This window comes from Dendrobates tinctorius, unplaced genomic scaffold, assembly GCF_039654945.1.
Source record: "Dendrobates tinctorius isolate UK_male_01 unplaced genomic scaffold, ASM3965494v1 ptg000039l, whole genome shotgun sequence".
Taxonomy (NCBI): domain Eukaryota; kingdom Metazoa; phylum Chordata; class Amphibia; order Anura; family Dendrobatidae; genus Dendrobates; species Dendrobates tinctorius.
This window is the reverse complement of record NW_027361707.1, coordinates 34506961-34579049: the sequence shown is the minus strand read 5'-3', so window position 1 is coordinate 34579049 and position 72089 is coordinate 34506961.

The window sequence follows — 72089 nt, the reverse complement described above, 5'->3', positions numbered from 1 at the left end:
GGTAGCTTCCACTAATTTATCCCACATTTGCGTTATGAAGGGGTATATTAGCATACTACTGAATAATTTGTTATCCCCATTTCTATTAGATGCGGCCTACCATTTGGCTTATTGACTGCAGCCCTTCTATACGAGGTGTGAATTGGAACTGCTGCAGTGTCTATTTTACTATGAGGAACTATGAAAGTGGCTGGTGTCAGTTTAGCAAGAGTGCAGACCCCTCTTATGTCCGGGCTCACCCACCTGTAGGCACGATGTCCACAAACCAAGAGTATTCCGTCAGGGAGAATACAAACGTGACCAGGGGTCTGTATACATTGGTATAAACTCAAAAGTCCTGACTTACTGTAGGCTTATGGGCACACCAAGTATTATTCATTTGTTTTCCACTTACACCAGATGTACATTTACCCCTTTCTTTCCTTATTATTTTACCCGTACATGATTTACAGCCTTCAACAGCATCTTAGTACACGTATCATTAACCTGTGTTCGATCGCGAGTGTATATGCGGAAGCAATTATTTTCCTCACCACAGGTGTCTGCTCCAGTGTGTTGAACTCTGAACTACAGTCCATCATTGGGAATAGGGTCTGAGTGAGGGATTTCAGTCCTCCTCCTGGCGACCATATTTCCGACATCTGAGTCATATTCCCGCCACCACATTTGTACCTTTAGGCCGCGTTATATTAAACTGAAACCAGGGATTAGCGGCCCATTTGACTATAGCCAATGAGGCAGATATATCATGGGGCACACCTAGATTGAGTCCAAGTCTCATTGTGTATGCAGTGTGGGGTTAATACCTCCCATGGCTCCAGAGGTAAGGCTAAGTACGGCATAGTCCTCGCAGATACAGGGCTGTGTGTACAGATCCAACAGTCCTTCGGTTTCTGTCCTTCCATGTCCTTTATAAGAAGAGCATGATGCCGAATAAGTTTGTTGTCCCAATCATCATTTGAGAGTTTGTCCTGTGTCTCTGTAGAGTGCAGTAATCCTGTCACTGCCAGCAAGGTGATGAGGAGTACAGTCATTCTGCTGTTGACAGGACCTTCTTGCAGTGACTGGCGTGGATCCAGGTGGGCTTTCCCTCAAGTTTTACTGAAGTGGATGTGGTCAGCTGGACTGGGAAGGGGCCGTCAAATCGTGGGTCCAGGCTCCTTCTCACGTGTCTGCGTATAACCACCCAATCACCTGGAGTCAGCTGATGCACATCCGCACTGGCATTAGGATCTGGAATGTATGAGAACACATGTTTATGCACCACATTAAGTCTTTCCTGCAAGTCCTGGACGTAGACTGTCATAGCACCGTATTATATCTCAATTTCTGCCACAAATTTGTCATAGCACCGTGTTGCATTTGTAGCACCTGTGGGAAGTACAGACCAGTCTTTGGTGCACTACCAACAGGACTTCAGAAGGAGACAAGCCTGTGTTTCTATTTGGAGTGTGTCTGACTGAAAAGAGTGCAAGAGGCAAGCACTCTACCCAGCTCTTTCCTGTGTCTGCCATGGCCTTTTGAATTTTCAGTTTGTGTCCCATTTAGTCTTCCACTTTCCCACTACTTTGTGGCCTATATGGTGTATGAAATGTTTGCTGTACACCCGGGGCCTGCATGACTTCCCTCATTATTTCTCCCGTGAAGTGTGTACCCCTATCTGTTTCTGTGGCTTCTGGGACACCATACCTGCAGATCAGTTCTTTCATCAGTTTGTCTGTAGTCATTTTAGCATTTGCACATTTTACCGGATAGGCTTCCGGCCAACCAGAGAAGAGATCTACACATACTAGGATATTTGCATACACTCCTACCTTGGTAGCTGTATGTCGTCAATCTGCAGTCTCTGAAACGGGTAGAGAGGCCTAGATGTCGCTTTCTTAGGGACTTTTACTGTTTTACCTGAGTTGTGCTGTGCACAGATGAGGCATGATTGTACAAGTTTCGCGGCTGCGTAACTGAAACCAGGAGCGATCCAGAAGGCATCTACCATGGCACACATGTGACTTTTTGAGGTGTGAGTGGGGCCATGTGCTGCTTGCGCCATGATTGGGAACAGGGACTTTGGTGGGCACATTTTATCCTTATTCTCCCATACTCCATTTGAGTTCAACTCAGCTCCCAGTCTCCCCCGGTGTACCTTCTCTGTTTGGGCAGCCTTTTGCCGGAGGGATTTCAGGACATCTAGACCCAATGTGGCTGGAATATGCTGACTCCCCGCCACCGTCCACTGCTCTCTCAAGGCCGCCTTGTGCTATTTTAGCAGCCTCGTTCGCCCTTCTATTGCCCTCTACCTCCACGGAGTCACCTTTGTGTGTTCTTTTACCTTGACAATGCCAACCTGGACTGGTAACATCAATGCCTCCATCAATTGTTTCACCAGCTCTGCATTTTTAATGGGCTTCGAATCTGTGAAAATATTAGCGACTTTACCTGCAGCGGCTCTACACGCCTCAGTGAGTGCCTTCAACTCTGCCTCCGGCGCCGACATGTGAGGAGAGAGTGGTTCCACTCGGATTACCTCATGTGAGGATACTACTGCATATCCAGTGTAGAATCATCCATCCTGGTGGTATCTGGGGCCATCTACAAAAAAGAAACTCAAAGTCTGCATTAGGAACAGGTTTTTCATGAACGTGTGCAAACCCAACTGTCTCCTGACTCATCAGTTCTATGCAGACATGTTCATGTGTCATGTCAAAGTATCCTTCGTCAAAGTATCCTTCCTCACTCACTAATACGGTCACAAATTCCCCCTTTTCTGAATCCACAGGCAGGAGGGTGGCTGGATTCAGAACGTTACATCTTTTGAGGGTGACATACTCAGGAATTAGTAGAGCACACTCAAGTCGGAGCTGTCTGGCCATAGACAGATGTTTTGGTTGAACTTGTACGAGTATGGCATGGATGTCATGTGGGGAATAGATTGTCAAAAGAAACGTCAGTGTGATCTCACATGCCTTTCCTAGTAGTAGTGCAGCTGCTCCTACCGCACAGACACAATCAATTTTGTGTGAGGTCCCGGGTCTGATGACAAGCAGTCATAAAGTGGTTGGAATATTTGTGAAGCGGACCTTATCCAAGGCCTACTGTAGGTCACTAAACCTAGGAAAGTGCATAGATGCTGATGTGACCTGGGTAGAGGGAGATCTTGAATTGCCTGTTTCCTGTCAGGTGTCTGGTACCTTCGGCAATATAATGTCCCAACTAGAGTTGAGCGAAACGGGTCGAAAAAATTCAAAAGTCGCCGACTTGGCAAAGTCGGGTTTCATGAAACGAAACCCGACCCTAGGATGAGGTCGGCCACGAGGTCGGCGACTTACGCGACAAAGTCGCGTTTCAAAAGTTTGTTTTGCGCTCTTTTTCAGCCAATCAGGATCCACGGACACTGTGGGCAACGTGATGACATAGGCACGGGTCACCACCATCTTTCAGAAGGGCATGCAAGTGATTGGCTTGCTTTGGTGGGCGTCACAGGGGGTATAAAAGGGCGTGCACGCCGACCGCCATCTTACTTCTGCCGATCTTAGTATAGGGAGAGGTTGCTGCTGATTCTGTAGGGAGAGCGTTAGGCAGGGAAGAAGACAAAAAAACTGCTTCTGCTGCTAGCGATTTGGCCTGCACAACACACCAGTCACTGTGTGTGCAGTGCAAGGGGAGGCTATATAGTGGTGTATCAGTGGTGTTGGTTGTTGGGCTGCCTTCTAAGGCTTCCTGACATTCCTGCATTGCTGTTTACCCACTGCTCCGCAAACTGCTTTTTTAAAAGCAATCCCAATTTTTTTTTTTTGTCCTGCTGAGAAGAAAAAAAAAACGCTTCTGCTGCTAGCAATTTGGCCTGCACAACACACCAGTCTCTGTGTGTGCAGAGCAAGGGGAGGCTATATAGTGGTGTATCAGTGGTGTTGGTTGTTGGGCTGCCTTCTAAGGCTTCCTGACATTCCTGCATTGCTGTTTACCCACTGCTCCGCAAACTGCTTTTTTAAAAGCAATCCAATCTCCCTTATCCTCTAGTCACTTTTGTCACAGCTGTGCCATCGAGCCTGTCACATAGCGCTCAGATATTCATTGGGCCTCACACAATCCAAAAGTGTCCAGTGTTCAAAAGTGTGTGCAGAGATTCAAAATCTCCCTTATCCTCTAGTCACTTTGGTCACAGCTGTGCCATCGAGCCTGTCACATAGCGCTCAGATATCAGTGTGCCTCACACAATCCAAAAGTGTCCAGTGTCCAAAAGTGTGTGCAGAGATTCAAAATCTCCCTTATCCTCTAGACACTTTGGTCACAGCTGTGCCATCGAGCCTGCCACATAGCGCTCAGATATCAGTGGGCCTCACACAATCCAAAAGTGTCCATCCAGTGTCCAAAAGTGTGTGCAGAGATTCAAAATCTCCCTTATCCTCTAGTCACTTTGGTCACAGCTGTGCCATTGAACCTGTCACATAGCGCTCAGATATTCATTGGGCCTCACACAATCCAAAAGTGTCCAGTGTCCAAAAGTATGTGCAGAGATTCAAAATCTCCCTTATCCTCTAGTCACTTTGGTCACAGCTGTGCCATCGAGCCTGTCACATATCGCTCAGATATCAGTGGGCCTCACACAATCCAAAAGTGTCCAGTGTCCAAAAGTGTGTGCAGAGATTCAAAATCTCCCTTATCCTCTAGTCACTTTGGTCACAGCTGTGCCATCGAGCCTGTCACATAGCGCTCAGATATCAGTGGGCCTCACACAATCCAAAAGTGTCCATCCAGTGTCCAAAAGTGTGTGCAGAGATTCAAAATCTCCCTTATCCTCTAGTCACTTTGGTTACAGCTGTGCCATCGAGCCTGTTACATAGCGCTCAGATATTCATTGGGCCTGACACAATCCAAAAGTGTCCAGTGTCCAAAAGTGTGTGCAGAGATTCAAAATCTCCCTTATCCTCTAGTCACTTTGGTCACAGCTGTGCCATCGAGCCTGTCACATAGCGCTCAGATATCAGTGGGCCTCACACAATCCAAAAGTGTCCAGTGTCCAAAAGTGTGTGCAGAGATTCAAAATCTCCCTTATCCTCTAGTCACTTTGGTCACAGCTGTGCCATCGAGCCTGTCACATAGCGCTCAGATATCAGTGGGCCTCACACAATCCAAAAGTGTCCATCCAGTGTCCAAAAGTGTGTGCAGAGATTCAAAATCTCCCTTATCCTCTAGTCACTTTGGTCACAGCTGTGCCATCGAGCCTGTCACATAGCGCTCAGATATCAGTGGGCCTCACACAATCCAAAAGTGTCCATCCAGTGTCCAAAAGTGTGTGCAGAGATTCAAAATCTCCCTTATCCTCTAGTCACTTTGGTCACAGGTGTGCCATCGAGCCTGTCACATAGCGCTCAGATATTCATTGGGCCTCACACAATCCAAAAGTGTCCAGTGTCCAAAAGTGTGTGCAGAGATTCAAAATCTCCCTTATCCTCTAGTCACTTTGGTCACAGCTGTGCCATCGAGCCTGTCACATAGCGCTCAGATATCAGTGGGCCTCACACAATCCAAAAGTGTCCAGTGTCCAAAAGTGTGTGCAGAGATTCAAAATCTCCCTTATCCTCTAGTCACTTTTGTCACAGGTGTGCCATCGAGCCTGTCACATAGCGCTCAGATATTCATTGGGCCTCACACAATCCAAAAGTGTCCAGTGTCCAAAAGTGTGTGCAGAGATTCAAAATCTCCCTTATCCTCTAGTCACTTTGGTCACAGCTGTGCCATCGAGCCTGTCACATAGCGCTCAGATATCAGTGGGCCTCACACAATCCAAAAGTGTCCATCCAGTGTCCAAAAGTGTGTGCAGAGATTCAAAATCTCCCTTATCCTCTAGTCACTTTGGTCACAGCTGTGCCATCGAGCCTGTCACATAGCGCTCAGATATTCATTGGGCCTCACACAATCCAAAAGTGTCCAGTGTCCAAAAGTGTGTGCAGAGATTCAAAATCTCCCTTATCCTCTAGTCACTTTGGTCACAGCTGTGCCATTGAGCCTGTCACATAGCGCTCAGATATCAGTGGGCCTCACACAATCCAAAAGTGTCCATCCAGTGTCCAAAAGTGTGTGCAGAGATTCAAAATCTCCCTTATCCTCTAGTCACTTTGGTCACAGCTGTGCCATCGAGCCTGTCACATAGCGCTCAGATATCAGTGGGCCTCACACAATCCAAAAGTGTCCATCCAGTGTCCAAAAGTGTGTGCAGAGATTCAAAATCTCCCTTATCCTCTAGTCACTTTGGTCACAGCTGTGCCATCGAGCCTGTCACATAGCGCTCAGATATTCATTGGACCTCACACAATCCAAAAATGTCCAGTGTCCAAAAGTGTGTGCAGAGATTCAAAATCTCCCTTATCCTCTAGTCACTTTGGTCACAGCTGTGCCATCGAGCCTGTCACATAGCGCTCAGATATCAGTGGGCCTCACACAATCCAAAAGTGTCCAGTGTCCAAAAGTGTGTGCAGAGATTCAAAATCTCCCTTATCCTCTAGTCACTTTGGTCACAGCTGTGCCATCGAGCCTGTCACATAGCGCTCAGATATCAGTGGGCCTCACACAATCCAAAAGTGTCCATCCAGTGTCCAAAAGTGTGTGCAGAGATTCAAAATCTCCCTTATCCTCTAGTCACTTTGGTCACAGCTGTGCCATCGAGCCTGTCACATAGCGCTCAGATATTCATTGGGCCTCACACAATCCAAAAGTGTCCAGTGTCCAAAAGTGTGTGCAGAGATTCAAAATCTCCCTTATCCTCTAGTCACTTTGGTCACAGCTGTGCCATCGAGCCTGTCACATAGCGCTCAGATATCAGTGGGCCTCACACAATCCAAAAGTGTCCAGTGTCCAAAAGTGTGTGCAGAGATTCAAAATCTCCCTTATCCTCTAGTCACTTTTGTCACAGCTGTGCCATCGAGCCTGTCACATAGCGCTCAGATATTCATTGGGCCTCACACAATCCAAAAGTGTCCAGTGTCCAAAAGTGTGTGCAGAGTTTCAAAATCTCCCTTATCCTCTAGTCACTTTGGTCACAGCTGTGCCATCGAGCCTGTCACATAGCGCTCAGATATCAGTGGGCCTCACACAATCCAAAAGTGTCCATCCAGTGTACAAAAGTGTGTGCAGAGATTCAAAATCTCCCTTATCCTCTAGTCACTTTGGTCACAGCTGTGCCATCGAGCCTGTCACATAGCGCTCAGATATTCATTGGGCCTCACACAATCCAAAAGTGTCCATCCAGTGTCCAAAAGTGTGTGCAGAGATTCAAAATCTCCCTTATCCTCTAGTCACTTTGGTCACAGCTGTGCCATCGAGCCTGTCACATAGCGCTCAGATATCAGTGGGCCTCACACAATCCAAAAGTGTCCATCCAGTGTCCAAAAGTGTGTGCAGAGATTCAAAATCTCCCTTATCCTCTAGTCACTTTGGTCACAGCTGTGCCATCGAGCCTGTCACATAGCGCTCAGATATCAGTGGGCCTCACACAATCCAAAAGTGTCCAGTGTCCACAAGTGTCTGCAGAAATTCAAAATCTCCCCTGTCCTATAGACACCTTGTACCTTGTTTTACATTACTATATAGTTTGTTGGATTTTGTCTACATTTCTACCAAAAATGAGGAAGGCTGGTGGAAGAGGCCGTTGAATTGGGCGGGGGTTGGCAGCTGGTAATGATGGTGTTGGTGGTGGATCTGATGGTAGTGGCAAGAGCAAAATAGGACCGAATGCTGGAGGTGCTGACCCTGCGTCATCGTCTGGCTACATAAGGCCTCGAACGCTTAGTTTTCTAGGAGTTGGCAAACCGCTTTTAAAGCCAGAGCATCAGGAAAAAGTTTTGTCTTACATTGCTGACTCAGCCTCCAGCTTTATCGCCTCCTCTTCTTCAGTTGTAAAAAGTAAAAGCACTGAGTCGTCATTGGAGGCTCATGTTCATGAACCACACCTTTCCTTGTGTCCTTCACCCCAACCAAGATTGAAGGATGACGCAGGCCATACTACTGATTACTCCATGGAGCTGTTTTCACATACCATGCCTGGATTATCAAGTGAAATGGTGAATTACCCAGGCCAAGATGAATCTGACATGGAGTGCACTGATGCACAGCCGCTGATGGATGATTCTGCTGGTACATTCACTCAGAGCACTACATTGTCCTCGCAGTGTACAGAGCCAGATTCTGACCCTGATGAGACTCAGGTGCCCCTTCCCGCACACTATACCACCATACACGGTGACACAGAGGAAGGTGCACATGACATAGAAGAGGAGGTGATGGATGACCCAGTTGTTGACCCAGATTGGCATCCATTGGGGGAAGAGGGTGCTGCTTCCAATAGTTCAGATGAGGAGCATCCACAGCAGACATCGACATCGCAACAGCTGTTATCTGGCAGGCCCGGAGCACTCCAAAGACAGGTTCCAAACATCAAAAGAGTTGCTGGACAGCTTGTCCAGAGGGTCAAAAGATCACAGCGTGCTAGGCCGCAAAATGTCTGCCAAAGTAGGAAGAGTGCAGTGTGGCACTTTTTTGACCAAAATCCTCATGATCAGGCCAAGGTTATCTGTAAGAAGTGCGCAAAGACCTTTAGCCGAGGGAAAAATCTGAAAAATTTGAATACCAGTTGCATGCTTAGACATTTAACCAGCATGCACTTGCAAGCGTGGACACAACACCAAACCTCAAGTGCCACATGTGCAACTGATCACAACGAAGGTAGTCAGCAACGCTACATTGTTTCCCCCACTGTAAGCCCACCGGTTAGCACAGCAGCAAATGTTGAGGTGTCGTTGCAAGACCACAGCAGTCAGGGAATCCCACTGTTATATCAACGAAAGACTGATTCTAGGCCATCAGAAAGAACACCAACTCCATCACCATCATCAACCCTCTCTCAGTCCGCCCTGTCCACCGCTACTTCCACCATATGCAGCTCTCAAGTCCAGCTCACCCTCCCAGACACTATGAGTAGGTCAAGAAAGTACTCAGTCTCTCATCCGCGTACACTGGGTTTGAACGCCCACATTGCCAAACTAATCTCGTTTGAGATGATGCCCTTTCGGTTGGTGGAAAGCACAGCTTTCCGCGAACTCATGGCCTATGCAGTACCACGCTATGACCTACCCAGTCGCCACTTCTTCTCTCGCAAAGCCATCCCAGCCCTCCACCATCATGTGAAAGACCGCATTGTCCATGCACTCAAGCAGTCAGTGAGCGGAAAGGTGCACCTCACAACTGATGCATGGTCCAGTCGGCATGGCCAGGGCCGTTACGTGTCCATCACTGCGCACTGGGTTAATGTGGTGGATGCAGGGTCCACAGGGGACAGCGGTGGTGGGACAGTGCTGCCTAGCCCACGGTATAGGAAACAGTTGGCTGTAGGCGTTCGACCCTCCTCCTCCTCCTCCAGAAGCGAAAGCTCGTCCACAGAGCGCAGTCGTACGAGCACTCCATCTGCAGCTGCCACTGTTGCACACGATGTTTCCCCCTATCGAGCAGCTAGTGGAAAGCGACAGCAGGCTGTGTTGCAGATGATGTGTTTGGGCGACAGACACACCGCCGAGGTGCTGGCCGAGTACTTGAAGCGACAAACTGAGTCATGGCTGGGCAGTGTACATCTTGAGGCAGGCAAGGTAGTTAGTGATAACGGCCATAATTTTGTGGCAGCCATAGCCCTTTCAAAACTCAGCCTCATACCTTGCTTGGCTCACACCTTGAACCTGGTGGTGCAGTGCTTCCTCAAAAATTATCCGAAGATAACAGCCCTGCTCCAGAAGGTGCGAAGACTGTGCGCGCACATCCGCCGGTCGCCTGTACACTCCGTTCGTATGCAGAAGCTGCAGCGATTGCTCCACCTTCCCAACCACCGCCTCATTATCGACATTGCAACAAGGTGGAACTCCACCCTGCACATGGTGGAGCGGCTGTGCGAGCAGAGGCAGGCCATAATGCATTTGTGGGAGGATACACGGCCAGGCACTTTGAGAGCAGACATGGAGTTGACAGGTGTGCAGTGGTCGAAGCTGAAATACCTTTGTAAAGTCCTTCAGTGTTTTGAGGAATGCACACGGCTGGTAAGCGCAGACGACGCCATCCTAAGCATGAGCATCCCACTTATGCGTCTGCTCATGCAAACTTTGACGCACCTTAAGGAGCAGGCGTCTGCAGCCAATGTTGATGAGGAGGAAGAGGAGGAGGGAATCCTTGATGACATTCAGCCATTGTCTGCTCAGGGACCTCTCCTGGATGAGGTGGAGGAAGAAGAGGAGGAGGAGGATGATGATGGCGATGATTACTTAGGGGAGGAGGATGCATCTCGTGGGGCAAGTGAAAATGTTGGCGTGGCAAGGTCTGGTACAGGGTTTGTGCGTGACTGGAGGGATGTGGATTTGCCAGAAAGTGCTCCTCCACCCAGCACTCGCAGTGCATCATTGACACCGGGAAAATTGGCCCACATGTCAGATTATGCCTTGCGGATCCTAAAAAGGGACCCCCGCTTTGCCAAAATGATGAACGATGACGACTACTGGTTGGCCAGCATCCTGGATCCACGCTATAAAGGCAAATTACAAAACATCATGCCACAGGAGAACCTTGACCTAATATTGGCTAATAAACAAGCAACTCTGGTAAATCGGTTGCTTGAGGCATTCCCAGCACACAGCAGCGGTGATGGTTCTCACACGAGCCGTACGGGCCGGGGCAGCTTGGCAGAGGTGTTCGTGGTGCACACAGCAGAAGTGGCATTGGAGACAGGAGTTTCATGACAATGTTGTGGACTGATTTTTCAAATACCGCTCACACAACTGGTAATACTGCATCGATGGAAAGTGACAGGAGACAGCAGTTGTCAACTATGGTTACAAACTACTTTTCCTCCCATATCGATGTTCTCCCACACAGGTCATTCCCCTTTGACTATTGGGCCGCTAAACTGGACACCTGGCCTGAATTGGCCCAATATGCCTTACAGGAGCTCGCTTGCCCAGCTGCAAGTGTGCTATCGGAAAGAGTCTTCAGTGCAGCTGGATCAATCCTGACAGAAAAAAGGACCCGTCTGTCAACCCAAAATGTGGATGATCTAACCTTCATTAAAATGAACCACGCATGGGTTTCCAAGGATTTTGTCCCACCTTCCCCTGATGACACATAGGGTGACAGAAAAATGGCTTGCTTTGGTCCACCTCTTCCTGAGCCTGCCTCCTGAGACATATATTTTGAATGTGTACGCTATCCATACATGTTATCTGGGGATACGGTACCCTTTCTAACCTTTGTGCAATCACGTGTAATCCATACTGGGCGTGAGAACGGCTGGCGAGCTGTTAAGCAAGCTACAGCACCTGTGGTTTGCACACGTAAGTTTTTCATTTTTTCAGGAATGACGGTTAGGCCTAATTCCGGAACTGCGGTTGACCTGCACTTACTGGGAAATCATTGTTCGCGGGTAATAATTGTAATCAGTGATCCCCATCACTAACGTTGTTCAGCGGGTTATCTGCACCTGTAAGCGACAAACGCTGGCCTTTTCAGTGTAGCGCACATGCAGCCACGGACATGTAAGGGCATGACACACCAGTTATTGGCCAATCTCATGTGTCAGAGCCTCACGTGTCCCTCTAGTAAGCCGGACTCGGACCGTGGGGCATGACGGAGTCTCGTTCGTTAACGGAATTAAGCTTGCAATGTGTGCATCTGTTCTGTAGCTGGCATGGTTGAGGTTTCCCAGGTGGAGTCGAATTTAACCGTAGGCTCCACTCCTGGTGGTGCCCTTCTGGACATTCCTTTAAGGTTCAGCTTTGCAACCATACTGCCCACGTAAAACAAACACTTTGCCTTCATGAACGCTGTTTGGAGGGTCATGACTCGTGGGAATAAAGCCGCCCAATCAGTTAACCTGCTAGAGAGATCCTTCGTTGCTCCCAAGCATGACATCACACTCCCTAGGAAGAAGGTAATGCCACTGTGGCGACCGTACTCCTGGGGGCGACACAAGTGCACTGATGCCCAGCCACTGCTCGATGAATCTGCTGGTACATTGACCCAGACCACTACATTCCCCTCGCACGCTACACGACCTGAATCTGACCCTGATGAAACTCAGGTTACCCTTCCCATATACAGTTCCATCTTACACGGTGACAAAGAGGAAGCTGCAGATGAAAGTGCAGGTTCGGCCCACCCGCCATCAGACACACCACCGTACTATCAGGGGCCCTGTGCCAGTGCCGTTGCCAACAAGTGGGCCCCCCCTGCTTGCCCAGGATCACAGCACTTGCAAAGTTGAAATACTGTGCAGTGAGATGGAAGATGGGGACGACGAGGAGTCCAGACAAGTACAGGGATTCCCTAGCGAGGAGACTTATTTGATTGTTTTCAATGTTGGGACAGCAATTTTTGGGGAGCACTATACTATGGAGAATGATAGATGGGGCCCACCATACACTGGAACATTCCAAAGGTGGACATCAGACACTGGAGCAGCATTTACAGGGCCCATTATACACTAGAGCATTAGAAATGGGGCCCATTATGTTTGGAGCATTATTTGGGCCCATAAGACAGTGGAGCTTCATCCATGGGGACCAACATATACTGTAGCATTATGTGGAGCTCATCATATACTGTTTCAAACATTATATGGGACCAATGATTCTGTATGGGGAAATAGATGGGCCTCGTCATGAGATGTAAAAAGTGAGGTATTTTTCATTGTACTATACCGCTATTTCTCTGCCGTATCGGAGCATGATGAGTTGTGGTATGTGTTAAAGGGGTGCTCTTTCGCCCAGGGCACATGAAAACCTGGAGCCAGCCCTCCCCCCCCACAGTCTGTAGCCAAATAACCCCCATTTTTCAGTGCGTAACTTGTATTATGAAGTTAATTAAGGTTGACAAGCTTAAGTAAGAAGAATTGATGCTTTTGGCATTCAAATGGGCACTGTTGGTGTGTTTCCTGTCCTCCTCTCACTGCTGACTTTTATTCCCCATTGACTTACATTGGGTTTCGTGTTTCGGGACGACCCCGACTTTTCCCTATAATCGGACGATCTTGCTCGACCCGACTTTTGGAAAAGTCGGGTTTCACGAAACGAAACGCGACCCTAAAAAACCAAAAGTCGCTCAACTCTAGTCCCAACAAATGTCACCTTTTGTTTGTAATACTGTAATTTGTCACGTGAGACCTTGCAACCCTTAGGGTCATCCACGTACTGTAAAAGTACAATCAGCGGATGAGGTGATTGCCACTACTGAAGGATCCCTGCCATTGCTGCTGAATAGATGGCAGGGAATTTCTTTCCCCCTTTGTGGGAGGACTGTCCAACAATATTGTTCACCTTTATGAGTAAAGGAGAAAGATACTGACAGTCAGGGTGCAGGGGTACAGAGAAAAATGCACCTGCTAAATCAATGACTGTGAAACATTTTGACATTACTGGGATCTGTGACAGTATTGTGTGTGTATGTGTTAGGGACGATTGAGGTCACACTCACTGTATCATCATTAATAGCCCTTAAGTCATGAACCTTTCTGTAAGTGTCAGCAAACCCTTGAGTCCTCTTTTTTCCTAATGGGATACAAAGTGGTGTCGAAGGGGGAAGATCTTTGCAGTCCAGGGGGGGTTTCTTTGCACCAGAACCCCTGCCTTAGCATACTCTCTAATATCTCTGCTCGGAGCAAATGATTTGGCTAGGCTCAAGGGTTATTGCTTAAAACAAGGAGGAGTGGTTCCTTTTTTTTTTTTTTCAATTTAATCATGACAGGGGGAATGGGCAAACAACCCACATCATTTTTCCCCCCTTGCCCAAACAGTGTCTGGCACCTGTCCCATTTCTTCATCCTCAGGCATTTTGGTGTCAGGTGTTAGTTTCACCGCTTTTGTCATATACACCATTGCCGCAATCTTACACAAATGTTTATCTGAGAGGGGACTTGTGACTGTAATACCCTCAGGAGAGTACTGTATGATGGCCGGGATCGCACTCAGCACATCTGCTCCCAATAAATTCATAGGGGTATTGTCACTAACAATAAGTTTTGTAAGTACCACAATTCCAGCACCTCACTGTTTCTATGTCCTTAGGTCCCTTATTACGTCTCCACTTTTTTCCTTGTGCTCCAGCATACATGACAGGTCGTCTTATTGTCCTTGTTTGCTCAACTTCTTTAGCTACCTTAAGGAAGTCTTTTCGGATCTACATATCTCCATTCAGATCTGGCGTCTCGTAAGTCTTTGTTCATACCGTCAATGAATGCATTCACCAGTATTCTAACATCAAGTGGGTTTATGCAAATGTACCCCATGTCTGCCCATTTCAGCTGTAACCATCCAAAGTACATCTCTACACTCTCTCCTTTTTGCTGTGTCACATTAGTCAGGAGTACGGACTGCTCTGATTGTTCCACTGTTGCCCATTGTCTTAGTGACTCACAGTATGTCTCCCCAGACCATGCAGATTTATCATCCATGCCCAGAGCTTGATCCTTTGTCACATCTGTGCGTGTCTTAATTATATGTCTTAGTGCGTCACCTGCCTTTAAACTCACCAACCTCTCTAGGTCTGCCCAGGTACACTTATATGTCTGCTGTATTTCCTTTATGTGTCTGTAAAACAGGAATGATTGGTCTTCAGGGTCAGGCAACTGCTTCAACAAAGCTAGCTGGTCAGAGGGGCTCCAGGGATAATACACCTGCATCTTTCTTATTCTAGTCGCACTTCTAGGTCCTGATGGGGTTGGTCGTCTGATGTCTACTGGCAGCTTACTCCTCGAAGTTCAATGTCTCCACTACCCACTATCCACACTATTATGTCAGCTTCTTATGATCTTGTCTGGACAGGATTTAGCGCAACTCGCTTAGGTCAGTAGCACAGGTCACACAAATAGCTATTCAGTCTGGGTTTGTCTGAGTCTGATCACAGTGTTTACAAGTCCATCTGTTTTGTCTGGGTCTCTGGTTAAATTTTGTCAATCAAAACATTCATAATACACCTTCCATACCGCTGCACATTCATTCTCAAGTATCATTTATTCACTTGCTATTTTCTTCCCTTGTCTGTGCCTTTTTGTACATCCAAACATTCACACTCTGGTATTTTTGCCTTTTTAAATATTGGTCCAACCTGTTTCACTGCTTCCTTTCTTCTCTGGCTTTTACAATTTGCATAGCTGTCTTGGATCTCATTGGGGGCACCGACTGTACACAGAAAAAGTTGCCATGGCTTCAAACTTTTTCTGCCGACAGCTCACCTTTCTTCTGAAATGCCCTCCCAGTGTGCCTGGACCTCTGTCTTACAGGCCACACTTAGCAAGTCAGAGAGCCTGCCAAGGTGTAGCGGGAAGGCTCCTTGCCTCTCACCCGGTAGACCTACAGGATGTAACGGGAAGGCTCTCTGCCTCTCACCCGCTAGATCAGCTGACTAGATAGGAATAGGCCTTTTTCCTTCTAGCCCAGCTCCATGAAATTGTGGGAAGGCTACTTCAACTTAGACAGCTCACCTTTCTTCTGAAATGCCCTTCTGTGTGTCTGGACCTCTGTCTTACAGCCCACACATAGCAAGTCAGAGTGAGCCTGCCAAGGTATATCCAGAGGGCTCCTCGCCCTTGCCTATCACCCACAACAAAAAACCCGCTGACTAAAGTAAGAAGGCCCAGGTCTGATAGGCCTCTGACCTACTTTATCAGCCGTACAGTCGGCTACCTCCTCTGTTGATACACAATTTGCTATACAAATCAATCACACAACTAGAAGCAGGTTCAAACACATTAATGACCAAACAATCACTTACAATTACCAAACAATCACTTACAATAACCAAACAATCACTTACAATTACCAAACAATCACTTACAATGACCAAACAATCACTTATAATGACCAAACAATCACTTACAATTTCCTTCTAAATTAGGCACCATATTTTACTTATAACTTCCAACTTCAATCAAGTACTGTTGCTTTAAAATGCACAAATCTTTCAGCGCGTACCTTACGGATAGAATTACAGAGAATTTTGAGCACAGCTCACAATCAGCAGAGATAAGAGCGAAGGGAGAAGAAAAACTGCGCAGCGGCATCATTCCCCCCTCCCATCAGAATATGCGTCCTTCACAGAATTCCGTAGTTCTTTAGACTTATCAAAATCAATTTCTACAAAGAAACTCAAAATCACGGGATTTCACTGTAAGAGCAGATAACTGTATAATGTGAGCAACCACGTCTTGCCCTTTTTCTGGCCAAATGCATTCAGCAAACTTTACAATGTAATGCCACATATAACACGAGCTATATCATTACTCAATTCATTCAGTCTCTGATGTAGATTTGAAATATCTATAACGCATCTGTCTGGGATTCCACCACAACTAGAAAGGTAACAATCTCTTGATACAAAAATGATGTGTGATGATTCATTCATACGTGCTCATTCAGGGATTTTTTTATACTCAATTCATTCAGTCTCTGAACTCATTCAGAGATTCTCATAGACATACATACAAGGATTCACACAGCCTGCCTATCTTGGACCTTGGATTTAACACCTTAACCTACAGCAGTGTCCACTGACACTCTGAGAACACCAAAGCCAACTTTTTTAAACAACAAGAATCAATGAAAACCAAACCAACGTCAGAAGGTCCAAACAACCAAAAACCACAGCCCTATACAAAATACAGCCTCATATGATTTACTGCCAATCAAAAACAACAACAACTGCACAGAGTCTATCCCAGACTTTGTTTGTGCTACACAGTACACCTGTACACAACCAGTTAGTATATTAGTATATTGCTAGAACAGATTGACAGATAATACAGATGACAATTATTAACTTATTACTCTATTATTCAACTCTAATACAGACATACTCACCACTCACTGGTGATGTGGGTTCTTTTGAACCGTGTTTGTACAGTCTTACCCAGAGATATGTAGAGATCCTTAGAGAAGCTGTAGATGCAGAATCAATGTAAGAATAAATGTTCTCACCTGCTGCAGCCTGGATTCTGCATATTCAACCTCCCAGGAAGCTCCCACATACGGATTCCGAATAGGCTGGTTTCCACGGCCCCACGCTGGGCGCCAAAAACTGTTGTAGCTGTTTTCGTTCTGACCAAAGTCAGTTCGCCAGATCACCAGTGAGTCCGAATTGTGAGGTTTTTCGCCCTTCTGATGACAAGCGCTTGGAGACAAAGGGACTCGACACACAAGCCGTGGTCAAATCAGTTTATCTGACGTAATGAAATACAAGACATGTTTTTATACCATTTACAACAATATGTGACTATATGGAGCTCATTTGGCCCCCACCATCACCTCAGGGTCGTACCTTGTTTACAATGTACCCAGAACACGTTGTTGAGAACAAATATGATAACAAGTATAGTTTCCTTGAAGACAGAGACTAGTAGTCTACATAAGAATAATAAGAATAATACATAGCAATATTAGGCAAAAGGCAATTGAAGTCTTAAAGGCATTTAAAGGGATATAAAAGCAAACCATTAACTCTTCTATATCAGGACTATAGGGTTAACACCTTTGGCTGTGTCAAGAAATGCAAGTCCTTGCAGGTCACCTTCACATTTGGCAACTAGGACTTCCTTTAGCAGGTCACTTAGTTCTCTAAGTTTCTCGAGACCTTTGTTAGATATTTTAGGAAAGTCATTGATTTTTTTGAACAAGGCTCTTCTCCTAGGTATTTGACTAAGAGGTCTTTCTCTTCCCTGTGTTGTAGCCCCAAGTCTCTAGTGACATTTTGGAAGAATGCTTTTCAAGCTCTGTAGCCTTCAGCGTGGTCAGTGAATTTCATGAGTCCCTAGGCAACCAGATCACGTCGTGTGAAGAACTTAGCAAATTCTGTTGTGAACCGGTTGTCAGCAGAGTATACTGGTGATCGGTAACCCTGATAGTGATGTGAGGTGCGTTCATACTTGTCAGTATCCTCAGGGCAGCGTCATATTGCGCAGAGCGTTCTCTGTTAATCTCACAGAGGCGCTTTAGTATAAATAAAGCATAAACGCCGAGCCTGTTAGCTTCACAGGTCTCAGCTGGCGTGCACACACGGTATATGGCCACAGGACACGGCCCAAGGCAGAGGTCGGTGTCCGTCTTGACCTACCGTGCATGCTGCGTCACTACCGAGGATGCCGGTAAGTGCTGCTAACTGCAGCGCAGCGGTAACTACTGCCGCTGTACGACAGTGCCGTGAGGCATAACACTATCGGACGCTAGTGTAGCGGTGCGGTATGCACAGTGGCGTATGGCTTGCCACTGACTGGCGCTGACTATAACTCTAATTCCCTAACCACATACGTAATATCAGAGGGAAGGGGTTTTATAAATAGCCAGTCACCAGAATCATACATCCTAGCAAAAAACAAGGAAACGGGCACCATCCATAAGAATCTATTAAAGTGGGATCACCATGTGCCTATAAATGGATATACATTGAAACTCACAAGAAAAAAGTATATGCACAAAAGTAGGGATCACCAACAAGAAATATAGTCAAAAAATTCAACAATTTCTATTATAAATATAATGAACACAGCAGACAAAAACACTATGTTAAAAACAATTAAAAAGTCTGAACAAACACAGATCACAAAACAAAGACAATGGGTCATATAATTGAATAGTGAAATACTATGAGTCACAAGAATAGCCGTGGAATCAGTAAACCTCATATAATGACAAATATCTGTTAATTATCATTGCTCACATCACCTGCAATCACACTCATGATATCCTAGCGTTATTTATAATTAAACCTCTATAACCAGTGCTATGCAACAAACCTTAGCGGTAAAGGCTGCAATTATAAAGCAATATAGACAAACATTATGCCAAAATATAGCAGCTTATCAACATATTACCAGCGCTTTACCAGCAGACCAGATCCTGGGGGTTTAAGTGAAAAAACCTCCCTTCCCTAGCATAATACCAACTGGTTCCCGGGAGTATACAGGCATACGGCTAAATTACATGTGAGCCCTAAACCCACGCGTATCGACACAGTGATGTGTCTTTTTCAAGGTCAGTGTGGTAGTCTGCTATCGTCCTTAATATATATACACAAAAGATTGATAATTCTTACCAGCTGAGCTTTTTGTGGAGTCAAACAGTCTTAGACTTAATGAGACGGCGTCTTGCCGTTGGTAATGCGCAGGCGCCAGAAAATAATAACGGAAGTTCACTGAGTCACTCCTCACAAGACGTCATTTCTTAGTGCGCAGGCGCTTGTATATGGTGATGGGGATTCCCCAAATCTCCCCTAACAAGACGTCAATTGTTAGTGCGCAAGTTCTTCAGTTCTCCCCTCCAGGAGAACTAAAGCAAAGCAGTGTTAATGCGCACGCGCCAGGGATCTCTAAACGTTAGAAGTTACACTGCTAATGCAATGACATGTGTTTCCACCCTGACCATCAATGCGCAGGTGCTCAGACTTAGTAACCGATTTGGCTGCATTCTCCTCCCAAAGACACTGCACTGCATCAGCACTCATGTAGGGGATATCACGCCGTCATGAGCCACTATGTAGGCACAGTCCCCAGTGCAACCCATCAATGAAATAAGCATGAGAGCGCTTTGGAACTTTCAAGAGGCTATTCATATGCACATTTATTGTATCACTGTGCAAACATACAGGGAACCCTTGTTGAAAAATCTATGCACAAACTGAAACAAAATTCAGCTAATATTCAGCTATTATGTGTCATATAATGATAGTACATAAATTTCTGTGTATATCAGTACAACTGTCCCATTATAAATAAAGGCATGCAACGCATATGCCTGAGTGATTATTCGCATATGAACCTTTGCTATTGCCATATGGATACATACTTATTTCTGTCAAATGGTCCTTATCATAGAGGCATCTAGCCAACATTTAGAAAGAGATTATGCTCATGAATATTGTCACACAATATGGCAATACTACAACTACCAAACATGATTTAATACATGAGTTTCTTAATTTCTCCCATTATGGGTGAAATCCATTAGAATTAATACATACTGCAAGTAGGTCTGCGAAGGGGACCCCAAATAGAGTTACAGAGTATTACCATGCACATAGTCCATTTCTGTTTGCATTTAAAACTTTGCTATTTAGACCATTTAGTGATCTCTCACTAAAGTCAGATGTTCTTTTGAATATCCTGGCATGCATGCACTCTTTCAGGGGTACCCCCATACAGCTCATCCATACAATATTCACCAATTTTCAATGAGAGACTTTCTCTCTCCCTGCCCGTTAGCACCCGATGCCCGTATGCTCCCTTATAGAACCTCCAAATTTTTGTTTTTTATAAATGTATATGTCATTCTGGAGGCTACATACTTATAGCCTATCTTTACCAGGCTGAGATGCCCAAGTGAAAGTTGACCCTCTACCAGGGGCAACTATACTCATCAGCAATTGATATATTTACAAATGGGACAATCCGAGAAAGTTTAGGCACTAAGAATGTTACAAATTTTATACATAAATATGAAAAGATATATACATCTCAGACCAAGAATAATTAGCAAAGTTCAAATGATGCATACATATCCAAAGTGTGGAACACTAGTAATTGCCACATTGAAATCAGTTTCATTATCACTTGTCTCTTAGAAAATAGTCTTCCAGCTTTATACCTTAATCCTAGAATCCTAGGGACAAAAAGATGTGTGTGAAAAATGAAAAATGAGAAAAAGGTGGAAGGGGAGGGGGGGGGGGGGGAGGGGGGAGAGAGAAAGGAACTCAACCAAATACTATTAGAGATCAACTGTAGACTGGTAAACAAAGGAATCAGAGAATTAATAAATCAAGTCTCTTTGTAAAACCCTGTATACAGCAGTTCTTCGTTTAAACCCCCCCCCCCCCCCCCCCCCGGGGCCAAGCTTTTAAGATCAAAGATCCATCTGGCCTCTCGTCTCAAAAGTTCACCCGTTGTTTTTCCTCCCCTGATATTTGTGAGTACCCCTTCTAATCCCATGACCCTAAGGGTCCTGGGGCTGCTATTATGGAACTCCAAGAAATGCGCTGCTACAGACGTTATTTGTTTTTCTTTTGTTTTATCCACTCTAGCTGTAGCTATATTTGAAAGATGCTGATGGACTCTCCTGCGCAGCTCCTGTGTGGTCTGACCCACATATATCTTATTACACCCACAAATCAGTGCATAAACCAAATTGCGTGTACGACAATTGAAGTATGCCTTTGATTGAATTTGTGTGGGTAAACCAGGTATTGTGAGTCCATTACTTGAGATCATTAGTGGGCACACTGAGCAATTGCCACAAGGGAATGATCCCTTAATGGCATTTCCGCATCTTACTCTAGTTCTCGAACGTCTAAAGTGACTGTTTGTAAGATAGTCTTTCAAATTTGTCCCGCTCCTCGCTATCACTCTGGGTTTCTCAGTTATAAAATTTCTTAATTTACTCCCACTACGTAAAATATCCCAGTTGTTATTTAGTATTCTGTAAATATCGCTCCATTGATTATTGAATTTAGTTATTAAGTTTATAGTTCCCAAGTTTGTTCTTACCCTTGGCTTGAGAACATCTTTTCTCATGCAACTCCTTGAATATTCATATGCTTTGGACACGATATTCCGCGGATAGGCGCGTTCCAAAAAACGATTTGTAAGTAGACGACATTCTTTCAGAAAATCCTCCAGTCGACTGCAATTTCTCCTTAGTCATAAGAACTGTCCCTTGGGGATGCCATTACGCAGGTGAGCTGGGTGAAAGCTCTTGTAGTGAAGGAAATTGTTCGTTGCTGTACTTTTCCGATGAAGAGTGCTGCTTATCTTATTCTCCTGAATCATAATTTTCAAATCGAGGAAATCCACAGAGCTGTTAGAAACACAGGAAGTCAAATGTATATTCCATTTATTATTATTAAGTTCTTTTACAAAGGATTCCAATTCCATCTTTGAACCTGTCCATAGGATGAGGATATCATCGATAAAACGATACCATCTGTGCACATGGCACTTAAAGGCTAATTTCTCCCGCACTTGGGTTTCCTCCCACCACCCCATGTACAGGTTTGCATATGAGGGTGCACATCTGGCACCCATAGCTGTGCCCGAAACCTGTCTGTAAAAAACTCTGGCAAAAATGAAATAGTTTTTTTCCAATACTACTCTTAAGAGTTCAAGAATGAATGTATCATGACCTCTATGCCCTGTTGAGAACAAATCCAGAAAATATTCTACAGCTGAGATACCTGTATCATGCATTATGCTGGTGTAAAGAGCTTCAACATCTAGGGTTGCCAAGATAACATTATCCGGAAGCTCCAAAGTTTCCAAACACTGTATCAAGTGTGCCGAATCACTGATGTATGAGTCTAGTCTTTGTACAATGGGCTGTAGGAAGAAATCCACATAAACACAAAATCTTTCATAAAGTCCTCCTATACCCGATACTATGGGTCTCCCAGGTGGTGATTGCAAGGACTTGTGGACTTTAGGTACCATGTAAAATATTGGTGCTACTGGATGCTTAACCGTCAAAAAATCCTTCTCTCTTTTGTCTATAATCCCATGATGATGTGCTCTAGAAAGCAATCTATCTAACTGGGACTTAAAAATCTCAGTAGGGTCAGAAGGTAGAGCCTGATAATGCCGAGTGTTGGTCAGTTGGCGTCTGGCCTCGTTGATATACATATCCTTAGGCCATAGGACTAAATTTCCTCCCTTATCTGCCTGTTTGATCTCAAACGTATCATTATTTTTCAAGGCAGATAACGCTCTCCTCTCCTCCTTTGAAAAATTGTTATGTCCAAATTTATCAACTTTCAATTTTTGGATGTCTCTACTGGTTTTTTCAAAATTAGATTTGTATAGCTGGGAAGAGTGTAAATGATGGAGTTGCCTGAGATGGCAACCTACCTGTAAACTTGCGCCTACCTTGATTGCTTTCATTTTCTTCCAAGAGATCCAACAGATCCCGAAATACTTGTCTATCACTGTCTGGTTCATCATTGATTATAGAAGGATTCTGATATAACAATTTGAAAGTCAATTGTCTACAAAAGAGAAAAAGATCTTTAGTTAACTCAAATTTATCTAGCGTATTCATTGGTGAAAATGAAAGTCCCTTATACAATACAGATAGCTCCACTGGTTATAACTTATATGAGGTAAGATTGATGATTCTTAACTCACCCAATTCTGTACTTTGCTCTGACGATTGTTGGTGATGATCTCCTATCAACGCTGGTTGTTGTACCGGGTTACTCTCTTGAAACTCGGTGACCACTGTCTGTAGCGTCCCATTTTCCTTTTGTGTCTTGACGTGCCTCCTCCTGCCCCGTCTGTGCCGCTTTCGTGGTCGCTCGTATCTGAAGACAAAGAATCGCTAGAGGCAGAGTTGGACTTCTCCACAGGTTCCTCCCTTTTCCTAGCTTGTTGTTTGGAACTGTTTCTATTCCGTTTATTTCCATGATGTGTCCATCTGTATGCTTTTTGATCTTCATAATCCGTTTTGTCTCTCTGAAATTTGGATTTTTTGCCCCGTATAATGTCTTTCTCAACTCTATCTATACTGAGTTTCAAACGTTCCTTGAAGGGATCAACCTTCTCTTTCTTATCATAAGTGGCAAGAGTATTTTCCTTAGTCCTAATCTCCTCCTTTAAGCGGGAGAGGTGAGCCCGGTCATGTTCAATCAGCATATCAATAAGTAAAAAAGAACATTTTTGAAGACCTTGTTCCCATCTTACCCTAAAATCTGGGGCTACCTCCCATGCTTGAAAGATTTGCACTCTCAATCCACGAGGCACTAAGTTTAATTTTTTATACTCCTCTAGGGTTTTTACATTCCAAAAAGTATTGGTCAAATTTTTATGCAAATTCATAATATCTGACGTTAAGCCTGAAAAACCATCATCATCTATTGCACTATTCCCCGAACCAGTATCTACTGGACCAAATATATCAGACAACTGTTTCCCCCAAGCTAGCTCCCTGGTACTCAAATCCATGATAAATATAATGAATATAACAACAATCCAGGATCACTTAAACCCCCAGGATCTGGTCTGCTGGTAAAGCGCTGGTAATATGTTGATAAGCTGCTAAATTTTGGCATAATGTTTGTCTATATTGCTTTATAATTGCAGCCTTTACCGCTAAGGTTTGTTGCATAGCACTGGTTATAGAGGTTTAATTATAAATAACACTAGGATATCATGAGTGTGATTGCAGGTGATGTGAGCAATGATAATTAACAGATATTTGTCATTATATGCGGTTTACTGATTGCACGGCTAATCTTGTGACTCATAGTATTTCACTATTCAATTATATGACCCATTGTCTTTGTTTTGTGATCTGTGTCTGTTTGTTCAGACTTTTTAATTGTTTTTAACATAGTGTTTTTGTCCGCTGTGTTCATTATATTTATAATAAAAATTGTTGAATTTTTTGACTATATTTCTTGTTGGTGATCCCTACTTTTGTGCATATACTTTTTTCTTGTGAGTTTCAACAGAATCATACATCCATCACCATTCACACATAGCAAGTATAGTCTATATAGTCTATACTAGCGCATGCGGGCCTTTTATAGCCACGCGCTTCTGGGACCTTCCAGACCTCTGAGAGGGGCCAATTAGATTAGGACAAGGACCTCAGCACATGACCCCCGATCTCCACTGGGAGATCGTCTCGTGGGCATGCCCAGTTGCACGGCGAGAGGACTTAGCCTCTGGAGTGGTTTCCTGCAAAGCAGGTTGCGCTACCATTGCTGGTCCAGAGGTGGCAGCAACATCCAGACCCAGAGAGCTGGTCTGAGCAGGGCGCCTGGATCGCCAATATTGCTGTGCAGGTCCCTGAGCGGTCGGAAAGGAATGGGAGACTGCTGGATGTATGGCTCTGGATTCCTGCTGTGCAGCTGCAGGAATCCAACGCCTAACATTACCCCCCCTCCTAGGGCCCCCCTCTGAGCCTTGCTGCGATCTGGAGCAGAGCATGGATGTTCTCCACTGGCTCCCAGGTTAGGGCCTCTGGACCATGAGTCTACCAAATAAAACTTTTTGCCACGCACAATCCTGCGTCCCACAATGGTGTTGACCTCAAACTCATCCGAAGACAAGTCTGATGACCCGGCAGATGACTCACAGAACCAGGCCATGTGAACAGGTTTGAGAAGGGAGACATGGAAAACGTCAGAAATGGCTAAATGTGGAGGAAGAGCCAGGCGGTAGACCACTGAGCTGATTCGCTCGAGAGCCTTAAAAGGTCTGATGGCGCGAAATTGGTGGACTCAGCCCATAGCTTGATGTTTCGAGCAGAGAGCCACACCAAGTCGCCGGGGGAAAAGGTTGGAGCGGGTCGCCGATGTGTCGGCAGATGCCCTCATTCTTTCTTTAGAGGCACGAATAGCATCCTGAGTGCGATCCCAAATGTCGCGAGCCTCCACTGCCCAGTCTGCCACCCTGGAGTCAGCGGAGGACACTGGCATCGGGACAGGGACGCGCGGATATTGGCCGTAGTTTAGAAGGAGTGGCGTCTGACCAGTGGAATCAGCTACTGCATTATTCAGGGCAAATTCAGCCCATGGTAGCAAGGATGCCCAGTCATCCTGCTAGGCAGAGACGAAATGCCGCAGGCACGTGACCAAGGTTTGGTTGGCTCTCTCAACCAAACCGTTCGTCTCGGGATGGTAAGCGGAGGACAGGTTTAGCTCAATGCTGAGTAGTTTGCAGAGCTCCCTCCAAAACCGGGACGCGAACTGGGGACCTCGATCACTAACAATTTTGTCCGGCATGCCATGCAGACGGAATACATGTTTTATGAACAGTGTGGCAAGACCACGAGCGGAAGGCAACCGTGCGAGTGGCACCAGATGCACCATTTTAGAAAAATGGTCGGTGACCACCCAGATGACCGTACTGCTACCAGACTTGGGCAGGCCAACCACAAAATCCATGCCAACCATCTCCCAAGGTCTATCCCCCACCGGCAGAGGATACAATAACCCAGCTGGCCTCTGCCTAGAGGATCTGTTCCGTGCACACGAGACGCTTGCTTGTATGTGTTAGGAATGGCGGAACGCACCCCTCCTAGGGCCCCCTCCTCTCTGAGCCTTCCAATCCACTACCCCGTATCCATCAGAGGCGAAGGCCTCAGACTCGTCCGGAGGCAAGTCTGATGTCCCGGTTGGTGATACGGAAAACCGTGACATGTGGAAGATATCAGAGGCGGAAAGATTTCCAGGTTTAAGAAGGGACACGTGGGAGACAACGGGCACGGCAAAACCGCCCGGAGGATAAATTGAAATGGAACGCCGCGGTGTGACGGCGGACGTCTCCACTCTCTGATTTTGGAGGCTAACCCGAGCACATGAGGCGCATGCCTGAATATATTTTTTAATGTCCCGAGCCCTATGCAAGCACCAATACGCCATCGCCAGAAAATTTATCGGGCAACGGGAGGCGGGTAACTGTCGGCGCATGGGAGGACATGGACATACGTGAAACCGCCTCTGCGATCGCCTGCACAGCAGCCTCAGAAGACTTCGCCGCTGCGATAACACTCTCAAGAGTAGCCAACCGGCTCTCTAGCTGGCGAATGCACTGAAGGATTTGCTGCTGATCTGCCATTACTAGCCAGACCCTGGCACTAGTATAATGTTAATAACGGCGGAACACACTAACTAAAGATAAATAATAAAGTGCGTACGCCGCTCGGGATCCACCGTGCGGTAGGTGTTACACCGCTGCTAGGTAATGACAGAGGAGCAATATGGCGGTATGATGCGCACGGGTTCAACTTCACCCAGAGTGCACAGAGCGGGCTCTGTTCACACACAGAGGTGCCGCAACAAAAACATACAAAATGCTGAACCTGTTAGAGACACAGGCCTCAGGTAAATGCACACACGGTATCTGGTCACAGGAGCAGAACCCAAGACAGAGGAGATGCGTCCCTCTAGACCTACCATGTGTGCGGCGTCGCTTCTGCGAACGCCAAGAAGGGCTGCAACTGCAGCGCGGTGTAGGACACTGCCGCTCGACGACAAAGCCAGAAAACAAGCGCAATGTTGGACGCTAGCGTAGCGATGCGGTGTGCACAGTGGCTTAAGGCTTGCCACTGACTGGCGCTGACTGCTAAACTAATTCCCTATCCACATGTGTAATATCAGAGGGAAGGGGTTTTATAATGAGTCAGTCACCAGAACCATACATCCGTCACCATTCACACATAGCAAGTATAGTCTATACTAGCGAATGGCCGAACGGTCATGCGCGCTTTTTATAGCCGTGCGGGACCTTCCAGATCTCCGAGATGGACCAATGAGATCTGGAGCAGGACCTGGGCACATGACTCCCGATCTCTAATGGGAGATCGTCTCGTGAGCATGCCCAGTAGGAGCACAGAGGAACTTAAGGTACTGTCACACTAAGCGATATCGCTAGCAATATCGCTATAACTTGTGACGTTATAGAGATATTGCTAGCGATATCGCTGTGTCTGATACTTACCTACGACCCGCTCCCCCGCTGGTTATCGCTGATCACGCGAGAACATCCAGGACCGTTTCTCGTCGTCAGCTTCCTGCGCCGCTTCCTGTGGAGAGACGAGCGTGGAGCCGGGCGGGAGGACGCAGGATCGCCTAGTGTGACAGGTAAGTAGCGACCCCCGTCCCCAGCGATGTCGCTGGTGAGATCTGCCTGTGTGGCAGCTCACTAGCGACCACTTAGCGATGTACCAGCGACCCTGACCGCGTCATATCGCTGGTCGGGATCGCTGGTACATCGCTAAGTGTGACAGTACCTTTAGTCTCTGGAGCGGTCTGCTGGAAAGTAATCTTCTCTGCAGTAGATAGACAGCAGGAGACCGCGGAATGTGAGGCTCTGGATTCCTGCAGAGCAGACGCAGAAACCTGACGCCTAACAGTATGTATTCCTTAGTGTCTCGAGCCATGTGCGGCCACCAATGCGACCTTGCCAGGAGTTCTGCGGTCCGCTTATTGCCAAAGAGACCACTCACCCTGGACGTGTGTGCCCAGGCGAGAACCTCCGGCCGTAGCTAGGGAGGCACAAAGGTCTTGCCCGGTTGCACTGACTAGAGAGCAACTGGAGCCACGGTCGTAAAGCTCTCTGAAGGGAGAATTAGCCGTGGCTGAGCCTCTCCTTCCTCCGCTGAGACCACCGTGCGCGAGAGAGCATCCACACGGACGTTCTTCTCTCCAGAGAGATAGTGCAAGGTGAAGCGGAAGCGGGAGAAGAGCGACCACCTAGCTTGACGAGAGTTCAAGCGCTGGGCCGTTTGTAAATAGACCAGATTTTTATGGTCCGAATACACCTAGAAGGGAAACCGGGCTCCCTCCAGGAGATGTCTCCACTCGGAAAAGGCCAACTTCATTGCTAGCAGCTCCTTGTCCCCGATGGAGTAATTCTTCTCCGCCGGTGAGAAGGTCTTAGAGAAGAAGAAGCAGGGATGCTTCTGACCTTGAGCATCCTTCTGGAAAAGGACTGCTCCTGCGCCGACGGAAGAGGCATCTACTTCCAGGATAAACGGTTTATCCACATCGGGACGGTGTAAGATGGGAGCGCCAGCAAAATGGGATTTTAGAGACGAGAAGGCCTTGGAGACCTGTTCAGACCAAGCGTTAGGATTAGCTCCTTTCTTTGTGAGAACCACCAAAGGAGCTACCAGTGTGGAGAAGTGAGGTATGAACTGGCGGTAATAGTTGACGAACCCTAGGAAGCGCTGCACCGCTTTGAGTGTGGTTCCTGCCAGTCCATTACCGCTTGCAGTTTGGCCGAATCCATAGCCAATGCCTGGGCCGAGATGATGTAGCCCAGGAACGACAAGGACTCCTGCACAAACTGGCACTTCTCCAGCTTGGCGAAAAGAGTTCGCCCGCAGACGGTCGAAGACCCTGCAGACGTCTCTCCGGTGGGAGGTCAAGTCTGGCGAGAAGATGAGGATGTCATCCAGATAGACCACCACTGAGGTGGAGAGCATATCGCGGAAAACGCCGTTGACGAAATCCTGGAAGACAGCAGGCACATTACAAAGGCCGAAGGGCATGACCAGATATTCGTAGTCGCCATCCCTAGTATTAAAGGCTGTCTTCCACTCGTCTCCTTCGTGAATGCGGATCAGGTTGTACGCCCCCCGTAGATCTAATTTCGTAAAGATCCGGGTCCCTCGCAACCTGTCAAATAGCTTAGAGATCAATGGGAGAGGGCATTTGTTTTTAACTGTTATGGCGTTGAGACCTCTGTAGTCAATGCAGGGACGTAACTCTCCGCTCTTCTGCACGAAGAAGAACCCTGCACCAGCCAGCGACACCGACTTTCTGATAAAAACTCTAGCCAGGTTCTCCCAGATATATTGAGACATAGCCTCTGTCTCAGGGAGTGATAGCGGATACACATATTGGGCCCCCAGGGGTATGGTCGCCACACTGGCTTTGCCTTCCTCCAGGGGAGGGTAATGCCAGGCTTGGAGCCAATGATGGGTCTCTCTCGCAGTCCATCCATACATACAACACAGTTCCACTCCAGGCCAGCAGGGGGAACTCTGAACCAGGATTAAGGGGAGGAGTGCTCTCTGAGGGCCAAGGGGAAGGAGTGGTCAGTTAGTCTGCGGAGGGTGAAGTGTGCAGACATGGAGAAAGAAGCTGGAGGTTGAGCTAGGAAAGGAGAGCTCCCTCACAGTGAGTGCATGAACTGGAGTCTAGTCTCCATGGTTGTACGGATACTAACGGTCCTACAACAGATACCAGAGGGGTAGGAGGCTGTAAATGCCCTACTCCCATCTAAGACTTGAGGCACAACAGCAGTTTGGATAGAGAGCCGGGACTCAGAAGAGAGGAGCCCCTGAGATAGGCTACAACTGTCTGCCATGCAAGTGAGGTTCTTGAGAACATCTGACAGGAGGAACTTCAGTGTAACTCCGTACTGGAGATCCCTTAAGTAAGCGCGCTAGGAAGGAGACCGCACAGCCCATCTGCTGAGAGAGAATCCCTGAATTGCTTCCAGGCTAGCCTGCTCCATTACCATCTGTAATCAGGACCCCGGACTGCAGTTATCAAGTAAAGGTACAGAAATTGCACCCCGCTGAGTCTTGTCTGCTTCCTACCTGTCCGGCACTGCTACATCCCTGTGCCAACCGCATCTACACTGCCCTGGGATTACAGCTTCACCTGTGGGGAGCTTTTACACCTTTGCTGCGCCATACCACCAGTCCCAGCGGATCTGCATGCAGCATTGGCTTAACAACTCACTTGCCGAACACCACAGGTGGCATCACGAACTATTCATCTAATTACATACCACCATTACATTCCCCTATTACTTGGGCGCCCAAGGCCACGGACCGGGTCACTGCTGCTGTGACACATCCCCCTGGCACCGGCCCGGTACCGAGTACCCTACAGCCCTGGGAGGGCAGCCCAACTTGGCGTCACGAACAGGATTACGGAGCCCGGTACCCCCCGGGTCCTGTGTGCCATAGACTGTGTGTGAAATTGGCGCCAATTGCCACCATTTCCGTGCTGTTTGGCGCGCGCGGGAAAAAAGAGGGGCAGGCCTTCGTGGGTGGTGCCTACCACAGAGCGCAAAGAGGTGCAGTGCCGAGTGGGAAGAGAAGACAGCGCGCGAGAAGGGGAGGAGCCTACAGCCCGGAGCGTTGGGCCTGTGAAGCGGCCACCGGTGAGCTCACAAAACCCCCGGCCATGGCTAGCATTAACTAGGGGGGAAGAGGATGTCCGTGCCACGTGACAATGCAGCGGCGGACGCCGTCGCCAACCCCACAGCACCGCAAGGTGGAGCACCCGCCGCAGCGGTCTCCATTATGCCGCTGTCCATGCCCTACATACCGGGAGCGGCCTGGCTACCGCAGTACTCGGGTTAGTCACATACCCTGAGTGAATTTAAAGAGAGACTGTGCAGTTTGTTTCAAGTATACCCTCTGTCTGAAAGCCAGAAAGTGAATATCCTGATTGGACAGCTAACAGGTGCAGCACAGAGAGAGGTGAAAGCCTGGCAGGACACTGATAAAGAGACTGTTGCAAAGATCCTGGCCAAGCTGAGGAGCACCTTTGAAACCCGCCCTGCAGCTGAAATCAAGATGAGGTTCTTTGGTTGCAAACAGAAAGCGCAGGACAGTATCAGGGACTATGCTCTCAACCTGCAGGAGGTGCTGCGAGCAGTTAAGCAAGTTGATCCTGACAGTGTAAAGGAAGAAGATAAACTGTTAAAGGAGCAGTTCATTGAAGGGCTCCTGTCCAGTACCCACAGAGGACAGTTGTGTATCATAACCCTGCAAAACCCTGATCTGGACTTTGCTGATTTTAAGGACAGGGCTATTCGGGTACTGCAGGAATCCACTGACAGCCGTCCAGCGCCCCCTAGGCGCCCAGCGATCACCTACCATCAGGAAGCAACATCTTTTACTTCCATCCCTGTGGAGGCTGATGCACAAACTCTGGCTAAAGATCCAACGGAGGAGCTGCGGCTTCAGGTCCAGGAGTTGACCAAAGGAATGGCTGCACTTACTAAAACCGTGCAGTCCCTGCAGGTGTCCTCCAAAGAAAAGGTCCAGCTTGCTTCCAGTCCAGAGGATGTCCCGTGGCTCCGGGGGAGGAGAGCCCCGCCACTTCGAGGAAGGAACGATCGCTATGACCAGGACGGACGTCCGATCTGTCGTCGCTGCTACAAGGCAGGTCATCTTGCAAGATTTTGTCCTTTAAACGAGCAACCCCTGGGGCAGAGGGCCAACCCCCAGCAATAGGATCTCCAGGCCAAGGAACTGGCGAGCCAAGTATGTGGGAGGGAGACCAATCCTTCCTGTAGTGATTGACGGCATCCCCATGAACGCTTTGCTGGGACACCAGCTCCCAAGTGACCACTATGCCGTACATTCTTTACAAGAGGTATTGGGCTGATTCTGAATTTACCAGTGGCCCAACCGATGAACTGACAGTAGTTGCCAGTAATGGTCAGTCTTTGCCGCAGATTGGATGTATAGAAATTACTGTTAAAGTGGGGCGGTTAGAACTAAAGTCTCAAGGTCTGATAGTTGTTGATATTGATCGACGTGAATGTAATCCCATGATGACTCTTGGTACAAATGTAATTGAAAACTGTCTGTCCGAGGTTAATGTCTTGTTGCAACAGGTGACTGAGACTGCTGGTTCCGGAGAACAACGAGTCCTGCAGAAGGAGATCCGAGCCCTGATGCAAAGACAACAGGTAGAACTCTCTGGTGGAGAGATTGGCAGCGTCAGAGTGAGTGATGCTTTCCCCATTGCAATACCCCCCAGATGTGAAATGTTGGTTTGGTGTCAGGCAGCTATAGGTCTCCGAGGGAAGGATTACCAGGCATTGGTAGAGCCCGTATATTCTGATAGCAGGCCCACTGTCCTGACAGCCAGATTGGTGGTTGATGTGCGAAAAGGGAGAGTACCTGTACGTCTTGTGGGGAGGAAGAGGCCACAATACCTCGGTACGCCACAGTTGCTAAGCTGCTCACCGTTAATAACAACTCTTTGCAGGCAGCAGAGCCCTTGGTCTCAGGAGTGGTGCCAGCAACTGCAGGTGGGGACTGACTCTACACCCTCGTACCAGAAAAATGGGGTTTACAGAGTGACACAAGAGTATGAGCGGGTATTCTGCAAACACCCACTAGATTTTGGGCAGGCAAAAAGGGTTCAACATCATATCCCCACTGGAGACCATCCACCCATAAAGGAGAGGTACAGACCTATACCCCCAAAACAATACCAATGTGCCAAGAGTATGTTGAGAGAGATGAAGGAAGCTGGGGTTATTAGAGACAGTTGTAGCCCCTGAGCAGCTCCAATAGTTTTTGTAAAGAAAAAGGATGGTACCATGAGAATGTGTGTTGATTACAGGAAAATTAACAGCATTACACATAAAGATGCCTACCCATTACCTAGAATTGAGGAATCATTGGCTGCACTTAAAACTGCTAATTACTTTTCCACCTTGGATCTCATCAGTGGGTATTGGCAGGTTCCCGTGGCAGAGGCAGACAAGGAGAAAACGGCATTTACCACTCCAATGGGTCTTTGTGAGTTCAATTATATGCCATTTGGGCTCTGCACTGCCCCAGGAACGTTTCAACGGCTGATGGAGTGCTGCCTGGGACATATGAACTTTGAAACGGTCCCGTTGTACCTGGATGATGTCATTGTTTTCTCCAAAACCTATGAAGATCATCTGGAACACCTGGCTGAAGCGTTTGAAGCTTTGTCCAATTTTGGCCTGAAGGTGAAGCCTTCCAAATGCCATTTCCTGATGCCCAAGGTACAGTACCTCAGTCATGTGGTCAGTACAGAAGGTGTGGCTTCAGATCCTGACATGGTCGCAGTCATCCGGGACTGGTCGCAGCCCAGCAACCTCCATGAAGTACGCCAATTCCTTGGACTGGTAGGCTACTGTCGAAGATTCATCAAAGGTTCTACTGAAATAGCCACCCCTATGCAAAACCTTCTGGTGGGGCAGTCCAAGAAGACCAAACAGAAAAATTCCACCTTTGAATGGACTGAAGAGTTGGAGAGATCCTTCACTCGGCTGAAGATGACTCTCACAGGTGACGAAGTTCTGGCCTACCCAGATTATGACAAACCCTTTGTGCTGTACACAGATGCCAGCAATGTGGGATTAGGAGCAGTACTGTTGCAGGTACAGAATGGAAAAGAAAAAGTGATCTCCTACGCCAGCAGGAAGTTGCGTCCCACCGAAAGGAACCCTGACAACTACAGTTCTTTCAAGCTGGAGTTCCTTGCCATAGTCTGGGCTATCACCGAAAGGTTCAAACATTACCTAGCCTCCGCCAAGTTCACTATCTTCACGGACAACAATCCGTTGACTCACTTGGACACTGCAAAACTAGGTGCACTGGAACCGCGATGGATGGCTCGGCTATCTAATTATGAGCTTACCATCAAGTACCGGGCAGGGAACAAGAATGCCAATGCTGATGCGCTGTCCTGGATGCCTAACCTACCAGATGCAGGAGAAGACCCGGAGGCTCTTGAAGAAATAGAATTGCCTCCCTTCCACCGGCCACTTGCGGCCCAACGTGCTCAAGGAGTGAGAAACAGATGTTTTGGCTTGAGGGAGGTCACCCTGAATCCATTGCCCCACCATGATTGGGCAGAAACGCAAGATAGTGACCCTGCAGTCCGCCTGGTGAAGGAGCTGCTGACACGAGCTGACTCACGTCCAGAGTCGGATGCTCCTGAAGAAACTCAGCAGTTGTGGAAAGAGAGAGGTCGGCTGTTCATGTATGAAGGGAAGCTGTGTCGGAGGAGTATCAATGCCCGCACTCATGAGCTGGTTTGGCAGGTGATAGTCCAAAAGAGAGAGGCGTCAATGGTCCTAGAAGCATACCACAATGGAGCTGGACACTTTGGATGGAAAAGTTGGAAGCATTGCTCCGAGAGAGGTTCTACTGGGCTGGTATGAGGAAAGCCATTGAGAGGTGGTGCCGGGAGTGTGGACAATGTAACCTGCGCAGAAAGGATCGGGACAGCCAGAGAGCTCCTCTGCAGCCAATCATCACCAAACAGCCCCTTGAGTTGGTAGCCCTGGACCACGTGAAGCTGGTACCAAGCCGGTCAGGCTACATCCATGCTCTTACCATTGTGGACCACTATTCAAGATTCCTGGTAGTTGTGCCTGTCAAAGAGCAAACTGCCCGGACCGCAGGCAGAGCATTCTAGCAGCACTTCTGTAGACCACATGGGTATCCGGAGAGAGTGCTTACAGACCAAGGTCCAGCTTTCGAGGCAAAAGTGTTCCAAGAATTCTGTAACTTGTATGATTGTAAGAAGATCCGGACAACCCTGTACCACCCACAGACCAATGGCATGTGCGAGAAAATGAACCAGGTAGTGATTGACCTCCTGAAGACTTTGCCCTTGGAGGAGAGGAATCTGTGGCCAGAGAAGTTGCCCGACCTGGTAGACCTGTACAACCATATTCCAGTGAACTCCACAAACTGTACCCCAGCCTACTTAATGAGAGCAAGACCTGGTAAGCTGCCTATTACCTATTACTTGGACATGGGAGTCCTGACACTTGAAGTAACGTCACCAGATGCTGACTGGGACACGGAGAGGCAGCAACAGTACAGGAGAGTTCAAGAATGTGTGGAGAAGAGTCTAGCCCAGCCAAGACAAAAGCAGGAGAAGCTTTACAATCAGAATGCACCTGCCGTTCCTTTGTTGCCGGGAGAGCAAGTCTTGAAAAGAAAGAGAAGATTGCACAAATTGGATGATCAGTGGGAAGCTGAACCTTATACCATTCTGCCCTCAAATTTTGATAATACTAAGGTATGCCTTGTGAGCAAAGATGGAGGAGAGACCTCAGCAGCGGTATCGAGAGATCATTTGAAGTTATGCCCTGACCAGTTAAAAGAAAGAAAGGAAGAGCTGGATAACATCCAACCCATAGTGGAAGAAGAGGAGGTCAGCACAGTACTTGGGGAATTCCCTGCGAATTGGACTAAAGTAAACGATGCTAGGAGCACAGGAGGACGTGACTCAAGAAAATCCTGAAGATCAGGAAAACTAGGCAGCAGATGCCACACCAGCAGTGGAGCCAGAGAACCCTCACCCTGCCAGTGGTGAACCTGTGGTGCCCATGGTGAGTCTAAGAGTTCACAGACATTCTAGGATCCCTGTGCCATGCAGAACCCCCAGTAGTGTATCCAGTACATTACCCACTACACCAGTATTACGCAGGTCTACTCGCACCAAACAAGGCATACCACCCATCAGATATTGTATCTAGATAAATAAATGTAAATGTTGAAATTGTACCTGTATATATGTAACTGTTTTAAAGTTTTGTGCCTACAGGTAACCTGTAAGAGTTTCCTTTGAATTTTCCAGTTTTTCCCTTGTTTTATGGACATTGTACAACAGGGCTTGTGTGGACACCAATTTGTAAATAGTTTACCATTTGCCCAGGAATGGACCATGGACATTGATGCTTGGACTTATCATCATAGGACCATTTTTGCAGCACTTGGTTTTTGTAACTTTTTCATTTTTAAATCTTGTACAATTATTATTGTTTAACTGTTTATATGTTTTCACGTTTTGTTCAGCCCAGGAGTGATGACTTTCACTAGGGGGGAATGTGGCGCCCCCAGTGGTATGGTCGCCATACTGGCTTTGTCTTTCTCCAGGGGAGGGTAATGCCAGGCTTGGAGGCAATGATGGGTCTCTCTCGCAGTCAATCCATACATGCAACACAGTTCCACTCCAGGCCAGCAGGGGGAACTCTGAACCAGGATTAAGGGGAGGAGTGCTCTCTGAGGGCCAAGGGGAAGGAGTGGTCAGTTAGTCTGCGGAGGGTGAAGTGTGCAGACGTGGAGAGAGAAGCTGGAGGTTGAGCTAGGAAAGGAGAGCTCCCTCACAGTGAGTGCATGAACTGGAGTCTGGTCTCCATGGTTGTACGGATACTCCATGGTTGTAACGGTCCTACAACAGATACCAGAGGGGTAGGAGGCTGTAAATGCCCTACTCCCATCTAAGACTTGAGGCTCAACAGCAGTTTGGATAGAGAGCCAGGAATCAGAAGAGAGGAGCCCCCGGGATAGGCTACAGCTGTCTGCCGTGCAAGTGAGGTTCTGGAGAACATCTGACAGGAGGAACTTCAGTGTAACTTCATACTGGAGATCCCTTAAGTAAGTGCTAGGAAGGAGAACGCACAGCCCATCTGCTGAGAGAGAATCCCTGAATTGCTTCCAGGCTAGCCTGCTCCGTTACCATCTGTAATCAGGACCCTGGACTGCAGTTATCAAGTAAAGGTACAGAAATTGCACCCCGCTGTGTCTTGTCTGCTTCCTACCTGTCCGGCACTGCTACATCCCCGTGCCAACCGCATCTACACTGCCCTGGGATTACAGCTTCACCTGTTGGGAGCTTTTTCATCTTTGCTGTGCCATACCACCAGTCCCAGCGGATCTGCTTGCAGCGTCGGCTTAATAACTTACTTGCCGAACACCACAGGTGGCGTCACGAACTATTCATCTAATTACATAAAGCCATTACATTCCCCTATTACTTGGGCGCCCAGGGCCACGGACCGGGTCACTGCTGCTGTGACACATCCCCCTGACACTGGCCCGGTACCGAGTACCCCACAGCCCTGGGAGGGCAGCCCACACACAGCCTCTAGGAGGTTCCGTGCATGGCAGAAGATCTATCGGGCAATCGTAAGAACAGTGTGGCGGGAGCGTCTCCGCAGATTTTTTAGAGAAGACGTCCACGTACTGGTGGTAAGGTTTAAGAAGCGTGGAGAGATCCGTGAGCACTTCAGTGGAAGCTAGCTGAACACTGCCCCTCAGGCACCTTCCCTCACAGTCCTTGCTCCAACCCAGTATAATCCCTGAAGCCCAATCAAATATGATGGAAGTCACAACGGAGCCAGGGAACTCCGAGAAGCACCTGGTCGATGCCATCTGGCAAAATGAACAGGGACAGAATCTCACGATGAGAGGTTGAGATTGAGAGCCCAAGTGGGGCTGTCGAGTGGGTCACCTGAGATGGTAAAGGTGCCCCATTAACCACCCTGATGGTCAGAGGTTGGGGCAGTAACACCAGTGGAATAGCGTGTTTCTGGGCGAAGGTCGAGGATATAAAGTTCCCCTCAGCCCCGGAATCCACGGTAACCTCTACCTCCCAGGTGGAGGCCCCGCTATCTAAGGTCTCTCGGAATACCGGTTTGGGAGAAAAGGGTTTCATATTTATCTGACCACCACCTACGGCCACTGGACGTGATCGTTTTTCCGACCGCAGAGGACACGTGCTAGCCGAATGACCAAATTGCCGGCACTGGTAACAAAGTGCGGAGCTTCGCACCGCACGTGGCTTGGGGCCAACGCGAGACACCTCCATAGGTTCGGAGGATGTAGGCTCCTGAGCGGGAGATCATAGCGGCTCAGTGAAGATGGGAGCCAAGTTAACCCTTCGTCTGGATTGCGCACGTTCCAGCCCGCGCTTCGTAAACCGGAGATCAATGCGGGTGGAGATTGCAATCACTTCCTCCAGACTTGTGGGGACCTCTCTGGTTGCTAGAGCATCTTTGACATGCTCTGCTAACCCTCTCCAAAACACAGGGATGAGTACTTTATCAGGCCACTCTAGTTCGGAAGCCAATGTCCGGAATCGGACGGCATAATGGCTGACCGATAGAGACCCCTGTGTTAGGGCCAATAATTGGAGAGAGGAGTCGTGCGTGATCCGTGGTCCCAAAAATACCTGCTTCAGAGCCACAAGGAACTGAGCAGCACCCTGAACCACGGGATCATCACGCTCCCACAATGGCGTAGCCCATTCTAATGCCCTGCCAGATAAAAGAGAAACAATAAACCCCACCTTAGCCTGCTCTGTAGGGAACTGTGCAGCCTGTAACTCAAGCTAGATAGAGCACTGACTCACGAATCCCCTATAGGTGGCGCTGTCACCCGAAAACTTGTCTGGGAGCAGGAGGTGAGATATTGTCGGCATAGGCGTGAGTGTGGGCACGCGTGAGACAGCCTCTGCGACTGCCTGAGCAGTGGCTACCATAGCATTCGCAGCTGAGGTGGAGCTCTTAATAGCCGCCATCCTGCTCTCCAGCTGCCGAATGTACCGCTGCAGCTGCTGCAGGTCCGCCATTACTAGCCAGACCCTGGCGCTAGTATAATGTTAGGGACGGCAGAACGCATTAAATATAAATAATAGGAAGTGCGTTTGCCGCCCGGGGTCCACCGTGCAGTAGGTGTAACAACCGCTGCTGAGTAATGGCAGACTCGCTATATGGCGGTATACTGCGCTCGGGTTAAACGTCACCTGAGGTGTGCAGAGCGGACTCTGTTAAACTCACAGATGCGCTTTAGTATAAATAAAGCATAAATGCTGAGCTTGTTAGCTTCACATGTCTCAGCTGGCATGCACACATGGTATATGGTCACAGGACACGGCCCAAGGCAGAGGTCAGTGTCCATCTTGACCTAACGTGCGTGCGGCGTCGCTACCGAGGACGCCGGTAAGTGCTGCTAACTGCAGCGCGGCGGTAACTACTGCTGCTGTATGACAGTGCCGTAAGGCATAACACTATCGGACGCTAGTGTAGCGGTGCGGTATGCACTGTGGCATATGGCTTGCCATTGACTGGCGCTGACTATAACTCTAATTCCCTAACCACATACGTAATATCAGCGGGAAGGGGTTTTATAATGAGTCAGTCACCAGAATCATACATCCGTCACCATTCACACATAGCAAGTATAGTTTATACTAGCACATGGCCGAGCGGCCACTCGGGCCTTTTATAGCCATGCGCTTCCAGGACTTTCCAGACCTCTGAGATGGGCCAATTAGATCAGGACAAGGACCTGAGCACGTGACCCCCGATCTCCACTGGGAGATCGTCTCATGGGCATGCCCAGTAGTGCGGCGAGAGGACTTAGCCTCTGGAGTGGTTTCCTGCAAAGCAGGTCGCGCTACCATTGCTGTTCGAGAGGTGGCAGCAACATCCAGACCCAGAGTGCTGGTCTGAGCAGGGCGCCTGGATTGCCGAGATTGCTGTCCCTGAGCGGTCGGAAAAGAATGGGAGACCGCTGGATGTATGGCTCTAGATTCCTGCTGTGCAGCTGCAGGAAGCCGATGCCTAACATCACCGAATTAGGAAACGCTATATATGTGGAGGGTAGTTACTATAGCAATATACCTTTTTAAGCATGTGACAAATGATGGGAGCAACTGAGACTGCCCCAATGGGTGGATTCTCTGGTTAAGTATCAATGGTATTACGGGAATTATACTTAATCGGATAAACACACCCTCGTGGGATCATTTGATCACCATACTCGGCCCATTGACAGCAGTTTACCCTTATAGGTAGAATTACCCTGTGTTCACTACTATATTCCATTACTGCAATCATTGTAGCCGGTTTGTCTAAAAATTGACACTGACAGTTTAGAATGTACACACAATGAAATGGACATGTGTTGCATGTCAGTGGGCAGGTCCCCAATAGACCTCCCCAACCGTCTCCATTGGCTGGTAGTTGCTTTTATAGCGATGATGCTTCCGACTCCGACACTCCACCAGGAAGAAGCACTAGCGAAACGCGCATAGGGGTTTGATCCATACAGGTAATATGTACATCTCCTAGTTTTGCCAAACAGTGTTTATATATGACTAGATGGTGGCCCGATTCTAACGCATCGGGTATTCTAGAATATGTATGCAGTTTATTTTTGAAGATTTAAAAATAATGCAATAATGCACCCCCCAATCCTGATATGTATGGTTCTCTCACCGCCAATCCTGATATGTATGGTTCTCTCACCCCCAATCATGATATGCAAGGAGGTCCTCTCACCTCTCTTTCCTGGTATGCATGGACCTCTTACTTCCCTTTCGGGGTATGCATGGTCCCCTCACCCCCCAATCCTGGAATGCATGGTCCTCTCACCCCCCACTCCTGGTATGCATGGTCCCCTCACCCCCTCTCCTGGTATGCTTGGTCCCCTCACCCCCCAATCCTGGTATGCATGGTCCCCTCACCCCCCAATCCTGGTATGCATGGTCCCCTCACCCCCAAATCCTGGTATGCATGGTCCACTCACCCCCCCTTCCTGGTATGCATGGTCCCCTCACCCCCCAATCCTGGTATGCATGGTCCCCTCACCCCCAAATCCTGGTACGCATGGTCCACTCACCCCCTTTCTTGGTATGCATGGTCCTCTCACCCCCCAATCCTAGTATGAATGGTCCCCTCACCCCCCAATCCTGGTATGCGTGGTCCCCTCCCCCCAAATCCTGGTATGCATGGTCCCCTCACCCCTCTTTCCTGGTATGCATGGTCCCCTCACCCCCTAATCCTGGTATGCATGGTCCCCTCACCCCCCTTTCCTGGTATGCATGGTCCCCTCACCCCTCTTTCCTGGTATGCATGGTCCCCTCACCCCCAATCCTGGTATGCATGGTCCTCTCACCCCCCAATCCTGGTATGAATGGTCCCCTCACCCCCCAATCCTGGTATGCATGGTCCCCTCACCCCCAAATCCTGGTATGCATGGGCCCCTCACCCCCTTTCTTGGTATGCATGGTCCTCTCACCCCCCAATCCTAGTATGAATGGTCCCCTCACCCCCCAATCCTGGTATGCGTGGTCCCCTCACCCCCAATCCTGGTATGCATAGTCCCCTCACCCCCCAATCCTGGTATGCATGGTCCCCTCACCCCCAAATCCTGGTATGCATGGTCCACTCACCCCCCTTTCCTGGTATGCATGGTCCCCTCACCCCCCAATCCTGGTATGCATGGTCTCCTCACCCCCAAATCCTGGTATGCATGGTCCCCTCACCCCCTTTCTTGGTATGCATAGTCCTCTCACCCCCCAATCCTGGTATGAATGGTCCCCTCACCCCCCAATCCTGGTATGCATGGTACCCCTCACCCCCCAATCCTGGTATGCACGGTCCCCTCCCCCCCAATCCTGGTATGCATGGTCCCCTCACCCCTCTTTCCTAGTATGCATGGTCCCCTCACCCCTCAATCCTGGTATGCATGGTTCCCTCACCTCCCTTTCCTGGTATGCATGGTCCTTTCACCCCCCAATCCTGGTATGCATGTTCTCCTCACCTCCCAATCCTGGTATGCATGGTCCCCTCACCCTCCTTTATTGGTATGCATGGTCCTCTCACCCCCCAATCCTGGTATGAATGGTCCCCTCACCCCTCAATCCTGGTATGCATGGTCCTCTCACCCCCCAATCCTGGTATGCATGGTCCCCTCACCCCCCTTTCCTGGTATGCATGGTCCTCTCACCCCCCAATCCTGGTATGCATGGTCCCTCACCCCCCAATCCTGGTATGCATGGTCCCCTCACCCCCCTTTCCTGGTATGCATGGTCCCCTCACCACCCAGTTTATTTTTGAAGATTTAATAATAATGCAATAATGCACCCCCCAATCCCGATATGTATGGTTCTCTCACCCCCAATCCTGATATGCATGCTACCCCTCAACCCCCTATCCTGGTATGCATGGTCCCCTGACCCCCCAATCCTGGAATGCATGGTCCTCTCACTTCTTTTTCTTGGTATGCATGGTCCTCTTACTCCCCTTTCGGGGTATGCATGGTCCCCTCACCCCCCAATCCTGGAATGCATGGTCCTCTCACCCCCCAATCATGGTATGCATGGTCCCCTCACCCCCAATCCTGGTATGCATGGTCCCCTCACTCCCCTTTCTTGGTATGCATGGTCAACTCACCCCCCAATCCTGGTATGCATGGTCCCCTCACCCCCCTTTCCTGGTATGCATGGTCCCCTCACCCCCCAATCCTGGTATGCATGGTCTCCTCACCCCCCTTTCTTGGTATGCATGGTCCTCTCACCCCCCAATCCTGGTATGCATGGTCCCCTCACCCCCCTTTCTTGGTATGCATGGTCCCCTCACCCCCCAATCCTGGTATGCATGGTCCCCTCACCCCCCTTTCCTGGTATGCATGGTCCCCTCACCCCCCTTTCCGTGTAGCCGCGACCAATCACTACCGCGGCCCTCTAGCATGTCAAAAAATAATATTAAAAATTTTTAAAAGTTATTCTCACCTTCCGACGGCCTCCTGTCTTCTTTCCACGCTCCTGGCCTCGCATTCCCAGTAATGCTTTGCGGCTTAGACCGCTGATGACGTCGGTCTTCTTTCTCGCTCTCGCGAGGTTGACATCAGTCTTCTTTCTTGCTCTCGCTGATTGATCGTGGCCGCCAGCGGCAGGCGCAGCTTACCGCTACAAACAGCTGCGCCTGTTGCTGATTGGTTGCGGCCTGGCCGGAGCCTGGCCGCGACCAATCAGGGACCCGCGATTTTGGTTACAGACATGATAAGGCGTTTATATATATAGATTATTTCTACATTGCGTTGCTACGCATATCATTTTGTGATGTCACCTCTATTAGTATTTATCCTCAGATGGGAATTTTCCCACAGCACTGTCTATCTGCATAGGCGGCATAACTTATGTACAGGTGCTTCTCACAAAATTAGAATATAATCAAAAAGTTAATTTATTTCAGTTTTTCATTACAAAAAGTGAATCTCATATTATATAGAGTCATTACAAACAGAGTGCTCTATTTCAAGTGTTTTTTCTGTTAATGTTGATGATTATTGCTTACAGCCAATGAAAACCCAAAAGTCATTATCTCAGTAAATTAGAATACTTTATAATATCAGCTTCAAAATTAATTTAAAATCTGAAATGTTGGCCTACTGAAATGTATGTTCAGTAAATGCACTCAATATTTGGTCAGGGCTCCTTTTGCATCAATTACTGCATCAATGCGGCGTGGCATGGAGGCGATCAGCCTGTGGCACTGCTGAGGTGTTATGGAAGCCCAGGTTGCTTTGATAGCAGCCTTCAGCTAGTCTGCATAGTTGGGTCTGGTGTCTCTCATCTTCCTCTTGACAATACCCTATAGATTCTATATGGGGTTAAGGTCAGGCGAGTTTGCTGGCCAATCAAGCACAGTGATACTGTTGCTTTAAACCAGGTATTGGTACTTTTGGCAGTGTGGACAGCTGCCAAGTCCTGCTAGAGAATGAAATTTCCATCTCCAAAAAAGCTTGTCGGCAGAGGGAAGCATGAAGTGCTCCAAAATTTCCTGGTAGGCGGCTGCGCTGACTTTGGTCTTAATAACACACAGTGGACCTACACCAGCAGATGACATAGCTCCCCAAACCATCACTGATTGTGAAAACTTCACACTAGTCCTCAAGCAGCTTGGATTGTGACCTCTCCACTCTTCATCCAGACTCTGGGACCTTGATTTCCAAATGAAATGCAACATTTACTTTAATCTGAAAAGATGAGAAGAATCGGGTCCCTGGAGCACGTGGTATGACCTTGGACCTGGTGAGGCGTAAGTGTTGGACAGTCTCAGGCGGAGACGGATGTCCTGAATAGCACTCGCCAAACCCCTGGACCTGGTGAGGCCGGTGTGTTGGGAAACCCTGGGAGGAGGGTCAGCTCCCTGAATAGCACCTGGTGCGCCCTGTGTGTTGGACGGTCTCAGGCGGAGACGGAACGTCCTGAATAGCACACAGACAGGACACGTGAATTTTGTGTGGTGTGTTTTTTTCTCTTGTCTCAACTCAGCTGCGGTGGCTCAGGAGAGTCAAAAAGGTGACAAGTGGCTTGCTGTAACTCGGCGGGGTTACAAAGGTGACAAGCGGCTTGCTGTAACTCGGCGGGGTTACAAAGGGGACAAGCGACTTCCTGTAACTCGGCGGGGTTACGAAGGTGACACCAGCAGCAGTGTGTGACAGCAGCCGGAGGTGTCGGAGATTGGTGACAGCAGAAGCTGTAGTGGTGTCAGCAAGGACTTGTGTGGTATCGTAAAAGACATAACCTGTGTTGTGTGAACTGCTGTCTAAGGAGACCGGTAAAACGGACATGGGGAAATCCTGAAAGGGGGTGGAGTCCCAGAAGAAGGCGGTAGCCCAAATCGGGGTGGTAGCCCAAAAGGGGGTGGAGTCCCAAAAGGGGGCAGTCAGACCCTCCTTCGTACTCATATAACCACTCTTCCGCCCAACCCATAAGGGATCAGTTGGTGCAAGCTCCCTTCCGTCAGGCATCGGAGGCACGAAGACAGGCTCGGGGTGCCCCTCGGCAGAGAGGAGGCATCCAATGCTGGGAATGTGGAGGACAAGGGCACCTTGCCAGAGACTGCCGAAATTATGTTCAAAGCCACTGTTAAACTACCAACTCCCGCAGTAACGCGGCACTCTGCGGGGAGGCAAGAAAAGAGGCCCCTCCTTATCATAATGAACATTTGATTGCTGGGAGTCCCATCCTGCGTGCCAAATTTGAGGGTGTTCCAGTGGATTGCTTGATAGATATCGGGTCACAAGTTACAACAATGCCAGAATCATATTTCAATCAGCATTTTCAGGCCCTGGCCAAGCCAGAGAAGGAGACAGTGATTCGGTTATTTGCTGCCAATCAACAACCGATCCCGGTCACAGAGGTCATGTGGATGAATATTTGAATCTGTGGGCAAGAAACGGGAAAGAAAGGGATCCTGCTAGTCCCTGAGTCCATCAAAGAAGATGTGCCTGTAGTACTGGGAATGAATATCCTACGAGAACTCAATCAGATAGTGTTTACCAAACGGGGACCCAGTTATTGTAAGAAGGCTGCCACACACAGCCTTCTCAAGAAGCCCTTCAGCGATTGATCCGCATCTGTGGGACACTGAAGAGTGTGCTGTGTTTTGAATGAGTCACCGGAGGAGGAAAAAACAAAAACACAAGCTAAGTCCAGAAAACCGGAGAGGTTGATAGCTAGCGGATTGCAGACCCCTGATCCTATTCACCACAACTAACAGTAGCCGTGGGGGGTTCCTACGGTGCCCTAGACACCTCATCACAGCCGGAGAGCTAAATAAGCCTAAAGAAAGAAAGGGGAAATCTAAACTGCCCCAGAGCAGACCCCAAAGCAATAGACAGCCCCCAACATGTATTGTCGTTGAAAAACAGATGAAAACACAAACACAGACAGAAATACAGGCTGAGCAAATGATGGGGCCCAACTAACTAGATAGGAAAGGACAGAAAAGATGCTGGCTGCAATCACGCAAAAAACCCTGCCAAAAATAATGTCCAACACGTCTGATAGAAAAGGCCCTGAAGTCACTAGACTTCAAAATCTCTATATCAGCACTCAGGTATATTCTGAAGACAGAGCAAAGAGATCAACTGATCAGAGACAAAAATGGAGTTCAGCCCGTCCCAACCAGGGCAGGCTGAACACAAACACTAAGTAAACAGACAAAATCTCATGGAAAAAGAGCAGAGCAAAACCTTAGCTTTTAATAGACAGGAACTAAACTGGATGCCAGAGCTCAGAGCAGAAAGGATCACCAGCAATTCCTGAAGGGCGTCGGCTGCCTTATATCCACTCAGAAATTCCGGATGTCCAATCACACTCCACCTGTTCAGATGAAAGGTTCTTCCCATCCAGATCAATTTCACTACCTCCTTTCACCAGCAGAGGGAGTTCATCAGACATCAGAGGTGAAGGAGAAAATGAACTCATAACAGTGCTGTCTTATCAGACAGTAGGGGTAAACAGGGCCCCAGGGAAAGAGCCTGTAATCCTGCCTCCCAAGCGAGAAAGTATATTACACCTTCCAGTGGGGATTCATCGCAACCTTGACAGGCTGAAGGTGATTGTTCAGCCTGTGGTAGGCGGAGGAGCAGACCAAGAAGTCATGATAGCTCGTACGATAGCGGTGGTCCAGCGAGGACACGTCTCCATAAGAGCTTTGAACGTGGGCCCCGGGGAGGTCACCTTGCAGTGAGGGATAGATCTGGGCCGTGTGTACCTACACAAGGGCGAAGTGATGAGTCATCAGATGTCTTTATCGCCGATAGAAGGTACGGTGTAGACTTTGGCAGTCGCTGTGGGGCCCGAAGAGACTCCTTCCCCGGAGTGGAATGGGCGGGTCATCCGGGATCAAATGGAAGTGGATGTCAAGGCCCTAGGCCCTGAGCATGTGCAGACGATAGAAGCTATGCTGTGGGAAAATCAGGCCGCATTCACTCGTCACGCCGAAGATTTTGGCTGTACCGAAGTGATCACACACGAGATACCAACCGGAGACGCTCGTCTAATTCGAGAACGATACTGGCAAATCCCACCCAAAATGTATCAAGAGGTAAAGACATTACTCGGGCAGATGCTGCGTTCAGGAGTAGTGCAAAGTAGTCAGAGCCCCTGGGCGGCCCCGGTGGTGCTCGTCAAGAAGAAGGATGGGACCATCTGGTTCTGTGTAGATTACAGGAAACTCAATGCTTGGACTGTGCAAGACTCATACCCGATACCCCGCATCGAGGAATCCTTGACAGCATTGGGGAAAGCCAAGTACTTACTTCAGCCCCGATTTTGGCCTACGCAGATTTCGATCAACCGTTCCTGTTGTACACAGATGGTAGCCTTCATGGACTCGGTGCAGTTCTTTCCCAAATACAGGATGACATGAGAGAGTCATCAGGTATGCTAACAGGTCTTTGTGAGACAGCAAAAGAAACCCCCACAATTACAGCTCTTTCCGGTTAGAGCTCCTGGCCCTGGTGTGGGCCATGACAGAGAAGTTTGCGGGATTCCTGGTAGGGACCAAGAGTCAAGTTCGACCGGACAATAACCCCCTGGCCCACCTTGAGAATGCTAAATTGGGGGCCTTGGAACAACGGTGGGTGGCTCACCTGGCCAAGTTTGACTTTACCATCCGTTATCACTCTGCCACTGAAAATGCAAATGCCGAGGGCCTGTCACAAGTGACGGTGAAAACACCAGTGGGGGATCTCGATGAACAACTCGAAGAGGAAGAAAACCCAGACTTCTGTAAGTTCAGGACCCCAGTGACTGCGGTCCAGTCAGGTAGGGAGGCCTGCAAACTACCCCGATCTCTGGGGAGAACCAATGAAAAATGGTGATATGTTCAAGATGAAGATGAAGGGCTGAGACAGATGAAATGCTGGGTAGCGCAGAAGCGGAAGCCAGGCAAACAACAGAGGGATAATCTGGACGCTGAGATGAAGAGTGTCTTACACCAGTGGGATAGGCTGGAGGTGCGAGAATCGGTGCTATATCGCAAGAGACAACAGCCGAAAGACACTGAAGTAAGGTGGCAGGTGGTCATCCCAGGAGGAATGGCCCAAGAAGTGACTAAAGAAGCCCACGAATTGGGAGCCCACTTCGGGTCCACAAAGACCTACCAGTGGTTACAGTGGTAGGTGTACTGCCCCCAGTTGGAGTCCGTGGTAGAAGAGGTTTGCCGGCAATGTCGGGTATGTGACCTCATTAAGAGTACTGAACAAAGGGCACCAATCCAGACCATACATACTAAGGAACCACTGGAAGTCTTGATCTCCTTGTGGGACACTCAGAAGGCATGCTGGCCAGACTACCTGCCAGCGTTGGTCTGGACCTACAACAATCGGGTCCATTCCACAACGGGTTACACCCCATATCTGCTGCTGTTTGGAAGAGCTGGATGTGAGATCATTGAGTTAAAGTTAGAACAGCCAGAAGAGCTGATGGAGCGAACCGTCACTTCATGGGTGAAAGAACATCGGCAACGATTGCAAACGATACAGCGGTTGGTGGGTCAGCAGCTACAGGAGAAAGAACATATGGGCCGTAAACCGATTCAGGAGATACCGCTCCGGCTCGGGGACCGAGTATTAGTCAGAGAGACATGCCCCAGGCGTAAGATAAGCGAGGGATGGGAAAAACAGCCTTACAAAGTAATCGAGCGAGTGTATGCTAACGGCCCGGTCTGCAAGGTGTAGGCTGAGAATGGGGCGTCCGCCCCTTGAGTGCTCAAAAGAAATATTCTGCGGCCATGCCGGTCCGAGGCCCGTCCTGTACCAGTGCGGCTTGAGGGTCATGCTCCACTTCCTGAACCTGTCTTGCCTGCTGGTGAAATCAATGATGAATGGTGGATCGGCCCTGACACTGTGGGGGGCCCTCAGGTGGACAGAGATGGTAATCTTCTGGAGGTACCACTGCCGCCACGTGACGATGAGTCCAGACAAGAGCCTACTACAACTCCTGAAGCAAGTATTCCTCTGGAAGATAATCAAGAAATCCGGAGATTCCAGAGGTCTACTGCAGGGGTTTCACCAGCCCGATACATGTAACAGTGTTCATTGTCTGTTTCTCTGCTTGTGTTTTCTCCCCTATAGGTGCTGTTCCTTATTGCAAGTGTCTCTATCCCACTGCAACCTTGATGCTGTGATGGTCGAGGACAACCATCTTAAGTAGGGAGGCATGTAAGGGGGTGGCATTGCTATGGACCGTAGAGACAAGCTGCCACTTTAAGAAACAGTACCCCCCTTGGTTAGAGCAGTGGGACATTCTGCTCTTCCCTGCAGGTAAAGACTGTGTGGCTTCTTCCGCCAGCACTGGAAATGGGCTGCTTTTCTATGCGTGAGGGGAGAGCCGAGATTTCTGCAGGAAGGAGACGTGCCTGGAGCTGTGAAGAAAGACTTTGTAAATTCTTCTGGGGATAACAAGGTGGCTTTCCTGTGTTGCCGTGAGGAGCCACGAAGAAACACAAGAAAGGAATCAAGGGGAGGGAATCCACCATTTCTACTAGCATCACTGGACCTGCACACAAGGAGAAGACCACGTTGCACAGAGCTTCCGGAAAGATGTGTGCACCATCTTGCAAAGCTGCAGGGGCCCTGGGATTGGACTGAGATACCAATGCTACTGTGAGTGTTAACCCCTTCTGTGCACATGCTAGCGTTTAGGATAGGCTGCAATAGACAGAGCATGGCAGCCACGTGGCCTGGTAGGCAAAGGCCAGATAGGCTATAGTTAGCGTAGCATCATACATTACTTTACTGTGTTGTCTTGCCAGTTGGATAAATACACTGAGCGGTGATAGTTGGTGCTCCGTGCTGTTTGACGGCCCAGCTAAAGAATACTATCCTTGTAAATTGTCTGTTTTCATAGCATACCCCTGTTTTTGCATTATCCTAAACACTGCATTCCATGCCTGTAAATAAATTAACCCTTTGTTGTTTGCACCTCATCTTGTATACCGTAGTCTCCCTGCATTGTGGTGGTCCCCCGGCCATCGCTTCAATTACACATCTAAAAGGGTATATGATTGGGGCACATGGGAGAATGTCCATAGAACCCCTAAATCTATTCTGAAACATGATAATTATTACAGGAGGACAAAGAATATAAAACCGCAAGTGAGTGTTACTTCATCTGATCCTGATTCATCGGATACAAATCTTAGTGCTTCTGATATTTCTTTAAATGAATCGGGTTATTCTATGAAAACACATTCCTTTCGGTCGTAAAAAAAACTGGAAAAGTCGAGGCGGGAGGAAACATAGGAAATGTGTCGAGCTTGCCAACTAGTTACCAGAAAACACCTACGGTATAAGTTCTCCTGTTAATATATTGTACATATCTTCTAGGAATTTTTCCAAGGTGTAATTGGATGTCCTATCGCAGTGGTCCCCAACCTTTCTGACTTTGAGAGCCACATTCAGCTTAGAGAGAGGGTCACGAGCCACATTCAGCTCCCACCCCGCAAAGCCCCCATTACAGGTGTAATGATAACCAAAGGTTTCCCTCAGAAATCACTTCAAAGCAGTACACTGAGATCCAGGGGTTGTTCCCACATTTCCCTCATTCATTAGTCACCCATCAAGGACTCCCAACACACTGTCACATCCAGCTTTGAGCACCTCCTCTAACAGGTAGTACCATCCTCCAGCGTACCATACCTAAATCATATCTAATCCCCAAGACAGTAGTGGCTGGAGCCGAGCCTCCCCTCCCCTCAGGAAAGGCGTTAGGCGGAGGCCAGCATGACGGGGGGTTTGGAGGGGTGAGGGTGGGGGGAGTGGGTTAGTTGAGGGGGTGTTGCCACTATATATGGGCACGTAGTGGGGCCTCCCTCCTCATAGTTCCCGCTCTGCTACAACAAGCAGTTGTCCCACTCACCATGGCTGATCTGGAGCGGGCGTTGCAGTGCCTGAGGGCGGCTTCTTTGCACCAGCCGCCAGGATGACTGGAGGTGCAGTTGGCGGCGGTCACCCCGGGGACGTCCGGGCAGCCGGTCCTGCCGACACCAAGGGAGCAGCGCGCACGGCGGGTGAGGCCGCCCGAAAGACTCTCCCCTGATGTGGCTCCTAGGGCCTCCCGTCGGCGCAGGAGCCCCTCCGGGGACCCTCCAGGCCGGGCGCCCCACGCTGCTCACTCCAGCGGGCCCCGGCTTGGGAGGAATCCTCATGCCCGGCGAGGCCCTGCAGCGGTGTCTGGGCCTCAGTCTCGCTCCGTGCAGGGGGCGGGGCGGACACGCGCCGGGCGGCGCGTGTCACAGGATCAATCGGAGGGCCGCGCTGGTGGCCCTAATCCAGCGCGTCCTGCTCCCAGCTCCTCTCCCCGGTCTGCGAGGACTGCATCAGCGGCCTGCGCCACAGCAGGGCCTTGCCTCTCACCCTCCAGTGTGGCGGAGTCTGCGGGTCCATCGGGGGGCCGCGGCGGGGGGGTGCCCGCAATGCGGCCTGCTTCCCGCTCCGGGAGCAGCGACAGGAGGCCTAGCAGCAGGGACGGGTCGGCCTGCTGCTCTGCAGGGCATGCGTCATCCACCCCCAAATCCGGCAGCAGGGGGTATGCTGTGGTCCTGCGGAGCTCGCCAGCGGGGGGCCGCACACGCGTCAGCGCGGACGGCTGGCGTGTCATCGGGGTCTCCGGCAGTGTTGGCGCAATCAGCAACGTCGCCTGGGGATCTACAAGCGGGATCCCCCTTGGTCTTCGGGCACGATGGCCCGGTTCCCTCAGGGGGGAGTCCTGGACGACGGCGGTGGTCAAGTGGTGACGGCATCAGGAGCCAATCGGGCAGGAACGCATCTGGGGATCCTGGCGCTTCGGCTGGAGGGCTCACAGCTCCCTCGCAGCCCGGTGAGTATGCATCTGTGTCCCCTGTATGTCAGTCATTGGCGTCTCCAGGGTTAGGCGGGGTGGGTCCCTTGACGGACGGTTTGAGTAATGGGGTGGGGGTTACGTCCATGCTTGCAGAGGTCCGCAATTTGCTGTCACGTTTAGAGCGGGGCATCGTTGTATCATCCCCTTTGGCGGCCTGGGTGGGGTCTTCAGCTGGGGAACAGGTGGGGCTGAGCGGTCCAGAGCTGGCGGGTCGTACTAGCGAACCAGTGTCAGTTTCTGTGCAAACTGAAAAGGAGAAGGAATGTCGTGTGCACTTGGATGACAGGGCTCACGGCGAGGTCTATGTCTGCTTTGAGGGCCCATTGGGGGCTCATTTAAAGAAGGAAGTTAAGGAGCGCATATGGAAGGACGAATATGTGGAGATTTTCTCGTTATTGCCGCTTGAAAAATTTAATCTGGATAAGAGCAAGAAGTTGGATAGCAAAAAGGAGGATGAGGAGAAACGCAGGTGGCGCTTAATTCCTCAAACGTTTGTGAATTGGCAGCAAGCGTTTGCCATTTTGGCAAGCGTTATAGGGGAAAGGGCCCCGGACAATTGCTCGGCATTGTTTTGTTACCTGGATGCGATAGGTGAAGCTTACAGGGTTTACGGGGGTCAGGCGTAGCTGAGGTACGATGAACAATTCCGGCAGAGGAAGGCTGTTCGCCCAGCCATTCGTTGGGATCAGAAGGATATTGGGTTATGGATGCGCGTTATTGCTCAGAACAAGTATGGGAGCTCCTTTCATGGGGGGGCTGGCAGCACCAGCCAGAGCAGCGGTAACTCAAGTGCCGCAAGCGGGAGTGGATCGGGGCAAGGGGGACACCACAAGTTGGGGGTTTGTTGGCAGTTCAACGATGGGCAGTGCAAGTTCGGGGCGAATTGTAGATTCAAACACCTTTGTTCCACCTGTAACGGTGCTTCCCATGGAGCGTCTAAGTGTTTTAAAAAAGGGAAGTCAGGAGCTGGGGGCGGTAATTCAAAAGGGGGAGACTCCGGTGAAACTGGAAAGGGTGGTCCCTTATCTAAATAGATATGCGGACCGGGAAAAAGCGGCATTGTTGTATGCGGGTTTTAGAGATGGTTTCGTGATTCCGCATCCTCCTTTTGTCATTCCACTCGTTTTAAAAAATTTGCGTTCAGCTCTGGTTCACGCGGCTGCGGTCTCGGACAAAATTGAAAAGGAAGTTTCTTTGGGCCGCATGGCTGGCCCTTTCTCGTCCCCGCCGTTTCCGGATCTGGTGGTCTCTCCCCTGGGTGTGGTCCCAAAGAAGGAGCCAAATAAGTTTCGGCTTATCCAGCATTTGTCTTTTCCTCGGGGTAGGTCGGTCAACGACGGTATTGATCCGGAGATATGTTCGGTGGTTTACTCCTCCTTCGACGAGGCGGCGCGGTGGGTGCGGAGTTGTGGTCGGGGGGCCCTTATGGCCAAGACTGACGTGGAAGCTGCTTTCCGTCTGTTACCGGTCCACCCGGACAGCATGAGGCTCTTGGGTTGTTTTTGGGACGGCAAGTTTTTTGTGGACAGGTGTTTACCCATGGGCTGTTCATTGTCTTGCGCGTATTTCGAGGCCTTTAGTTCTTTTCTTGAGTGGGTGGTGCGTGACGTCTCTGGTTTTGAGTCAGTTATCCATTATTTGGATGATTTTTTGTGCGTCGGACCGGCTGAATCGTTGCGTTGTCACAGACTATTGCAAACCATCGAGTGGGTGGCTGAGCGCTTTGGCGTTCCGCTGGCGCCTGGTAAAACCGAGGGCCCAAGTACATGCTTGCGTTTTTTGGGGATTGTTATTGACACCGTTGCGTGGGAGTTTCGGCTGCCGGAGGACAAGTTGGCTGATCTGCGGGCTGAGGTGGTTCGGGCGCGACGTTTGAAGAAAATATCATTGCGCGATCTCCAGTCGTTGCTGGGGAAGTTGAATTTTGCGTGTCGAGTAATGCCGATGGGGCGAGTTTTTTCACGTAGGCTGGCTAGCGCTACTGCAGGGATTCAGGCCCCCCATCATTTTGTCAGATTGTCGTCAGGGCTTAGGGCGGATTTGGCGGTTTGGGAGTCTTTTTTGGTTGGGTACAACGGTCGCTCTTTGGTGATGTCTGATGTGGTTGGCAACGACGCGCTGCAGCTGTTTACGGATGCGGCTGGGGGCATCGGTTTTGGAGCTTATTTCAGAGGACAGTGGTGCGCGTCTCGTTGGCCTGATGAGTGGATTGAGTCTGGTTTGGTGCGCAACATTGCGTTGTTGGACATTTTTCCGATCCTGGTGGCAGTGCATTTGTGGGGTCGGGAGTTTCGGGATCAGCGTGTACGGTTTAATTGCGACAACATGGGTGTCGTGTGCGCAATCAACGGGCTTACCGCTTCATCTCCTCCGGTAGTTCGGGTGCTGCAACAATTGTTTCTGCTATGTTTGTCTTTAAATGCGTGCGTGACCGCGTCACATGTTCCTGGAGTCAGGAACGAAATAGCTGACTCTCTTTCTCGTTCGCAGTGGGATCGTTTTCGCTCTTTGGCGCCAGAAGCAGAGGTCGAGGGTTTGGCTTGCCCGGAGGAACTGTGGAGGTTGGCTTATGGGCCGCAGAGGCGCTGATTGAGTCCTCCTTGGCGCCGAAAACCTGGGAGGCCTACCGGGCAGTATGGCGGATGTGGGAGGAAGTTGCGGCAGCCGGCCCTGTCATTGGTTTCGGGCAGGATCAGGAGGGAATGCTGCTGGCCTGGTTGGGGCGTGGTTCACTTGAGGGCTGGTCTTGCGCAAAAGTGTCACGGGTTTTGGCTAGATTGTCGTTTGGCTTTCGGCTACGTAATAGTCGCGATTTGACAAAGAAGTTTTTGGTCAGACAAGCGGCTAAGGGTTTTCGCCGTTGCAAAACTGGGGGTGATTTGAGGAGGCCGATATCTTTTAATATGTTGGAACAGTTGGGCCTTGTGCTGGAGTCGGTTTGTTCTTCGCGTCATGAGCTTTTGTTGTTTCGTTTAGCTTTCTCGTTCGCCTTTTTCGGAGCTTTACGGGCGGGAGAGCTTGTTTCCCCCAACACAGGTTCAGTTGGTGGGTTGTTGGCTAGGGATGTTGTGTTGACATCGCGTGGTGTGGAATTTTGGTTGCGACGGTCCAAGACGGATCAGTCGGGAAAAGGCCGTCGGGTGGTGTTGGGCAGCGTGCCCGGCTCTTCTATGTGCCCTGTTCAGGGTTTACAGAATTTTTGGGAACTGCGACCCAGCTTGAGCGGATCATTGTTGTGTCATGTTGATGGTAGTAGTTTGTCTCGTTATCAGTTTGGGGCCGTTTTCAAAAAGTCTATTCGGTTGTTGGGCTTAGACGAATCCCGTTTTGCAACTCACTCTTTTAGGATTGGGGCTGCCACGGAAGCAGCGGTTGGGGGTTTAGGTCCTGCGTGCATAATGCAGATTGGTGGCTGGAAGTCTAATCGGTACCGAAGCTATGTTCGGCCTCAATTGGAGTGGGGGTGGCTTGAGTGGAAGTTGGTGGCGGATTGGGAGTTATGTTCGCGTACTGTGGTATGTTGTGATGTTTAGCGCCCCCTTCCCCTCTTTTTGTTTCAGATACCGCACCTTTGTTAGTTTGGATTTTTGGGCACTCCTTTGTTCATTGGGGAGCTGTGCGTGCTGACGTCCGGAACGATGGCAGACAACTCGGCTTCTCCAGGACCGTGGCTGTGGTGCGGTGGCTCGGTTTCAGGGGAATGGAGTGGAGAAGGGTATTGAAAGAAATTCATGTGTGTGCTCAGTTGGACCGCGCTCCGGACATTCTGGTTCTTCATGTTGGGGGCAATGATTTAGCGGTTCGACCTTTTCGGGTGCTGATCAAGGACATCAAGCAGGATTGCTTGCGGTTGTGGCTGTTGTATCCAGGGGTCACCATTGTCTGGTCAGAAATTGTTCCACGCAAGCGTTGGCGTTACATGAGATCCTTGGTGAAGGTCGACAAGGCAAGGATTAAAGTTAACAGGGCGGTATCTTCTTTTGTGGTTAGGAATGGGGGTGTGGTAGTACGTCATTTTGATCTTGAAAAAGGGGAAGGAGATTTTTGGTTGGCTGATGGTGTTCATTTGAACGCGGTGGGATCCGACATTTGGGCTCTGGGTCTGCAGGAAGGCATTGAGAGGGCCATGGTATGGCGTTTTCGGGGGGTCTCGGGCCATTGAGGTGTTCAATGGGCCCTCGTTGTGGCGGTTCGAAAGGGGGGGGGGAGTCCTTGGAGTCATTTTGAAATTGTTTTTGGAGACTCATGGTATTGGGTCTCCTATGTTCATTGATTTGGTGGTGGTGATCTGGTGAAAATTGGATGGGGAGTTTCCGTATAGTGGGCGGATCCCCTAGTTGATTAGTGGACAATATACCTCGGTGTGGTGGTGCTCCCGAGCCTGTGGGGTAACGGCTCGGAGTAATATGTTGGTTTCGTCCACAACAGTTTAATTCACCTAGATCTTTGTGGCTTCAAGGACTCCTCCTCAGTGTTCAAGTATTGCTACATTATATTATTTATTGTTGTTTGTTAATTTAATAAAAGGCTGCTGTGGCCATACATATTCCAAAAGAAACTCTTGGTCTCTGGTGTTATTAAGCGGCGTATGGGGTTAAGTCATGGGGAGTGGTATTGGTCTTCAGGATGGTCTTGTCTCCCACAATCGAGAACAACTTGACAATCCCAACGTCAAGTTTATGTGCATCTAGATCTGCTCTTCTGTGCAGGGCTACTCACACAATTCACCATTTTGAGATGTTCTCTTCATACTTGTTTGCTAGACCTGGAATTAATGCACCAAGCTGGCAGACAGCCGCGAGCCACAATTAATGAGATTGCGAGCCACATGTGGCTCCCGAGCTACAGGTTGGGGACCCCTGATCTAGTATATAATATCTAATTAACTCAATTTCTGGGCTCTAAACTTAATCTGTGACTTTTGTAGTGAAGAAAGTGCACAAAACCAGATGCAAAAAAAACAAACACATTTAATAACCATAAACGTAATAAAACGAAAAGTACCCAAATTTCACAACTACCGCCAAAACCCTATTTGTAAGAAAACCCTAGTTATTTCTATTAAATATCCACAAACTTTCCATTATTCATTCATAAATTGAGCAAAATAAACAATCGTGATGAAAAAAAACACAAAGAGTACAAATCATCAAAAAGTGAGAACCTTCAGGCGCAATAAGCCTGAGAGGCCACACCTGCTCTCCGCAAGGACGGCGGAAAAACAGAGTGGGGTGTGAAGTTCAAACAGACCCTAAAAATGAAGGCCGTGGTTGTTCGGGACCCCCCATCGCCTTGGAGAGGATGGAACTCAATAATGCGTGTGAGGGCCTGTGAGGTCTACTGCGCCAGGAATGTGACCAGGTGAGACTGACAGGGTAATCGAGGTGTCCACACTACACACGCTGCAGCCTGTCCCTCCTGTGCTCTCTGACCTCACAGGTTCCTTTACAAGTGGCTTCACCTGGTGGGAACACATATAATAAGGATTCCAAAGGGCCAGCATTTCTTAGTGAGTGGATCCAAGTGATCCCAGTCCCAGCTGTGCAGCAATAACCCCCAGCACCTCAGGGAGAGCAGGAACCTAAGCAACAGCAAAGAGGACAGAGGGCATTCCACCCTCATCCAACATGGCGCTGGCGGCCTCCAGACCACGCCCCCTGGTGTATGCACAGTCATCGCTCCCCCTGGCGCTGGCGCCTGGTGATGACGTGCTGTGTTTGGTGAGACACACTCACTTCGGGGGATCCTGGCAGCCGCGGTAGGGGATGGCGGACGCGGCGGCTATCAGCGGAGAAGACAAGGAGGAGGATGGTGGGAAAAAGGCGGCGGGCCCCGCGGAACACAGTGGGCTTCTACGAGAGGAGCGACATGCAGCGGCCAGAGGAGAAGAGGCGCCACCTGTCAGGTGACTGACAGGCCGGGGTGTATGGTGGGTGGGGGGTTAACCATGCAGTGACCCTGCTCCGGCCATTGTTTGCCCAGGTGAATAACAAATAGTAACTTGGCACTCAACTTGAATGATCCTTTTTGAAAGAAAATTTTATTATGTGCAGTCTCAGAAACGTTTCGGCCCACAACAGGCCTTAATCGGTCTGCCGACTGATGTCACAGTGTGGTGACTAAATGCAAGTCCAAAATTTTGTATATATTGATTCCTGCTATCAAGGTTGGTGCAGGTGTGCACTGTGCACTCACTTGATACTGTTTGCGTATGGGCTGGTAAACTAGCCAGACTCAATATATATTGATTTTGGTGCGGTATCTAACTCCTTGGATTCAAATTAGGATGATGCACATTGTGAGATGCTTGGCCATGTAAGACAGGCGTTTAATATGAAAAACTAAGTGCTCTTGAACCATAGGTCTGTCATACAAGCGGTGGATACCGCGTTTTGATCTACATACCCCAACCGACCTCCACAAGCTTTAGGGGATACCACTACATTGATTACACCGCTTATCTTGTGCTCCCTGTCAGCTACAGTCCTGGATGGACCTATGGTTCAAGAGCACTTAGTTTTTAATATCAAACGCCTGTCTTACATGGCCAAGCATCTCACAATGTGCATCAAACTAATTTGAATCCAAGGAGTTAGATACCGCACCAAAATCAATATATATTGAGTCTGGCTAATTTACCAGCCCATACGCAAACAGTATCAAGTGAGTGCACAGTGCACACCTGCACCAACCTTGATAGCAGGAATCAATATATACGAAATTTTGGACTTGCATTTAGTCACCACACTGTGACATCAGTCAGCAGACCGATGAAGGCCTGTTGTGGGCCGAAACGTTTCTGAGACTGCACATAATAAAATTTTCTTTCAAAAAGGATCATTCAAGTTACTATTTGTTATTCATTTGGGTCTGGGTAACCTACTTGTGCACCCTGCGGTAGTGCCACGCTATACTTATCATTGTTTAGCCAGGGGCCCTTCCCTGAGTGGCAGACAGTGAAGTGCTGTGTGTATATATATATATATACCAGTGTCCGTCCAGCACTGCAGACAGGGGAGTGCTGTGTATATATATATACCAGTGTCCGTCCAGCACTGCAGACAGGGGAGTGCTGTGTATATATATATACCAGTGTCCGTCCAGCACTGCAGACAGGGGAGTGCTGTGTATATATATATACCAGTGTCCGTCCAGCACTGCAGACAGGGGAGTGCTGTGTATATATATATATATACCAGTGTCCGGCCAGCCCTGCAGACAGGGGAGTGCTGTGTATATATATATATATATACCAGTGTCCGGCCAGCCCTGCAGACAGGGGAGTGCTGTGTATATATATATATACCAGTGTCCGGCCAGCACTGCAGACAGGGGAGTGCTGTGTGTATATATATATACCAGTGTCCGGCCAGCACTGCAAACAGGGGAGTGCTGTGTATATATATATACCAGTGTCCGGCTAGCGCTGCAGACAGGGGAGTGCTGTGTATATATATATATACCAGTGTCCGTCCAGCACTGCAGACAGGGGAGTGCTGTGTATATATATATATACCAGTGTCCGTCCAGCACTGCAGACAGGGGAGTGCTGTGTATATATATATATATACCAGTGTCCGTCCAGCACTGCAGACAGGGGAGTGCTGTGTATATATATATATATATATACCAGTGTCCGTCCAGCACTGCAGACAGGGGAGTGCTGTGTATATATATATACCAGTGTCCGTCCAGCACTGCAGACAGGGGAGTGCTGTGTGTATATATATATATACCAGTGTCCGGCCAGCGATGCAGACAGGGGAGTGCTGTGTGTATATATATATACCAGTGTCCGTCCAGCACTGCAGACAGGGGAGTGCTGTGTATATATATATATACCAGTGTCCGTCCAGCACTGCAGACAGGGGAGTGCTGTGTATATATATATACCAGTGTCCGTCCAGCACTGCAGACAGGGGAGTGCTGTGTATATATATATATACCAGTGTCCGGCCAGCGCTGCAGACAGGGGAGTGCTGTGTGTATATATATACCAGTGTCCAGCCAGCGCTGCAGACAGGGGAGTGCTGTGTATATATATATATATACCAGTGTCCGGCCAGCGCTGCAGACAGGGGAGTGCTGTGTGTATATATATATATACCAGTGTCCGGCCAGCGCTGCAGACAGGGGAGTGCTGTGTATATATATATATATACCAGTGTCCGGCCAGCGCTGCAGACAGGGGAGTGCTGTGTATATATATATATACCAGTGTCCGGCCAGCGCTGCAGACAGGGGAGTGCTGTGTATATATATATATACCAGTGTCCGGCCAGCGCTGCAGACAGGTGAGTGCTGTGTGTATATATATATACCAGTGTCCAGCCAGCGCTGCAGACAGGGGAGTGCTGTGTGTATATATATATATACCAGTGTCCAGCCAGCGCTGCAGACAGGGGAGTGCTGTGTATATATATATATACCAGTGTCTGGCCAGCGCTGCAGACAGGGGAGTGCTGTGTGTATATATATATACATACCAGTGTCCGGCCAGCGCTGCAGACAGGGGAGTGCTGTGTATATATATATACCAGTGTCCGGCCAGCGCTGCAGACAGGGGAGTGCTGTGTGTATATATATACCAGTGTCCGGCCAGCGCTGCAGACAGGGGAGTGCTGTGTGTATATATATACCAGTGTCCGGCCAGCGCTGCAGACAGGGGAGTGCTGTGTGTATATATATACCAGTGTCCGGCCAGCCCTGCAGACAGGGGAGTGCTGTGTATATATATATACCAGTGTCCGGCCAGCGCTGCAGACAGGGGAGTGCTGTGTATATATATATACCAGTGTCCGGCCAGCGCTGCAGACAGGTGAGTGCTGTGTGTATATATATATACCAGTGTCCAGCCAGCGCTGCAGACAGGGGAGTGCTGTGTGTATATATATATATATATACCAGTGTCCGTCCAGCGCTGCAGACAGGGGAGTGCTGTGTGTATATATATATATACCAGTGTCCAGCCAGCGCTGCAGACAGGGGAGTGCTGTGTATATATATATACCAGTGTCTGGCCAGCGCTGCAGACAGGGGAGTGCTGTGTATATATATATATATACCAGTGTCTGGCCAGCGCTGCAGACAGGGGAGTGCTGTGTGTATATATATACCAGTGTCCGGCCAGCGCTGCAGACAGGGGAGTGCTGTGTGTATATATATATATATACCAGTGTCCGGCCAGCGCTGCAGACAGGGGAGTGCTGTGTGTATATATATACCAGTGTCCGGCCAGCGCTGCAGACAGGGGAGTGCTGTGTGTATATATATACCAGTGTCCGGCCAGCGCTGCAGACAGGGGAGTGCTGTGTATATATATATATACCAGTGTCCGGCCAGCGCTGCAGACAGGGGAGTGCTGTGTATATATATATACCAGTGTCCGGCCAGCGCTGCAGACAGGAGAGTGCTGTGTGTATATATATATACCAGTGTCCGGCCAGCGCTGCAGACAGGGGAGTGCTGTGTGTATATATATACCAGTGTCCGGCCAGCGCTGCAGACAGGGGAGTGCTGTGTATATATATACCAGTGTCCGGCCAGCGCTGCAGACAGGGGAGTGCTGTGTATATATATATACCAGTGTCCGGCCAGCGCTGCAGACAGGAGAGTGCTGTGTGTATATATATATACCAGTGTCCGGCCAGCGCTGCAGACAGGGGAGTGCTGTGTGTATATATATACCAGTGTCCGGCCAGCGCTGCAGACAGGGGAGTGCTGTGTATATATATACCAGTGTCCAGCCAGCGCTGCAGACAGGGGAGTGCTGTGTATATATATATACCAGTGTCCGGCCAGCGCTGCAGACAGGGGAGTGCTGTGTGTATATATATATACCAGTGTCCAGTCAGCGCTGCAGACAGGGGAGTGCTGTGTGTATATATATATACCAGTGTCCGGCCAGCGCTGCAGACAGGGGAGTGCTGTGTATATATATATATACCAGTGTCTGGCCAGCGCTGCAGACAGGGGAGTGCTGTGTGTATATATATACAGTATATACCAGTGTCCGGCCAGCGCTGCAGACAGGGGAGTGCTGTGTGTATATATATATATATATATACCAGTGTCCAGCCAGCGCTGCAGACAGGGGAGTGCTGTGTGTGTATATATATATATACCAGTGTCCGGCCAGCGCTGCAGACAGGGGAGTGCTGTGTATATATATACCAGTGTCCGGCCAGCCCTGCAGACAGGGGAGTGCTGTGTATATATATATATACCAGTGTCCGGCCAGCGCTGCAGACAGGGGAGTGCTGTGTGTATATATATACCAGTGTCCGGCCAGCGCTGCAGACAGGGCAGTGCTGTGTGTATATATATACCAGTGTCCGGCCAGCCCTGCAGACAGGGGAGTGCTGTGTATATATATATACCAGTGTCCGGCCAGCGCTGCAGACAGGGGAGTGCTGTGTGTATATATATACCAGTGTCCAGCCAGCACTGCAGACAGGGGAGTGCTGTGTGTATATATATACCAGTGTCCGGCCAGCGCTGCAGACAGGGGAGTGCTGTGTATATATATATACCAGTGTCCGGCTGTAGGGTCGGTAGTGGGGTGCCGAGCTGGGGGGGGGTGGTCCCACTTCTTACCGCGCAGAGATGACAACAGAGACACGATGGAGGCAGATTCTGGGTGCAACAGGTCCAAGTTTATTTCTTCACTTGCCGTCCGACTGACGGCACACCTCGCGGCCCTTCGTTTCCAGAGCCGCTTCTCACACCGTACACTGGAGACGTATCTGCACACACCGTCCCCTCCTTTACTGTCGACGCTCCTGACAGTTCCGTCACTGTGGCCGCCTTAGGCCCATTAACCAACAGCGCTTCTACTGCTCAGTCGTCGTGTCACATACGGTGTCTCACACCCAGTACCTCGTCTCAACTGCGGTCCTTTCCTGTCAGGACCACCCCCCTGACGTCCTCTCTCCTCAGTCCCCCTGGTCTGGATTCTCCTCAGAGTGCACAGACTGTCGTAGTCCTCCTGTCACTTGAGCTCCCCCTGGGGACTGGAACCTTCTGGAACCCTCCCTCAGTATTTATAACTCTCCCGATTCCTTGAAACTGTCACTCCAACAGTCACCACGCCCCCCATGACCAACGGTTTCTAAAGCCCTAAGCTGCTGTAAAGTCCTTTGCTCACACTCCTCCCTGCCATCTAATGGTCATCCCAAGGTACTGCACGTCCACTACACTTTCCTAGCTGTTTTCCCACTGTCATTACAAACACCTGTCTACACTGTGCAAACCTTTCCTTCTTCACTCTGACTAGTCCGTCCGTCCGTCAGGTCACCTTCCCTACACTCTCCCTTCCTTTGTCCATTGTCGTCCTCGACAATCGTCATCCCTGCCTTCGTCGTTCTGAAGCTACACCTACATTCTGTTGTCGGACCAGCTGTTGAGCCAAACCCACTATCTGTGGGGGCCGAACCATACTGGGAGCACTATGCTCTGAGCAGCCTACTGCTACTCACCAGCGCGCACGCCACATGACAACGTCTTTCAAACTGGGCAAGGTACACCCGTATTCTCTCTACGGCGTGTATCTTTCCCCTACTCTCCCCTTCTGTTACCTTTCACTATCCGGTACGCCATGATCGAGGCCACACACCTACCAGATCATTGCCGGCGCCCGCCTTTCCTTCTTCAGGGGTGTCCGTGGTGTTGGGGACCTGACCTAGAACGGCTGTCACTTTCACATCTTCCAACTCATTTTCCCTTCTTTCAATTACATGTCATGGTCGGCGTCCCGGTCTCCCAGACCTCAACTCTTAGATCCCTACCGGATCTCACACTTTCCTTTGGTCCCGCAGACCTTCCCTTACCCGGACCTGTTACATTTATTTTGGCATATTATACATTAAACAACTTTAGAATAGCACAAGTACCCATTTTTTTATAAAATTTTTTTTCATTTTCTTTTGCTTTAAAACTCAACATTCAACAATAAACATCGCCAGTACTCCTTTTCCCTCCCCCTTCCTTGGACATGGACACTCCCTCTTGTCTTCGTATCCCCGTTCTGTCAAGTTTCCAAATCAGTAAGTAACATCCTGTAAGAGGAACATTCTAAAAAAAAAACAGCTTAATCACATAAAACATTTTTTCTTTAAAACTAGACTCTGACAGTCCAGGCCATCTCCTGATGGCCGGTAGCAAGGGGCCCACAGCCATGGAACTCCTGGGGTGAAGGGAGTGTCCAATACAGTCCTCTTTACGGGGGTTCGCGTTCCTCAGGTACCGCCAGTACTGCCACCGCATAATACCCGCGGGGGCAGTATTCTTTATAATAAGAGACAAAGTCCCCTATTTCCAGGGCACGGCCGTGGCGTATGGAGGCTACGTTCATGTATACCTTCTGGCCAGTCTGATCACGTATGAAACCATACCCCCGGTCCACATTGGTGTACACCAGCCGCCCCCGGGATCTTTCCACCGCCATGCCAGCCTCCCCTTTTGAATGAAGCAGGCTCCATACCTCCTGCTCTCGAACCTTCTTTTGTTTTACCACCTCCGCAACCCAAACGGAGGGTACCGCGCCAGTCCCAGGGTCCGGTGGGCGGGACCTTGCCGAGAAAGGGCGCGGGGCAGAGGCGGTTGATGAAATCTGTGGCCCAGCAGCCGCTGGGGCCGGGTAGTGGATGGGAGCAGCCGTGATTCCGGAGGGCTGGTCCACAGGGCCCGTTAAACAGACCCCAGCCGGTTCCAATACTGGCATTACCGCGGCCGCAGGGTAGGCCGCATCCACAACTTCCAGCAAAGCCGGAGCAACGGCCGGTTCGGGTGATGAGGCTGACACCGGCCGAGGGAGCGCAACCGCGCCTTCTGTAAACAAGCTCCGCCCTGGTGACTCCGGGCGGGAAGGCTCAGGGACGAGAGCGAGGGCCTTACTCAATTCCGCGTATAGCATAGGGCCCTCCGCAGCCGGACCTTCCGGTACACTGGAGGCTGCGTGTTGTGGCAAAATGATAGGGGCCGCTTGTGGAGCCGCCGGCAGGGCCGGGGGAACTCTCACCTTCCCCGGCGCCGCGGCCTCCGTCACACCACTGCACGGCTCATCCCGCAGCCTCCGCTCTCCAACTCGCTGCTTAGCGGGCCTAGCTTCCAGACTCAGGGGCTCCGTGGGGAGACTCTCCGCCGGTATCAATGGCGGCCGCTCCTTCTGGCTCCGCACGGGCTCCGCACAGATTCCTCTTCTTGTTCATGGACCCGAAGATGACGTCTTCTGTTCCAGCTCATTCTCCTGCCGCCACTGCCATTCTAGGCGGCCAATGCCCCGACACCCGCAGCGTCTCATACCGTCCGGTGGGCAGCAATCGAATGGCGCCAAACAGCCGCTCCCAGGCTTTTCTTCGGTGTCACTCCCTCTGTGGGGTGGGGCGTTGGCAGGCCTCTCCACCCACCTGTCAGGGTCCAAAATATGAAAACGTCGGCCTCCGGGCACATACTGCTGTCCACGGGGGTACGTTGGAGGGGGTCCCAGTCCATTCAACACGACTGCAAACACCCGGACCTCTCCCCCGCGCTGTAGTAATGCCGCCATCTTGCGTAGCACCTGATGCCACCCCGGATCTTCGGTCAGCACCCCTGAGTCACCAGAGCGCTCCCAATTTGTAATCCACAGGTAAGCCAATTGTAATCCACAGGTATTTATAATCCAAGCAGCACAGTCTAAGTCCTTTTCCATTCTTTGAGGCAGGCCTGCCGCAGAAGATGAGGTATTAGCGGCGGCGATCCTGCCGACTACGCCAAATGTAGGGTCGGTAGTGGGGTGCCGAGCTGGGGGGGGTGGTCCCACTTCTTACCGCACAGAGATGACAACAGAGACACGATGGAGGCAGATTCTGGGTGCAACAGGTCCAAGTTTATTTCTTCACTTGCCGCCCGACTGACGGCACACCTCGCGGCCCTCCGTTTCCAGAGCCGCTTCTCACACCGTACACTGGAGACGTGTCTGCACACACCGTCCCCTCCTTTACTGTCGACGCTCCTGACAGTTCCGTCACTGTGGCCGCCTTAGGCCCATTAACCAACAGCGCTTCTACTGCTCAGTCGTCGTGTCACATACGGTGTCTCACACCCAGTACCTCGTCTCAACTGCAGTCCTTTCCTGTCAGGATGTAAAATATCAGTATTTCTATAATAAAAAATATATGGATTAATTCTCTCATACAGAATATAGTTAACAGGCTTTGCTTACTTTAGAGAAGTGACTGACTTATTCTGAGTGCCTTGGCTCACACAGCTGTCTCTCTTGTCAAATGTATAGGTCAAAATAGTCAAAGCTGTCAAAATGTGACTATTTAGAGATAATGAATAGTTCTAAAGATCTCAGACTTTAGGCTTAAATATCTCAGACTAAGGTAATGCATAAATAACTGTATGCATATTGTTAAAATAACTACGGTTCACTTAATATGGAAGAACTTATGAACATAGTGGCAAGCCACCATATGTGGTTGTAGTTTATAGGTCAGAATAGTATATAAAGCCGGCCTAACTCTTGTTCAGGAGATCTCATATCCCTTGAGACTCTCGAACACCCGGACAACACAGCTGCTCAAGACTATATGTAAGAACAATGCTCGTTTTCTCTTCAAATAATTATTGCATGTCATGAACTTACTTTTCTTCATTTTTTGTAATCACTTTTTGAAATGAACAATTAAAAACAAGATTTATTTTATCCTCAATTCAACATTGCTTTTACTTTTGATTCTCAACCGTGCAAGAAGATATATATATATATATATTTTTCTACATTTTGGCGAGCCTGAGCCAGCCTGATCTTTTGTGCTAATTTTGGTTGGCATTCCTTCCTCGATTGTACAAGGGGGGAGCACGAACTCTGCTAAAAACCACCTGTTGTACAAGCCTCCTCAGGAATTCCACTATTTCACGGCACAAGGATCACACTGAACCTGGAGACGACGGGTGAGGATCGTAAAGAGCTGCATGCGTCTCATCCAGACGGAGATCTGAGGATTGCATAAGGACACAGAGGACCATCCATTGACGGGAAAGACTCTCAATAGGTGAGAAAAAAAAAATATAATGGATTTTATACATGATTATGCTAAGAAAAGTAACATAGATTTCAAGTTTGTTCATAATCATACGGATGCCCAATTATGGTCTAGTTTGTATAATCAATGTGAGGCAGAAAATGTTAAAATTGACAAAAGGTTTTTCTCAGTAAGAAAATTACAAAGGAAACTTCAGAATGTTATGCAGCTAGTTCATGTGTATAATAGCTTAGTCTTTGAGAAAACTGAACCTAACACCTATAAAACATGCATTGTCACACAAGACATTAATCACACCGACACACCAGGTGACACACAAGAGTCTGACGGGGATTACTTTGATTGTCCAAATTGTTTGATTTTGTCAGAGCATATAGAACAATTGGAAGATCAAATAGATACCAGGACAGAGTTATTGTCTAAATTACGACAAGATATAAAAAGGGTTTCTGCTAACACAAGATCAACAGGTAAACAGGAGGACAGTGCTGCTGCTGCGTCATCATTTGTACCAAATATGCAAAATCCAGATGCTTCAGTAGAGGAATTAGAGGCAGTAGAATTACAACGGAAAAAATTACATGACAGAGCAGCACGCATTAATCTGAAAATACACGATCAGCTAATGAAAATTGTAAAAGACATTCCAAATTACAATGATAAGATGGATGCCTTTTATAATGCGGACACTTTTGAATCAAACACAGACAAATACAATCTGAATGATGAGCAAAAGAATAAAATATTCAAAGTTTGGTTACCTTCACATATGGGAAAAAGATTACAGACCACACCCAGATTAAATGATGAGAATGAAATGGCACATAGTACAAAAGAAGACAGACTTAGACAATTAGTATTGTTTACAACTGGAGAAGACATGCCTACAGTTGATATTTTAGGGAGTTTACAAACAAATATTTCTGAAGACCCATTCTCTTTTTTGGTAAAGTTTGAACAGGCCTATAGGATGGTAATGGATCTCGGGCCTCACGAAGAGCCAGCATCCATGATCAAATTTTTTGTAAAGAAGTTCAAGTACTTAGATCCTGCCTCAGTGCAATTGGCTAACACTCAGCCATCATTGCAAGAAGCAACAGTTTTTATTGACAGAATAAGGAGATCCATGAAACAAAATCAGGTCAAGGCTAAAATAGCGGTAGTTCATGAGAAGGAAGACAGTCAACTGAAACCTAGAGCCACAGTATTCTCCAAGAGCAGGGATTACATTGAGCATAGAGGTAAAAATACTACACAAAGGAACAATATCCATTGTTATTTTTGTGGTATACCTGGACACTTGAAGTGGCAGTGCAGGAAATTTTTGAGAGCAGAATCAGAGATGGGTACACAAGGAACAGGTAAGCTTGGAAGGGAAAACGGACTCATGCCAAAATCATACACCACACCTTCCGCACCTGCATTACAATTATCTGCACCTGCTCATATTGCCAACAGACAAACACAGTCACCATATGCACCATTAATCAGACAGATCAGAGAAATGACAGTGAAGGAAACAGAGTCAAGGGATAGAATTCCAAGGTCTTTTAAAAAGGACACAGGTCTTCTCCCATCTCCTTCATCTTTCTGACAATCACAGACTATTCCTGTACCACATCCATTGGAATTTGTGACTCGAGTTACATTGGATGACTGTGGAAGACCATTTATCAAAGTAAGTTTAGCAGGCCAGAATGTTGTATTTCTCATTGACACAGGAGCTCAGTTAAGTGTTACAAACCTTGATTTGAAGCTAAACCCAGATTCACCAGTTTGTACAATTGTCGGTTTCAGTGGAAAAGGTGGAACTAAAGCAACCTTAGTTCCCAATGTGATTTTGGAAATACCTAGTTCTTTCAAAACAGAAATTGACATCTGGTATTGTCGTGATTCTGAAAATATACTTGGCACAGATTTTATGCAGAAATTCGGATGGGTAGTTGACCTAGGAAATCAAGTGATCTGGAAAGATTCCAATGGTCGTAAACCGGTAGTCATTGATCCTAATGATTATAGCCATGTTGGAAGTATTTGCTTGAATGATGTGGTGTCATCTGACCATTTGTGGCCTGACACTAATGATGACAAGGTATTGACAGAAATTGTACAGCTTTTTCCTTCTCTTTGGGCTCAGTTCAGGAATCAGGTTGGAACAATGAAAGACGTTATCGTGAATGTGGAGGGGCGTGATCCCCCGCCACAGCGTCAGTATAAATTGCCTCCAGAATCAATTGACTCTATGTCAAAGATCATACAGGAATTGTTAGATCAAGGTGTTATCCGAAAGGCTAATTCTGTAAGTAACAATCCTTTGTGGTGTGTTTTGAAATCTGATGGCTCTTATCGAATGATATTGGATTTACGGATGTTCAATAAGCATACACCCAATGTCGCACCAATTGTGGCAGATACTCATGACATGATGGCAAGGTTAAATGCAAAGGCCAAATACTTTTCTGTACTGGACATTAGCAATGGTTTTTTCAGTATACCTCTTGAAAAGAGTTGTCAGTATAAGTTTGCATTTACTTTCTTGGACGAGCAATATCTGTTTTGCAGGTTACCTCAAGGAGCACATTTGTCACCTAGTGTTTTTCATCAGGCATTGGCAAAGGTATTATCCAGATTTTCGAGGCCTGATTGCATTCTGCAATATGTGGATGATATTTTATTGTCTACAGAGGATAAAGAGACACATGTTTCTCTTCTGACAGAATTGTTTGAGTTGCTGCATGATGCAGGGTTGAAATTGAACACCAAAAAGGTCAAATTTATGCAGACTGAGGTCAGATTTTTAGGGGTGCTGTTGAGTCCAGGAAAAAGGCAGCCACTGCAGGAAAGAATTGAGGCAATTGCTTCCCTACCAATTCCGACATCACACAAGGCATTGAGACATTTTTTAGGTCTTATGAATTATTCAAGGGATTTCATTGAGAATTTTGCAGATAAGGCCAGATCTTTATATGATCTTTTGAAAGGTGAAAACAGTGATTACTTTGGTCCTTGGGGTGATGAACAGCAAACCTCATTTGAACAATTGAAAATGAATTTACAAAATGCACCTGCTTTGTCCACAGTAGATCCTTCGGCTCCATTTGCTTTGCAAGTGCACACTTCAGAGACATCTGTTTCTGCTGTATTGCTGCAATTACAGGGAGAAGAGTGGAGAATTTTGGGCTATTTTTCAAAACTTCTCTCACCTGTTGAAAAAGGTTTTGAGACCTGTGCAAGACACTTGGTAGGTGTGTACTTTGCAGTCAAAGCAACCGAACATATTGTCGGGTTCAACAAAATCATTTTGCAAACTCCTCACTCTACACTAAAACTTCTCTTTGAGAATAATATCCCAGGTGTGTCACATCAGAGATTTGCTCATTGGTTATTGTCATTGTCTCCCAAACAAATTGAGGTAGATTACAAGGCCAAATATGTTCTTCCTCAGCTGATGCAATATGAAGGACAAACTCATGATTGTTTACAGTCTTTTCAGGATCCAAGTCCATCACTTTTCAGACGGAAAGCAGAGGTAACAGACGAACCAATTTTTGTAGATGGTTCCAGATTCTATTCAGATGGGCACTATTATTCAGGATATGCCATTTTTTATCCCAACAGAGGACAGGTTGTGAAGCACAAATTACCGAGTCATTTTTCAGCTCAAAGAGCAGAGCTAGAAGCAGTAAAAATGGTACTACAGCTGAATGAAGCAGATGATCAGTGTCCCATTGTGATCTACAGCGATAGCTCTTATGTTGTAAGATCACTGACAGATTACTTGTCAGTTTGGGAAAAAAGAGGCTATGTAGATTCATCTAATAAGACTCTTGTTCACAGTGACACACTGAAGACAATTTTCAGGATAGCATCAAAAAACCCTAATGGTTTTGCTATTGTCAAGGTTCCGGCCCATAAAAAATCTGATGATGAATTATCTGTTGGAAATGCAACCGCAGATATGCTAGCCAAAGAGGCAGCCCTGACAGGAGAAGAGGTGTTTGAACCTGAACCTCTCGAGGTTTCAGCAGTTCAAAGAACAGACACGCATATCCCTTCTTTTGCGGAAGAACAAGGAAAAGACTCATCTCTTGTTGCTTCCCGGGTTGATCCAAAACCTCCCTTTGTTTGTGAAAACGGGGTTTTGTGTCATGACTTAAACGGGGAGTTGCGTCCTGTTGTCCCAAGACATCTACAGGTTGAGTTCACAAAATACAATCATGAAAGTTTGGGTCATTTGGGCCAACAAAAATTGTTAGGCATTCTCAGAGAGAAATTTTACTGGGAAAAGATGGAAGAGACAGTGCAAAGTGTTGTTCAATCATGTCTCATTTGTGCCCAAATTAATCCAAGACCAAAAGGACAGAAACCGCCACTACTCCGAATCGCACCTGCAGATGGTCCATGGTCTACGTTACAAATCGACTACATTGGACCGTTACCATCAGGTAAAAATGGTCTCAGGTATGCATTGGTTGTGGTAGATGTTTTTTCTAAGTGGGTTGAAATTTTACCTGTCAGGAAAGATGATGCTTTGTCTACAGCTAGAGCATTAGTTAATCATGTCTTTTGTACTTGGGGGATCCCAAGAATGATCACCTCTGATCGAGGAAGTCACTTTACAGGAAAAATCATGCAAGCCGTTTGTGCTATTCTAGGGGTACGACAGCAGTTTCATGTACCCTACCATCCACAGTCTGCTGGTATTGTGGAAAGGATGAATAGAACAATAAAATCCAGAATTGCCAAGATGTTATTGGACAAAGGCAATACTTGGGTTGATGCAGTACCTTTTGTACTGTTGAGTGTAAGAGGAACAACCTCTGCCACAACTCAGTTTACTCCTTTTGAACTGATGACAGGAAGAAAAATGCCATTGATTTTTCCTCATGAACCATTTTTGTCTACACCACAAAAAGATGCTGTTGCAAGGTCCAAATGGTTGCAATTGTTGCAGGAAAATTTGAAAACGATTCTTCCACATGCTGCATCAAGAATGCAGAGAATGGAGCCACCATATGTATCCAAATTCAAGAAAGGGGCTCTAGTGATGATTAAAACTTTCAGGAAGAATGGACCTTGGGAAAGTAATTGGGAAGGTCCCTTTGAAATCATCGAAACCATGGGACAAGTGATGATACTTGTGCAACGAGCATCTAAGGTGGTTAAAAATACCCGCAGACAACAAAAATTGTGGGTACATGTTGATCAATGCAAACTGTATATTGCAAAATAATGATACTGCATTTCTTTTAGGAAGAAATGGATTCCAATAAGAACTGGAATACGAAACTCCACGTCCTTGATGGAAAGGATTCAACACCAATCCTTCAGGAGGAAAAGACATTTCCCAGGAAAAGCTACTATCTGATGGGAACCACATTTCTGCTGTTTTGTACTGTTTCAACTGTGATCTACGCTGAAGATATTTCACACCATGGAACAAATACTAGTGAAGTGAAGGAACTTTTCAAAGGAACTTTACATCCAAGGAAACCAAGAGGAACGAATCTACAAAGCTTAATAGATGAGGACATACCG